This window comes from Eumetopias jubatus, unplaced genomic scaffold, assembly GCF_037043125.1.
Source record: "Eumetopias jubatus isolate StellerSeaLion01/CBP00866 unplaced genomic scaffold, mEumJub1_p1.0 scaffold_10, whole genome shotgun sequence".
Lineage (NCBI taxonomy): Eukaryota > Metazoa > Chordata > Mammalia > Carnivora > Otariidae > Eumetopias > Eumetopias jubatus.
This window is the reverse complement of record NW_028274816.1, coordinates 83,394,794-83,464,755: the sequence shown is the minus strand read 5'-3', so window position 1 is coordinate 83,464,755 and position 69,962 is coordinate 83,394,794. Positions and strand designations below refer to the sequence as shown.

The window sequence follows — 69,962 nt, the reverse complement described above, 5'->3', positions numbered from 1 at the left end:
TCCGCACCCATCGCCAGAATCCTAGGAGTTTATGGAGGGGCTGTAACTGAGTTCCGTCCCAGCCACTGTCTAGAAAGCCTCAGCAACACCCTTCTCCCTCAGGGCTACGTCCTTGCAGATGGCGAACGGTGGGACAGGAGATGGAACGTACATCCCAAGCTCAGGGGACGGGGAGGAGCCTCAGATTGTCCAGGGCCAGCTTATGGGTCAACCGGTGGTCACATCCTCTCATGACCTCCTCCAGCAGACGGACTGTGCTTTTTTTCAGAAATGCTCACCTGGAATGCAAAGTGCTGCCCCAGACCCGCTGAGCCTCTCAAGAAAATGTAAAGTAGACTCATGTAGTGTCTTTGTAAAATCCAAACAAAACCCAAAACCCACCTAGTTCTTAGGGAGTTCCAAGACTTTAGTTAAGGAAATGTAGATCTGTATTATGGGACATTCCAGAACAAAGAACCTCCTAGAACCCAGGAAGGAATGATAAGTCCGAGGTTAGTAATTATCCAAAGGAAGGAGAGATTAGTTCCTAGAAAGGTCCTTGAAGTGGGCACCCTGTCCCTGGGGTGGGGGCTCCCCACCCTCGACAGGCAGCGGGTGACGTTATCAGTGTGGAGACACACACTGACCATGCCCCAGGCACACTGCGGCCTCATTTCAACTTTGTAACAATCCCAGGACTATGACGAGCCCCCCAGGAAAAGTCAGGCTCAGAGAGGTGAAGTGTCTTGTCCACAGCTACACAAGGAAGCTGGGGCAACCCAATGTGTTCACTCGACTCTGTGCTCCCCACGGCCTTTGCAAGTGGCCTGCACAGCTCTGCCCGGCCTGCCCCGTCTATCCTACACTTCACCTGCCCCCACCATACCCACCCGGGCTCCCCCAGCCCCAGGCGAGCCCCTTGGCCCACGCAGGGCTTCACTGTCATCTGCCCAGCCGCCTTTTCCCAACCCCCTGTGGGAAGTAGCCTGCATGCGTACGTGCGCCCCAGCAGACTCGGGTCCCTGGCCCTGTCCACGGTTGCCCAGGGCTCTTACCACCGGCAAACACACTCTACTTCTGGTAGTTGTCTCACTAGGACCCGTGCAGAAAGAAGGGCACACTCCCCCAGGAAGTGGGTGGCCAACACGGAGGCAGGTGGGACCCGGGGCTGGAGAACGTGGAAGTGCACACTGTGGACATCCAGACTCAAGAGGTTTGTGAGGATCCTTTATGCCAGGGGTCCCCAAACTGGCCCGAGGACCAAATCTGGCTACCTGTTTTTGTAAATGAAGTCTTACTGGAACCCACCCCACTCGTTCACACACGTGTCATCTGCAGCTACTTCTGAGCCGCAACGGCAGAGCTGAGCAGTTGCAACAGAGGCCATCTGGCCCACAAAGCTGAAAATATTTATTTTCTGGCCTTTTACTAAAAATGTTTGCCAACCTCTGTTTTCAGCTGTCGCTGGTCCAGGAAATAATGCGTGATAGTCATCAGGAGGATGGGGCGAGCAAGGTGGCGTGTTACTTGGCCACACAAAGGAGGAGAGCACTGACCCCTGCCACAACATGGATGAGCCCCGAGGACATGGTGCTGAGTCAAGCCAGGCACAAGAGACCCCATGTTGTATGATGCCAGGTCTGTGAAATGCCCAAACAGGGACATCTATAGACAAAGTAGATTAGTGGTTGCCAAAGGCTGGGGGAATGGGATGATGGGACCTTTTGTCCTCCATTCTGGAGGTGATGGAAATGTTCTAGAACACTGTGGTCAGTGCTCGCACCACCCGGTGAATACTGAATTGTACGCTTTCCACGGGTGACTTGTGCGAATGGGAATCACATCTCAATAACAGTGGTTTTTAAAAAGAAGTGAAGGGATATGGGGAATTCATAAAGCGGATTCCTGCTGGGTTTCCTGCAGCCTGGGGTGACCATCGGGGTGTCCTGAGCTCTGTCCGGGGTGAGGAGGGAAAGTTGCAGGCCTTGCACTTGGCAAGAGTCATTCTGTGGGGAGAAACACCGACCCCCCTCCACCACACCAGGCTCAGCTTCTGGCTTGTGATTTCTGGGAGAGACCCTGACAAACGGGTACAATTTTCCCTTCAGACGTGCTCTGCCTGTGGAAATGCAGAAGAGCCAGCATTAAAATGGCAGCCGACTGCCCACAGTGCCGTGTCCTGGTGGGACGGTATAGTGCACCCTTGAAGGGCGTGAGCAGGGATGAGGGAGACTGCCGTCTTCCAGACTGGGGAGACAAATGCTTTGTGCACAGAGACAGATGCTCCGGGAACTGTGGGGTCTCCACACCCCATATCCCATTTGGGAGCAAGGTGAAGACACTTTCCAGTTTCGTCGGCAAACCCTGGAGGGAAAGATCTGTGGAGCATGATGCAGCTGCAGAGACCAGGAGTCAGTTTCGTGGAGAAATGAAAGGAAGGTTCCAGAATAGTCAGGTGGTCAGGGCCTGTCCGGACCTCAACAGGGGGCCTTCCCTCAGAGCAGGGTCTCCATCAGCACTCCTCGCATCCACTCTCTCCCCTGCCGGGCCCCGTCCAGTTCCGAGTCCTGCCGGCCCACGTCCTCCACCCACCGCCGTTATCGCCGTGCCAAGCCCCTTGTCTCAGCGCTGCTTCCAGGACATCCCAAACCAACCCAGCTTTTTTTTTTTTTTAAAGATTTTATTTATTTATCTGATAGAGATAGAGAGAGGGAGAGCACAAGCAGGGGGAGCGGCAGGCAGGGAGAGAGGGAGAAGCAGACTCCCCACTGAGGAAGGAGCCTGACGTGGGGCTCGATCCCAGGACCCTGGGATCATGACCTGAGCCGAAGGCAGCTGCTTAACCGACTGAGCCACCCAGGCGCCCCCAACCCGGCTTTTTAACAGAGCGGTCTGCAAGTGCTTCGTAAGAGGTCCACGTAAATATGTCTGGCCCTGCGGGCCACGTGGCCTTTGGTTCCACAATTCCACATCTAGAAAGTAGCCATTGGCAAAACGTAAACTAATGGGCGCAGCCTGCCCCGTTATTGGCAGCTGGGTGCCAATAAAGCTTTATGGAGAAAAACAGGCAGTGGGCCAGATTCAGCAGAGTGTCACCTTCACAAAGGGCAACTCTGATGGTGTCTCACCCAGACCTTGCCAGTCCCTTGGGACATGCTTCCTGCCTTTCACACACCTTCCTGGTGTGTCTCCAGTTGCTCCCACGCTCATGTCCAACACCCAGTCACCCTTCCAATGTCAGCTGAAAGTCGCCTCTGCAGAGACGGGGCCCCTGACACCCCAAGACTGCACAGCCCCCCTCACCTGCTTCCTAGCACCCGTACCTTTTCATGCTCACCACACAGTGCTGGGGCTGGGGGGGGTCCCATCCGCCTCGCCTCATGCAACAGGAGGACGGGGTCCGCCTCACCCCCACTATACCGCCAGTGCCCGGCACAGAACAGGAACTCTGTAAGCACGTGGTGAGTTAAAGAACAAAGGGATGGAAAGACAAGAAAATCCTAGGTGCGGGGCGCCCGGGCGGCTCAGTCGTTGAGCGTCTGCCTTCGGCTCAGGTCACCATGATCCCAGCGTCCTGGGATCGAGCCCCGCATCGGGCTCCCTGCTCCGCCGGAAGCCTGCTTCTCCCTCTCCCACTCCCCCTGCTTGTGTTCCTTCTCTTGCTGTGTCTCTCTGTCAGATAAATAAAATCTTTAAAAAAAAAAAAAAAAAGAAAGAAAATCCTAGGTGCTTATAGGGTGGGACTTGGAAAGTGGTACAGTAGCCTCTTTGTGACACCTAGCAACAAGGAGCTGAAAACGCCATAGGACTGAGAATGTGTGGCGGGAGTTTGTCCAGAAAAGTTCAGGAGAGGCTGAACCAAAGCATCGTGTCAATGGACAGCGTTTGTTGAATCAATGAATTTCGATGCAGAGTGACCCAGCCTGTAAACACTCTGAGTTCAGGGGAAGGGGAGGGGAGGTAGTGTGGACTGGGAGATCACTGGAGGTCGTCTCCTACACAGAACTCTCCAGCACAAAGCCCATGCGGGGTGGACACAGATGGGAGGTGTAAGCAGGCCATCCTGTTTAACTCCAGCTAGGAGTTGTGGGAATGGGGAGTGGGGTTAGGGTGGGAAATGAGGCAGGCCACGTCCATAAAGTCAACTCAGGGCCTAATCAGAGGGGGTCCAAGGCCATGCCAAGGAGTCTGGACTTCTTTATGTTAGGTAACAGGGAGCCACCGAATGTTCCTGAGCAGTGGCATGCCATAGAAGTAGCTCTGCTTCTGAAAGACTTCTGTGACAACAATGAGATATACAGGCTTGGAATTTCGGGGCTGGGGGGCAACGGAGGCCTCGGCAATGGTCCAAGTAGAAGACAAGGAGTACCTGGAAACTAGGGCTCAGGAAGTAAGGCAAGCAGGGTGAGGGGTGTGGAAGAGAAAAGGCAAGGAAGGGAGACGTGGGAGGGGGCCCCACAGAAGCAGCGCCAGGGCTGGTGCCGACGGACTGGATAGAGACACCAAGATGAGGAACCACGGTCGCCAGGGGCGCCCAAGCCCCGCTCCTTTTCCTCTTAAGGAGTTGGGTCCGACTGGAAATTCACAGGCTCACAGCTGCTGGCTGGCCTCCCGACGCCTCTGCTTCTTGGTGCACGGAGCTAGCAGTTTGAAAATACAGGTGACCACATGTTCAGATGGGAAGGAGCAAGTGATGTGGCACCTTGTCCGGCGTCTTCAGCACGGAGCTCCACTCCCACCCTGTCTAGGCCCCCAGGATGCTTTTCTCCTGCAGCTGCCCTTCATTAGTGGGAACACCAGCAGAAAACAAGAATCAAGGCACAGTTCCAATCTGATGACAACCCCTTCCGTCCAAGGGCCGGGGATGCTTGAAAAATGAGCCTCCAAGAAAAGCATGGTCTGCACGGAACAACACGGTGATGTGCTCAGGACACTGGACATGGCAGCAGGACAGCTCCCCGGGCTGAGGTTCAGCTTCCTGGCCTCTGTGAAGACACAGCTAATGGGTTTCTTGATTTTGAATGGCCTCACGTCCTTCTCCATCCTGGAGAGCTCCACTTTGTCCAGACAAACCTGTCCCCCCTCCCACAGATTCGTGCACGTGGTGGCACGGAGCAAGCGAGCAGATCTGGAAACATGCTCCTGAATGGTGCCTTGCTGGCGGCAGGTGCTGAGGGAGGTGGAGGGATGGTCTGTGTGGGGAGAAGAGGAAGACAGTGAGGGGGGCGCGAGAGCATGCACAGAGCACTGGAGACCTCTTCTGACCTGATTCTCAGTGGCCTGTTCTGTGCGCTCACGGGGAGACCATAGCAGGGTCTTTAAACCTCCAAGTACCTCCCACCCCCACCGCACATACTCTTGGTGCATCCTCAGTGTTCCAGCCACACATACCAACCCGGGCTAGATTCTAGAAGCCCGCCAAGTACAGGCCTGGACACCGAGCACCGACATTATTCTGTCGTGGAAAACACTGAGGTCACCATAAAAACCAGCCTTGCACCATAAGGAAGAACACAGGGGTCATGATGAGCATCCCAAGCCTGCTGAGCAGTTTGTATGGCTGCTTCCCTGGGTGTTTCAAAGAAGGTTCAAGGGCTCTTGGGTCAGCGCATCAGCAGGACAGCGAGGGGCTAATCTCAGTGGGGCGGCTGGTCGGTCTCAGGACACAGGTGACGTCTTCTGGATGGAGTTCCTCAAGACCACACGAGCTCACAAGTCAGAAGAGGGGACAAAGGGCAAGAACATTTTGTTCTTCTGTAAAAATAACAGAAAAGACCCCTAGGTTTAGTGGCCCCAACACAGGCAGCACAGGGGAGGGACTTACTTTGCTCATGGGTTTTTCTTAAGCTGAGAATTCACTACTACAAGAAGGAAGGACTCACAGTTCTCATAAAAGAAAGACAGAGGAAGTCTTAGAAGGGAGTTCAGAGTCTCTCTGTTCGCTAGTTCCTGGTTTACGCATGCGCAGCGGCACACGTGCTTTCTCCCTCCCTCCCTCCTTCCGCCATGCATCCATCTCTCCCTCCCTCCCTCCCTCTATCTCCCTCTCTCAGCCTGTGCCCCACCACACCTACACTGCTTGCACCCCTTGACCATTGCTGCTCCGGGTTGCAGGTGCCCCTCGAGGGCAGCCCAGGTACGGAGCTCAGACACCTAGACACACACACATACACACACCCTGGACCCCCATCCCCACCTATCTCTATGTCAGCCACTCAGCCACTCAGGTCCTTCCCGAATGGCTGCGCACATGGCAACCTTAGCCACTCAACAGCCCACAGATTCCTGCCAGGGGCATAAGGAGACGGGGAGCAGGGGGCCGAGCTGGAAACCCACGGCAGCACCTCGAGAGGCGCCGAGGGTCAGGAAAGTGGGGGTGGGCGCCCTGCATCAGTCTCAGCCCAGCTCGCGGCCTCGGGATGAAAACTGGAAGTAGACAGACCTGTCCCCAGCACCTGCAGGGCCCCAGATCCAGCTGGGAGCAGGGAGGTCACCTCGGGGCAGCCAACCAGGGGTCAGTGGGCTTTTAACAGTAGTCACTGGATTGTATTCAAGTCACATCTCCCAGCAGCCCGGGTGGGGGAAATGCCGGACTAAGGTGTTGTTTTGTTTGTTTTAATTTAGGTGAAATCCACTTAACATAAATGAACCATTTTAAAGTGTACAACTCGGTGGCTTCACAGTGCTGTGCAGACACCACCTCTATCTCACTCCAGAACATTCTCGGCACCCCAGAGGGAGCCCTGGCCCAGTGAGCAGTCAGTCCCTCCCCGCTTCCCCGGCCCCCGGCCACCTACCGGTGCGCTTCGGTCTGACCGCACGCACCTGTCCCGGACATCTCACACAGGTGCCGTCGCACCACACGGGTCCTGTTGTGTCTGATTTCTTTCTTGGGGCGCGTTTCCAGGTCCATCCATGAGCAGGATGTCATCAGGGCTTCGTTCATGGGGAAGAACACGGGCTCACTTTTTCTCACCCCATAGCGGTGGCTTTTGGAAAAAGCACTGAGGCAAAGCAAGAAAGGACAGTGCCGGGTGACCCACGACCGCCCTCACAGCTTCATTTCCCCAGAGGAGCAGGAGAAGCGAGAGAACCTGGAGGAGAGGGCTGGCGTGGGGGGGGTGGGGCGGCAAGTCTGGCAGTGGGGAGGCTGGGAGGCAGCAGGGGCACATCCCTGCCACGCTGACCTTCACTGGCCCAGGAAGGTACGGACGTGCTGAAGAACAGATAGGGCCACCCGAGTCACCCCGGCCGGGTCTTGCTGAGCCGGAGAAGCCAGCAAACCTGCAGGCCAGGCCCTGGTCCGGGTCCCAACCGTGCAGGGCAAAGCCATAACCACTCAGGGCTCCATTTGCCTCTCACAAGAACGGGTGCGTTGGCAAGACCAGGGGTCCCAAATCTGGGGAGAATCCAGAGGGCCTGGGAACCTGAATGGGAAAACAGGTTCCACACACCCCTCTCTCTGACAATTTCTCAATCACGGACCCCAGCCCCCACCCGGCTGTCTCTGCCACAGATACACGGGCATGTCCGTGGCACGTGCCAGATGGTGCATACATCGCAAAATATCACCTGCCCTGGTCATTATTTCTGGATTTAGGTGCTTCTTAGACCCGCCACTACATCGAGTTAAGTAATTTGTTCAAAAGGAGCACCTTCAAAAGCCAAAAAGTAGAAACAACCAAAATGCCTATCAGGCGATGAATAGATGAAGTATGGTAACCGTGCAATGGAATATATTCAGACATAAGAATGAAGGTCTGACACCTGTCACCACGTGGATGAACCTGGAAAACATTATGCTCTGTCACAAAGGACCACATTTTTATAAAATATTCGGAATAGAAAGACTGGAGGTTACCAGGACAGGAGGGGACTGGGGAGGACCTGATTGATGGGTTCGGGCAGAGGCGGTGGAAGTGGGCAGGGGTGGTGCCTGCGTGGTACGGCGAAGACACTAAATGCCACTGAGTTGGACACTTTAAAAGGTTCATTTTATGTTACAAGAACTCCTCTTCAACAAAAAAGCATATACAACAATGTCTCATTTCTTAAACATTTTGATAATTATATTTTGATACTATAACCCTAGGAAATCTCTTTTATGGATTTAAGACTACTTTGCTGAGAAGGGGTCCGTTGGCTCCCCCAGATGCCATAGGGCTCCTTGGTACAAAAGGGTTGGAGTCCCCTGGACTGGGGCTCTCCATGGCCCACTCTTCACCCTGTTTATACCTGGACAGGTAGAGCCCAGCCTCCCGCCCCTCCCAGGCCCGTCCGGCACTGTGTACAAAAGCCGTTGGCAAAACCCCAAGTACACCCCTCATCACCACTTGGTCTTTCATTCCGTGTGAAGACTCTCTGATCTCCAGCAGTCATCTCTCAACATGCAGAGGTCCCAGGAAAGGAAATTCAGCAGCGTAACCGGGGTGAATCTGCAGACAGGTGAGACTGGGCCAGGTGACAGGCAGAGAACAGGGGAGCTTCAGGGGCGCAAGCAGCAGAAGGTGAAAGAGGAGACAGGCAGAGGACCCAAGGGTGCAAGGGCTGCCCTGCTGGGATTTCCAGGTGCGTCCAAGGCCAGCTTGCCTCCCTGAATGGGGAACATCGTGTCACCCTCTGCACCTGGAGGTGCCTCCCACCACCCAGGACAGGTGCAGAGTGCCTTGAGCACCCCTCCCCGAGCCCACCCAGCGATGAGCCTACCTCTACCCCACTCCCATCTGAAAGCGCGGCCCCCTCCACCACCGAATGCAGGTGCTGGCCGACCATTCTTGACTCGAGCCTTCGATTGCCCTGTCTGCCCATCTGCATCTGCAACCCTAGGGAGTATTACAGGCCGCCTCTCCACCCTGCAACATGCTAGGTGTTCATAAGCGATAATTGCATGCAGTCCTTCCAACAAGTCTGTGTGCTATTACAGATGGAGAGACTACCGCTCAGAAAGGGAACCCAAGACCCACGCTCTCTCCTGCAGACTTCCCCGCTCCCGCCCTGAGAACATCATCGCTGTCTCCAGAGTCCTCTCGACACTGAATCATTTATCGCCTGCATGGAATGCTGCTGGGTTTCTGCACGCTGGGCCTGTGCCCGTGGGCTGGAAATACAGCTGTAAACAGGAGCTCACGTTCTAGACAAAGAGACAGAAATCCAACAAGGTAATCTCAGATTGCAGTAAGTGCTGCATGAGTCAGGATAGTCTACCCTCGCGCAGGCCCAAACAAAGCCTGAAAGCTCAGTGCGTTGTGGAAAGGTCATTTCTCACCTACGATCAGTGTGGCTCAGCAGCCCCACTTGGCAGCTCTCCTCCTATTGGTGACTCCGGGCTCCAGGCTCCTCACGTCCTGGGCTCTTCCGTCTTACACAGGTGGTCGCCTTGGTCACTGTGGAAGAGGAATAGGGGGTGTGGACGGTCCCACAAGAGGTTCTGTGGCAAGGTCTGGATGTGGCGTGTGTCACCTCTGTCCACAAACTACCAGCTCCAACCTAACTGCAATGGAGGTTGAAAAACACAGTCTTCTTTGAAATCCAGGAAGACGCAAATGAAATGGAATTTGATGACTTGTCTCTACCGCAAGAAGAGTAAAGGAAATAAACAGAATGATAGAACAGAAAGTGGCTGGGACAAGCGGCCCATTTTAGATGGACGAGTCAGGGAAGGTCACTGTAGGGCGTGACTTGAGGGAGCCAGGCAGGAGACAGCCTTCCAGTCCCAGGGAACGCACAGGCAAGTGCAAACAGTTGGTGCCCGAAAACAAGAGGCATGTTCAAGGGACAGAAAGGAGCTGGGCAGGAGCAGGCAAGGGAGAGGGGGAGACAAGAGGTTGGCCATGTAAGCCAGGTCAGGTGGGCAGCCCTGGTACATGTCAGAGTCACCTGAACCCTCCCCCAGGGACTCTGACCTAACTATTCTGGCCCGGAGCCAGGCCTCAATTTGTTTTTCTCTTTAAGAAAATAACACATATGCCCCAAAGTGCACAAATCATAAGTGTGTGCTCAATGATTAGTCACAAAGTGGACCATCCATGCACACATCACTGAGATCAAAAAGTAGAATATCAAAGACCGCCAGAAAGCCCCCTCCTTCCCCAGTGACTTCCCCTTCCTCCTCCCCAAAGATAATTACCGCCATGATCTTGCCTGTTCCTAAACTCTGTATGAACGGGATAATACAGTTGACATCCAATTTTGTGCCTGGGTCCTTTCACACTACATTATTTCTGTGAGGTTCATTGAGTGTAGAAGTGCTGTTGTGTATCCCCTGTGTGAATTCACCAGTTTTATTTGGCCCTACTCCTGTTGAAAGACTTTTGGGTTGCAACCCATTTGGAGCTATTAAAACGATGGTGCTGTGCTCACTCTCTAGAGCATGTGCCTTGGTGCACAGGTGCGTGTACGTTCCTCAGAGGATGTCTAGGAGTGGGGCAGCAGGGCCCCAGGGCCAGCATATGCACAGCTTCAGGAGATTCTGCTAAACAGTTTTCCAAAGTATGAATGTTCCGTGGTCCTCTATCTTTACCAGCCCTTGGGGTCACCAGTCTACTCATTTTAGTCATCCTACTGGGTTAGAGAGTATCTCCATTTGCATTTCTCTGACGGCTAATAGGACACTTTGTGAAGTACTTGTTCAAGTCTCCTACCCGTTTTCCTGTGAGCCCCTTCACAAGTCATATCTCCAGAAACATCTCGTGTTGTGCCTAACTTTCCACTCTCTCAATGGTGACTTTCAGTGAACAGGAGCCCTTCATTTTAATATAACCTCATTTGTCCATTTTTCCTTTATGGTTAGTGCTCTTCATTATCATGAAAATATTCCAGATAGTCTTCTATATTATCTTCTAGAAGGTAGAATTGACCTCCATGTATGGTGTGAGGTAGGGGTCAAGCTTCCTGGTTTTTTTTAGGTGGCTATCCAACTGACCCAGCACCACTGATAGCAAAGATCATCCATGCCACCTTCTTGAAAGCACCACCCTTGCTTCATATCATATGTTGTTTACCCATATATGCTGGGTCTGTTTCTGGGTTCTCTACTCTGTTCATTGGTCTGTTTGTCTAACCTTCTATTTCTATTTTTTTTTTTTAACCTCTCTTGGTGAGTCTAACATGCAGCCAGGGTTGAGAACCACTGATCTAGGACCTTGCAGTTTATGGCAATAGGTTTGAGTGTTAGTCTACATGCAAGTAGGTAGATGCCCAATAAGGGATTTTCAGAGAAAAATAGATTAAATTCGAGATGTGGGAAGAGCGATGCCAGAACCACGGGGAAAGGTCCGGTGGAGTGGGTGGGTAAGGGGCCGGAAGCCAAAATGCTCAGATCAACCCATGCTGCTCCCTACTCCTCTTCTCCCTTCTCCAGACTTCCAGGTCCACCCAAACCAAAGCACAAAGAAGCACCGACAAAGGCCAGAAGGAAAGTTTCCTGCCTGTGTGACTAGCCATGCTTACAGAAATCTGATCCCACTTGCAACCAGTTTATTCTCAAGTTGCCATGGCACTTCCTGTAATTAATGGCTAGGTTTTAATTAAACATTGATTAGCCACTAATTAGTCTAATGATTAGTCCTGGGGAAGAGACAGGGCTGTCAGACCCCATAAAGGAGGCAGGGGGAGATAATGAAAGATTATGGCTTAGGTGGAAATGCTCTTCCTCCCTCCCTCCAAGCCAAATGTTTTCTATGATTTTGGTCTATTATAAACGATGCTTTCAATATGAATTTTTCTAATCGGTTTGAGTCTTATGAAGTCCCAGGCGACTGGTGCAAGGAAGATTGAATCTATTTGCCTTTTCATCAGATTTCAGCCTCTTAATGTAGCTAAAGAGCCTTTTCCCACTTAGAGAGGAATTAGTTTCTGTCTCCACAATGAACTCATCCTGGGCTGAGGCCGTCCCCCTCCCAGGTCCTTTGTGGGGGCGCAGACCTTGCCAAGGACTCCTGAGATGTGAGTGTAGCAGGGCTTCTCCCCCAGAGCGGATTCTGCGAGCACCTGACGCCCCAGGTCACCCTTCCCTCGTTCCCCAACCCTCAGTCCTCCACCAAAAAGAGAGGTTGGGCTGCTGCACGTGGACACAGCTCAGCGCGAACTGCATTTGAAGTTACCCTGTAAGAAGTTAACTACGCGGTAAATCTTAGCAGGAGGAGACACAGTATGATGATATTGGTTAATCATCCCCAGTGTACCTTTTGTAAGTTTGGGTTTATGCACAACAATACAAAACTCCCATAAACCCCTGTGCTGAGCACAAAGCTCGAGAGAGAACAGAAGCATAAAACCTGAAATCCAGAAAGGGCTTCGGGTCGGGGGAAGACGCCCGCTCCCGAGAAGGCAGGTCCTGATGAGGAAGACTTACCAGCCTTGAAGGGTCTCAGCATTTGCCTGTGGGGGCTCCTGGTGCCACCGGAAACACCCCAGCCAAGGTCAGAGAAAGCCTAAGAAAGACTTGGAAACCGAAAGAAACACTCATGCTGCTTTTTTTTTAATTGTAGTAAAATACACATAACATAAAATTAGCATTTCACCCGTGTATGAGTGCACAGCTCAGCGGCACCAAGTACATTCATGTTGTTGAACGACCGCCACCGCCATCCACCCACATCCTCGCCATCCCAAAGCAAAACTCTGTGTCCATTAAACATAAACCCCCTCCCGCCTCCCCCAGCCCCTGGCACCCCCTCCATCCTACTTTCTGTCTCTATGAATCTGACGACTCTGGGGATCTTGTATCAGTGGAATCTTACAATATTTGTCCTTTAGTGATTGGATTACTTCACTCCACATAATAATCTCAAGGCCCATCCATGTTGTAGCAGGTGTCAGAATTCCCTTCCTTGTCAAGGCTGAGTAATATTCCGTTGTATGGCGGTTCCCACTATGTTTATGCATCCGTCGATGGACACGTGGCTTCTTCACCTTTTGGCTGCTGTGGGGAATATTCGCACTTCTCCATCTAGCATGCAAATGTAGTTATCTGTGTCTTCAGGTGGAAGATCAGGTGAGACAGGACGCTGCAAGCCCTCCAGTCTCTGCTTTACTCTCTTGAATCAACAAGGATACCCAAGACCTGTTGCGACCCCGAGACACCATTGGCATTCTCATGTCTCCTTTTATCTAGTTTTCTCGTTGTGTCCCCATAGCTTCTGCCACACGAGCGCATGAGACATGTTCTGCCCAGACTTTGTCATCCTGACGACACTGGCCGTGAGCCGGGGCAGGAGGCCTCTTCACTGGGAAGAGGGCCTGGAGCGGAGCCCAGAGGGAGGGCCTGGAAGCCGGAAACAGGGGTTGGAGCCCCGCTCTGCCCTGATCCAAGCAAGACCCCGGGCCTTTCTTTGCTCAACCGTAAATTGGGTGCCACCCCCTCTGGCTCTAGGGAAGCCACGTGTGGGACCCTGGGCTGCGTGCCACGTGCGAGGCGTGGCATCCATGGATTTTCTGGCTTTCGACCCGGGGTTCCAGGAGCAGGAGTCAAGGGGAGCTCTCTCTGGGAGGAGGGCTGGGGCTCCGGCAGCAGAGGGCAGTACCCTGAGCTGTCACTGACGCCTCTTCCAGGTGCTTCTGTTGCCGTGGAATGCCGAGTGGCCACTGAGGGCAAATACGTACTTGGCCAGCCCTCACGAAAGCCACTTTCCTGATGGTAGGACATTAATCCCCACAATAGCTTTCTTGTGCTGACTTAAAAAGTCAGGAAATTTGGGGCACAGAGCTGTCACGTACTGTGCCCACACTGAGCCCAGAGTCCCGTGGCAGAGACAGTGAGCTGGCCCCAGAGTTGGGCGTCCAGTGGGGCCTGCCCTTCCCACCGCACCCCCACAGCATGCCGGGGGGACCAGATGTCTGGTTTTGGCCAAAGGGAGAGGAATGGAAGAACGTGCTATCACTCCCAGACTGAGGTGGCCACATCCCGATGGACTGTCCCTACATTGCCTCCCCAGCCAGCTGAGTCCCTCTGGGGAAGAGGTCAGCAGACACTGTGAACCGAAATAAGCATGCCGTGTGTTGGCTCAGTGGCGTTTGAGGACTGCCTGTCCAGTGGTCAGCAGGACTGACTGATACATCTCTGCACACAGCCAAGGCCACGCTCCAGGGGCGGCCTCCGGCCTGGCTAGGTGAGGATGAGGTGTCGGTTTCAGAGGGAGGCATCGGCCCTGACAGAGAACCCCCCCATGGCGTGGGCCACGGTCATGCCTGCTCATCGTGGACAAGGCCAGCCCACGATCTAGCCCCAAGCTGGGCTACTGGAGGGTGGTCCCGCTCAGCCTCCCATGGTGGGCTCAGCAAAGGCTGGGCCAGGATCTGGCAGTCCAGAGAGAGACAAAACACAGCCTTTGGCCTTGGATGCTGATGAGTTCAAGAGGGACTAACCACCCAGGGGGTGAGGTGAGGTCCAGACATGCAGCCCACCGGAGGCTCGGGATTCCTGGGTGATTCCTCAGTTCGGTCTTAAAGGTGGGCCAGGTGCAGACACACAGAGCGGGCACGCCAGGCAGAGGGCACGGGTGAGCAAAGATGCAGAGGCGCGAGGAGGCACATGAGGGGCCAGTACTAGGCGGCGTGGCAGGCCAGCGAATGGCAGGCGACAGGGAGCCGTGGGCTGTGCTAGGCAGCCAGGACCACCAGGGGCTGGGTGTGAGCAGGAGAGGGCCCCCAGCAGGTTCCCACCCTAAATCTATCACCTTAGCAGCAGCAGGGAGCGTGGCTAGCGGCAGGGGGAAGAGGTGTACCCAACGGTCCTACTGGCCTTTGGAGTCCAGACAAGATGGAAGGCACCCCACGGTTAGGGGGTTCGCAGCAGGCAAAGGCCCGGCACCGGACGCCCAAAAGAAAAGAGGTCGTATCTAAGACTTGGCTTCAGAGTGTTGGTGCAGGAGCAGTATTTCCAGCCGAGGCACAGAAATGAGGGGACGTTCCAAATCCAGCTTCCTCTCAGAAGGAAACCCAGATGAGTCCAAGGACAGTCTACCACGACGGCAATATTTAGCAAGAACAAAAAAGGAGCAGCCATCATTGTTGGAAGGGACACCTCTGAGACCAGTAAGCACCCAGCCTGAGCTCAGGCAGGGAGGGACCACTTCTAGCTGGAGGCAACAGAAGGCTTCCTGGAGGAGGTGACATTTGAGTGGGGTTCTGAAGGCTGTGTAGGAGGGTTTCCAAGAGTGGAAATATCCGGGCACATGCCCCACACAGAAGTCCTGGGCCAAGGGACGAGGGACAGAGAAGCGCAAATAGTGACCAGACACAGCGAAAGGGGACAGGACAGCCCCACCAGAAATGCACTCAGTCGTTCAACAAAGCATGAATCTGCTGCCCAGGTCTGGATTCAAGGCACTGAGACTACAAGTTGAACGGAGCCAGTGGGTAACAAGGCTGAGCGTCTCCAGGGCAGGAGCGGACAGAAGGTGAAGCCAGATGCAGAAAGCCCTCCAGCGGGCAGCTGCTGGGGACACCAGATGCCAGGTGAGCTGGGGTCAGACGGTGCCGCATGAATTATTTTTCCCATCCACCCGAAGCCCACTGGGGTCCTGTGATCCATGTGTGGCCGACCATTGCTCATCACCATCCTGCCTTTGGGGTGCAGCTCCAGCCGGATGGGTGGGCTCTCCCACGGCTGGCAGGGCCGGCCCGTGCTCTGGTGTCCCCGGACCGTAGCTCCCCGCCTCCCGCTTCCCTCTGCATTCACTCGCAGAAATGCCCAGATATTGATCACTGCCCAGGTCTCATCAGATTGGGGAAATCGATGGGGTTAGGTCGCAGGGACAGGCAGCCTTCCTCCAACCCACACAGGCCCTGGCCAGTGTGCTCCTCGCTAACTTGCATTTTAAGGATAAAGAGGCAGCTGTCCCTTTCGCCAGAAGGCATTTAAGGATTTTAATCTCTTCGCTGGGGGAGAAAAGGCAGGTCTCAGCCACCTTCAAAATAAAGCGACCTCCTTCCGGGGCGAAGGTCACGGTTGGGACTCACTGCTGCCGGCCACTCGCTATATAACGTGTCCAGCCAGCTCCGCAAACTGAAATGCTTGGGAGGTTCCTGATACACAGTCGGTGGTGACGAGGCCTGAAGGCAGACCTGTGGACAGAAAGAGGGCCGGGGGGGGGGGGGCGGGGAGGCATCCAGCGCTGCCCAGTCCCAGCTGCTCAGCCCCCCGGCTCCATGCTCCAGTCCCCAGGTGCCACTTCAGTCCCTGAAGCCCTGGACACACGGGCACGCACACAGGCACACATGCACCCCATTATCTTGCTGCACCAACTGAAATCTGTTAGCAGCAGGGAGAGGTAAAGGGCTTTCGTGCTTTTCTGCGAAGGACTCTTCCACCGGTGCTCCTGTGTTCCTCCCCCTGTATCAGAGCAACGTCTTGGAGACCAGACCCTCAGGATGTTCATTTACCCCAGGAGCAGTCAGCGCCCAGAGGTCCTCCTGGCAGGAAGGGTGGGGACGAAAGCTATTCCTCTCCAGCTCTCTGCTGCAGGACCCAGCTGCTCCCAGCCTGTTTGCTGCCCTCGAAGCCCACCTGGAGGGGAAGCAGGCAGCCTGTGGTGGAGCAGGTGGGGCCTTCCCAGGGGGGTGGCGTGGGGCCCAAGGACCAGCCCACGCCCGCAGGCTGCCTTCTCCTGGCCAGCCCCGGAGCCGTGCCCTCCCAGCCACCGCCACCCCCCAGGAATAAAACGGACACCCATGGGAACATTTCCTGGTGAGACAGCTGGGCGCCTGGAAATTGCTTCTGTCTGGGTGGCATCCAGAGAGCTGTTTCCGAGGATGCTGATGGGCCGGAGCGCAGCCCCGGCCCTGGTCCCCAGCCCCAAAGAACACAGAAGGCTGACAGCCACACAGGTCGGAGAAGGAAGGGGTCCAGATTCCCACTGTGGTCAAGGAGGAAGCCCATGGGCAGCCTCGAACTTCAAGGGAGCCAGGCCTTGCTCAGTCACTGGGCTTACCACTGGGAATGACAGCAGCCCTTGGGGAGACAAGGAGCACATCAGCAATAAAAGTCATAATGTCACCGCAGGTGCCTCTGAGAGCTAAGAGGAGAAAACCGAATGCTGTGGTAGGAGGTGACAGGCCGAGGGTGGAGACACGTCAGCATCAGCTGAGACCTGAAGATGGGAGGGCGTATCCCCTCCAGGGATCAGCAGAGCCCCAGGAGACTGGCCTATGCATCTGCACACACGTGTGCACACACAGAGAGTCGTGCACACCCACATGGATGCACACACACATGCACACAGAGGTGCACGTCCATACACACATGTGTGCACACCCACGTGCACGTGCATATACACAGATATACACACCCACATGGGTGCACACACACCCACGTGCCCACACACACATGCACGTGCATATACACAGAGATGTACACACGCGCGCGCGCGTGCATATACACAGAGGTGTACACACCACGTGGGTGCGCACACACACGCGCATATACACAGAGGTGTACACACCCACGTGGGTGCGCACACACACGCGCATATACACAGAGGTGTACACACCCACATGGGTGCGCACACACACACCCGTGCACACACACAGACGTGCACGTGCATATACACAGGGGTGTACACACCCACATGGGTGCACACACACACACCCGTGCACACACACAGACGTGCACGTGCATATACACAGGGGTGTACACACCCACATGGGTGCACACACACGTGCGTGCCCACACACACATGCGCATGCATACACACAGAGGTGTACGCACCCACATGGGTGCACACACACACCCGTGCGCGCGCACACACGCGCGTGCATATACCCAGAGGTGTACACACCCACATGGGTGCACACACATACACGTGCACATGCATATACACAGAGGTGTACACACCCACATGGGTGCACACACATATACCCATGCGCTTGCACACACGTGCACTTGCACATACAAATACATATACACAGTTATATAACAAAGACATGCATATACACATGGATGGACAGTTGTATCTGTGCACATATACACACATATGCACACGGGTGTGCACATACACATAGATGTGCATATGCACATACGTGTGTGTACACAAACATACAGAAATACACGTGCATATGTGTGTGCGTGCACACATGTATAGATGTACACATGCATGTAATGTGTAATATGTATGCACGTGTGTGTGCATATATACACTACACTCGTGTGCGTTGATGTACATTTACATAGACACATGTACATGCATATGCGTGCACCAACACATACATACATACACTGCACACACACACATGGACACACACTCTTGCAAGGGGACCTTTTACAGGGATTTGACTCCCCACCACAACTGTGGGAGCTGGGTAAGTTGTCTCTCTGAGGAGCGTGAGGTCCACAGGGCAGGTGGCAGGAAAGGGAGGGTGGCTGGCAGGTGAGAGGTGAAAGGGGGTGGACAGTGCGAAGCCCCCAGCATGAGCTGGAACCTGCAGGGACAGCCACTGTGGCCAATACCCCTTGCCCTTAGAAATGACCCGCCCATTACCTGTGGGGGGCTGAGACCTGTGTGCAGCTTGGAAATTTTCATGATTATAGGATGTCTAATTGAGGTCCCTACAAGTGTCTTCAGCGGGTACCCTAGAAGAAGCGCCCAACCTGGGGGTTCCTGGTGGGCAATTCTCATGAGGCCTCCCAGAAAAGGCAGAGGGAGGGGCAGGTGAGTGGCAGGAGGGGACCTCAGCCTGGGGCCAGCCCTTTGCACTTCCTGTCGCCTGCTGGTCACCGGGGGCAAGGCCGGGGGGTCGTGCTCCACAGAGGGGGTGGCTGTAAACCAGCAGATCTGGCGGGGCATCAGTAGCACCCTCTCCAGCAGGGACCCCTCTGGCGGGGCCTCTCTCCCTCCTCCTCCCCATCCTCCCACCCGATGGGCTTGAAAACCAGAGCATGGCAAAATTCTCTCCTTGTCCCGAGACCCAACACAACCCAGCTCTGTCTGGTCACACCTCCTGGGGGACCCACCCAGTGATGGCAATTATCGGCACCTTCCAGGCTGCCCAAAACCTCTGGGAAGGCGCCTTGGATCCTCACAAGTTTAGCGGTGCAAATAATAACAATAATTAAAAGGCACCGGGTCCGGGCTGCATTGATTTCTTGTTTTATTTTGCTCTGAGTGGAGCTCATCTTATGGCTACTATTTAAATGGGCAGGGCAGACAGGAATTACATCCTCTTTCCCCCCTCCAAATAGATGCTGCCCTCATCGGGTGACAAGAGCTTGGCAAGGGGCTTGGGTTACCAGCCCCGCTGTGACCCGGGACCGGCAGCCATGAGCAGCTTGCAGCTCTTCCAATCCATTACCACCGCTCCAGCAGACCCTTCGTATGGATTTTTATGTTGTGTTGGCAGCTCCTCACGCCTTAGTCACGCACGCATCAGACCCCAGCGCCGACAGAAACCAAGCCACCAGAACAATAAGGCCCGACAGGAGGGGACGTGCAGGGCATCTGCGCAGGCCGTGGCAGAAGGCCAGACAGCCCGGGGGTCCTGGCAGATGGGCGCAGGCTTGAGTTGCCGGGGGCAGACAGAAGGTTCCAGGAGACATCCTCCACCCAAGGCGGCCTCCTCAGGCTGCGCAGAGCTTGTTCACGGCTAATGAGCCCTAATTAACATGTTGATGGGGATGTGCGCTGTTTATATTTGGAAACTTTTTGCTGTGTTGGTTGTTGCTTTTGGTGGATTCATGGTGTTCAGGTTGGATCCTCTCCTCCTCCCCAGCCCCCTGTCCCCTGCTTCTCTCCAGGCCCCCGCCCTCAGCCAGCCCTCTGAGCCCAATCACTTGCTGGGGCCCCGTGCCCGCTGCATCCGTGGCTCTTCTCCAGACCATCATGGGTTCCAGGCTACGCATCCGGACTTCCAAGCCCATCCTGCTTCCCTCTAGGCAACTCGTTGATCCTGGCACCTGCCTCTGTGTTCACCACTCTTTGGCTGGGGCATCTGGAAAGGAGGGTCCTAAGAGACCACTTGGATGGGTGTCCCTGTAGGGAGCTAAGGGCTGAGGCACCAGAATCAAGTTAAAGCCAGAAGCCTGGGATCGCCTGGGGGGGCGCCTGGGGGGCTCAGTCCCTGGGCGTCTGCCTTCCGCTCAGGTCATGATCCCGGGGTCCTGGGATCGAGCCCCGCATCAGGCTCTCTGCTCGGCGGGAAGCCTGCTTCTCCCTCTCCCACTCCCCCTGCTTGTGTTCCCTCTCTTGCTGTGTGTGTCTCTCTCTCTCTCTGTCAAATAAATAAATAAAATCTTTTTAAAAATTAAAAAAAAAAAAAAGGCCCAGAGCCTGGATCTGCTCGGAATATCCTCCTGGGGATTGAGCCCCTCACTGAAACACCCACGTGTTCTGGTGGGGAGCGGTGAGCACCTGTAGTCATCCAGAGAAAATACCTTTTTCCCAGGTCCTATGGCAATTCGGGAGCAAGCTTGGATACGGAGGTCGTGATAAGGGGGAGAAGGACTGTGCCCTGGGGTAGGGGGTCTTCTCTGAGACCACTACCAGTGCATACAGCCTCCTTCCAAAGTGCTTTTCCAACTCCCCCTCCCCGCTCCTCAAACCCTCTCCAGCCTCCCTGCTAACCTCACACACTCAGAGTTCTGTCTTCTTACTTCTGCACCCCTGCATAGCTCTCCCCTCCCCAACACCTTCGAACCCTCACCCCTCACCCCACATCAGCTCCCCAAAAACCCACCCTCTACTAGAGTCACTGCATCAGTCGGCTACTGCCCACAAAATACTGCATAACAAACTACCCACAAAGCCAGTGGCTTACCAAAGAATTTGCCCTCACTCTGACATGTTTGCAGACAGATCTCCTTTCTGTCAGTTAAAGATGGGCTGGGCAGGGCCGCCTTGTCTCAGGCTGTGTACCACTTGAGCTTGACTCCGGGCTGTGGGTTGGGCCCAGGTCTGCTCCCTGTGTGTTTATCCAAAGCCTGGGCTGGTGGGGCCCTGCTCGTGGCCTATCACCAGAGCACAGAACCCAAGCGTGCACTCTGCTCATGCCTTGTCCACTGTCATCCCATTGACCAACACAGGCCACTTGATCGACCTTGGCATCAATGGGGAAAGGAAAATCATTTTCTTTCTCTGCCCACAGTGGGAGAGAGGCTATGACTATTTGCTAAACAGCAACCCAGACTACCTCCCCCAGGGTAAGTCCCCCTTCCCACAAAGCCTCCCCGGCTCTCCTGACCGGCCAGCCCTCCTCTCTCACCTCTGAACTTCCTGCTTCACGGCAGTCTCCTCTGGTCCTGGCTCTGTCAGCATGCGGTGATGTGTGTCCTACAGCCCCATCTGGATTGCAAACACCCTGCATTTGGGCCACCCCCAAATATTTGCCCTGCACAACCCTTAGCATGGTTCCTCGCACACAAGAGATGCTCAATAAATGACTTACAAATACATGAATGAGTGACGTTGTGCCTTTGAATCAAAGGTGACTCCCCATCCATAAGGCTTTCTCCCAGTCATGCACAGAAGGGCCAGGTTCGTGGGCCCTAGGCTCCATGAGGGAATGAGCATCCCCTGCCTGCTGGAAAGGCTTTGACATGCTGGCCTCACCCTAGGCCCCCAAGGTCAGGGACAAGGAACCAGGTTCTTACTCCAGCAGCCTAACATGGCCATGACTAGATGCTCCCTCTCTGCAGACTCCTCCAGCCCTGGTATGATTGCCAACCATCCCTACACAGCTTTTCTAACGTGGCAGCAACCCACACTCTCTAAAAGGGATAAACCACCAAAACTAAAAATCCCAATTAACACCCAGGAATGGGATGGACACGCAGCTCTTCTGTTGGTGAAAATGTGGCTTCACATCTCCCTGTACGGGCGACCCTGTCACTGGCTCCACACTGTTGTGGGACACAGAAGTGTCAGACTTATCCTGGCTATGGGTGGTGGGGCTCTGGGAGCTGGGGCCAGGGAAGGGGAGCCAATCTACAAGTGCTAGAGCAAATCAATGCACTACTTGAAGGTCTTGTTAACACACAGTGGTCACCAAAGAAACATTTGTTGGATGGATGGATGGATGGATGGATGGATGGATGGATGGATGGATGGATGGCTAGATGGGAGGATGGATGGATAAGTGGATGGATGGATGGATGAATAAGTGGATGGATGGATGGATGGATGGATGGATGGATGGATGGATGGATGGATGGATGGTTAAGTGGATGGATGGTTAAGTGGATGGATGGATGGTTGGTTGGTTGGATGGATGGATGGATGAGTGGATAGATGGATGGATGGATGGATGGATGGATGGATGGATGGATGGATGGATGGATGGATGGTTGGTCGGATGGATGGATGGATGAGTGGATAGATGGATGGATGGATGGATGGATGGATGGATGGATGGATGGATGGATGGATGGATGGCTAGATGGGAGGATGGATGGATAAGTGGATGGATGGATGGATGAATAAGTGGATGGATGGATGGATGGATGGATGGATGGATGGATGGATGGATGGTTAAGTGGATGGATGGTTAAGTGGATGGATGGAGGGATGGATGGATGGATAAATGGATGGATAAGTGGATGAGACATTGCCTCTATTGAACTATGATGACATGAACATAACCAACCATCCTAGCTGGCCCAGCACCCCAGAGAGGTTTTCTGAGATGCAGAAAACTCAGGACAGTTCCAGGCAAGTCGGGGTAAGTTGGTTGCCTTCCATGAATAAGCAAATCCATCAAGTTCTTCAGTGTAACTTTCCTGTGCCTGGCCTTGGGGAGAGAGGCAGAAATCAGGGCCATAACAGTGGGAGGCAGACCAGAGACTCACCCCACCTGCACACAAACTTCCCTGGCAGGAAGAAAGGACCAGTTCCTGGAGGAACAGACCATTCCATCAGGGTGACTCTTGCTGATGTCACCAGCTAGCTGCTCCTGAGGGGAAACAGTGGGCACCCCTGGAGGCTGAGAAAGCAGGCTCTCATGGGCTCCTTGACTGCTAAGAGCAGCTGTGCTGGGAGGGAGCAGGCTTGTTTCTGGAACAGCAGAAAAGCAGAGAACTAGGGATTGCCTCCAAATCTGGGGCTTCTGCCCAGCACCCTCAGAGGTCAGTCAGCCAGAACCCAATGTTCATAGCAATGCAGCCTGAACATCCTTAAACACGTATCCAACAACTGGAGGATGGGGGTTTGTGGTGCACTCCCACACTGGAATTCTACCTGGCACTAAAAAGAAATGAACCACGTTTCGCATGCATGAAGCTCAGAAAAAACAACATAGAGTTTAAAAAAGGGGGAAAGGTGCAGAAGAAAATACAGTGTGAGTCTATTCGAACAAAGTTCAGAAATATACAAGTAAATCATACGCTGTTTGGAGGAAACACAGAGTAGTTACAACCATAAAGAAAAGCAAGCGAATGAACAATTCAAAACACAGGATAGGGGCGCCTGGGTGGCTCAGTCATTAAGCACCTGCCTTCGGCTCAGGTCATGATCCCAGGGTCCTGGGATCGAGCCCCATATTGGGCTCCCTGCTCGGCAGGAAGCCTGCTTCTCCCTCTCCCACTCCCCCTGCTTGTGTTCCCTCTCTCACGGTCTCTCTCTGTCAAATAAATAAATACAAATCTTAAAAAAAAAAAAAAAACAAAAAACCACAGGATAGAGTTCCCCTTTTGGGGACAGGGAATAAAACCGGAGGGGCAGCGGGGCTGGAGGCCAGGACATCCGCCTGTGCCTCGGGGCCAGTGGTGGGTCCACGGGCACATTGTGCTTATGTATTATTTACACTTCAATGTCTATGCATATTTCATAAAGCAAGCAAGGAACAGAAAGGCAAGGCAAGAAGCTAACATGATGGGACAGGGAGTGAAGGGAAGGAGAACAGGGGCAGTGAGGAGCTGCTCACGTGATCTCTGTGCCGGGGAGGCACCCCCCACCCACTGATGGGGGTGTCTCCCAGTGCTTTGTCCTCCTGTCCCACAGAGGGGGCCCATCTCTGAGCCCAGCACCCTACCAGAGCACGGCACGGGCAAAGTACGTCTGCTCTCCTGCCTGGGGCTCCCATGGTGTGACCACGGGGCTCTCCCCTGGGCTGAACTGGGCTGGACAGGGGTGCTGGCCCAGCTGCTAGTGGTAAGTGTCCTGGCGGACCTGGCCTGGCCCTACCTTCCCCCCCTTCCTCATTCCCATCTGCCAGCCTCGGGGTGGGGCTCCCTGCCACACCCCCTCTGCTTGGGGGCGGTGGGGAGGGAGCAGAAACCCAAGGTCCTCAGGGGCCATGCCTTTTCTCCCTGCAAAGCTTTCCTCTCAGGGGGTGAGGGGCATGTAGTGATGTCATCCCATCCCCTTTGGCCAAACCCTGTTCCATGCCCCTCTCCACCTGCCCCAGGAGGGACGCCCTAGGACCCCACTCGGCATCCAAATGCATGCAAGCACAAGGCAACCAACCTCCAGCCCAGGAGGAGACCGCCATGAGCCCGTCTCCTCTCTTCTTTCCTCCATTTGGACAGACCATCTTGACAGATGCTTTACGAGGCCCCTTGGAGGCTGGTCCTGGGAGCTGGGCTGTCCATCCCGTCTGGGGGGACTCTACCACCCTCCCCAAGAAATCAAGATCCTGCCTGTCAGGCTCTGCTTCCCTGTGATCCTGGGCTGAGCCCTCCAGGACACCCCCAGAGCCCGCAGTGCCCCGTTCCTCAGCACCCACCCTAGGATCTAGACCCTCCACTGCCTTTGATTTGGATTTGCACTGCAGCATATTTGTTCGGTTTTATGGAGTATTGCACGAAAATGCTGTGAAATTAGGTTCTGGCACTAATATCACGCTCTGCCCATCCGTCTGCTTTTATGTCCAGCACGCAGAGACTGAAAGGAGAGGAACGAGAGAGGAACGAGGGCAGGCGGTGGGGGCGGGAGGGCCTGGAGCAGTGGCTGGAGTTTTCCGTCCGGGAATGGGGGAGGGAAGCTGAGGAGCAGAGGGAGGCTGTGGGGCCCAGCAGCGGGCACGTTTGGGATGGTGGGGGTCCCAGACTCCTGCCCAGTCTGGTGCACCTTTGGGCCTGGGCCTGCTGGTCTCTGAGGCTGGTTATTAATGCCACCAACGGAGAGCAGCTTCTCCGGGGCCAGTAAGGAGCGAAAGGGGAGAAGGGTGAGGAGGAAGGGGCGGGAAGGAAGAGGGGGTGGGAGGGGAGGGAAGAGGGGGAGGGGCTGGGAGGAGAGGGGGAGGAAAGGGGGGGAGGGGTGGGAGGGGAGGAGGAGGGGAAGAGCCACCCATGGGCCAAGGCCATACCCTTTCCCTCTGAGAGCTGCTCTGAAGGGGGTCCATGGTTCCCAAAACCCCAGCCAGCTTCCCCTTCCTCACCAGCTTCGCCCCGAGGTCTCTGGGCTGTGAAAACCTCAAATGCAAATCCCCCCACACCACCCACAGCCCCCCACCCATGCGCACACATGCACCCGACAACATGCAAACCCAGCTACCCCATGCCCACCACTTGGCTGGCCCCTCGTCCCACCGATAGGGCTTCTTCCACTGCCGGCTTTCGTGGGCTGGCATTGGGCTTGGCGCACCGTGGGGGCCCCCCGCATGTTGGAGACAGGTCAGTCCGGCTCAGCCAGGTCCAAGCAGCCAGCTCACCTGGCCTGTCAGGGGACTGGGTCTAAGGGCCACTCTCCCACTCCCAGGGGCTCCTCCTGCCCCCCAGGAGGCCTGAGGAAGGGGTGGCATAGGGACAGGAGCCTAGGAACAGGAGTAAGAAACAGCTGGGTCAGGCTCCAGAGCTCAGCTGCATGCAGGGCACAGGGGTCACTGGGAGGAGAAAGAGCCCCGGGCGCCGGACACGTCCTGCCCACCCCGCAGAGAGGGTGTCACCCTGCAGAGGGTGTCAGGCAGCCGGGATGAGGCCATCTCCAGCTGGCCTCCCCGCAACTGATGTCGCTTATTTTAAGTAAGCACAACCCTGACCAGCACGGCCATCTGCATGTTTGTCTGACTCAGAGGAAGAGAAAAGAAGCCCCACGGAGGCGGGGGGGGGGTGGGGGATGGGGGCGCCACGAGTGGAAACCGCCGAGCCCCTCCCGAGGCTCTGCTGCAGCCTCCAGCTCAGGGCTCAGGACCGGGCCTGCTGCCTTGCCCTAAATCTAACCAGCTGGAAATCTTTTTTAAGTCACATCCTATTGAACCTTTTGAAATAAAGATTTGCCTTTTAATGGGAAATCTGCATTTCATTGTGAAGAAAGCGCTGAGCAGCCTCCTGGCTTTGGCTGCAAACCCAGGGAAGCTCCCAGTGTGGGCACCCTCCTCCCCTCCCCCCCCACGCTGTCCCTGGGCTGAGGGGCCGGTTCCCAGCCGGCGGGACGGCGGGCACACAGGCTTCCCCGGAGCCAGCAGGAAATCGAGAGAGCCAACCACGAAGGAAAGACGCCCTGCCAAGAAAATAAAGAGACATCATCCTTGCTCACGCGGGACGGGGCCCACGATCACGAAGAGCCCACGGCAGCACCCCCGGGCCGGGCTCCAGTCCCACCGCTGCATCACCGGGCTGGGAGCGGGGCCCTCCTCCTGGGTTGTGCGTGAGAGCCCAGGAGCCACAGACAGCGTGTTCTCCATGGGGACGGCCTGTCACCAAAGCACGCGGAGGTAGAGGTCACAAGCACAGAAGAAACACTCACCACATTCAACTCTGTGAGGCCGTGCGTGAGGCTGGCTGCAGAGAGCACAGTCCGGCCCTCACCGACCTCACGATCTCCGTGGAGATCCACAGCAGAGAGGGGGGGCCCGGTGTGGGCTCCCCCCTGCAGGTAACCCCGGTCCAGGCCCAGGGGACACAGGGCAGGGGTGCGGGGAAGGGAGAGGGAGTGTAGGGCTGCAGAGCCCCTCGGCCCTGCCCTGGCTGGCTCCTGCCCGGGAGGGGGCCTGCTGAGCTTCCCCCCCCCATGACGTCATGACGTGTCAGCATGTAAACCAAACCCCCAAAGCCTTCTTCTGCAAGGAGGTGAACAGGTCCCTTGTAACCGTTAACCATCTGTTTTCTGGGCTAGCTTGCCTGCCTGACTGCCCTCTTCCTTTTGCCAAAAGAGCACATTTTCATCCTTTTCACTGTTTTTATCTCAACGACAGTGCAAGCCAGCACTGGGGCAGTGGATCAGCTTGCATGGCCTCTGAGTTAGTGTCCTTTGTTCTGGGCCTGTACATACGACTTGGATGTGGCCGTGCCTGCCTGGCCCTGTGAGGGGGGTGACAAGGGCCAGTCCTGCTGCCCCAAGTCCAAGGGCCACATCTGCCCCTCAACCCCCTGGACCCAGCTTGGGACGTGCTGTCAGCATGAGCCAGGGCATGAGCCCACTGAAAAGGAGCCGGGGGTGAAGCTCGACTCTCCCTTGGAAGCGAGTTCACTGGTAAGGCCATCATGGCTCCACTAGGGGCCAGACAGTGAACAATGTTCGGGCTGGAATGTCGTCCACACCCACGTGCTGTCCCCAACAGTGGGACGACACTGTCACCCGTCTGCCGGTCCTGCCGGCCCCCTGGGTTCGAGAAGAAGGCGGGCAAAGAAGGAGGAGCCAGGCTCTGGCTGTCCACCTGGCTCCTAACGCCCCGCCCCCCCACCTCGTCTCCTCTCTCCGTGCTCTGGACTCCCAGGATGGCCCTAACGTGTAAGGGGAAAGCAGTGCTCCGTTAATGCTTGAGTACTTGGTCTCATCCTGGGGACACAGAGCCCCCCCGGGGCTGAGGGCAATTTCCCCAGGCCCAGCAGCCCCTGACAAAGTACTGATCATTCCGGGAGCTTCCTGCCTCCTCAGGGTGACAGGCCCAGGGGCAGAAGGACAATGGGGAGAAACTGATCCATCATGTCTCTTCGATGAAGACCTAAACTATTCTAGGAATCCATGCTGCTTCTTTGCCGGCAGAATCTGACTTTATTTTCTGTTCATTCCAAGACAAGGAAGGCACGGAGCCATGTTCCTGAGAAAGCAGAGCTGTCGCTTCATTTCCTCCAACAACACACGCTTACCACCTCCACGTCCGCGCAGGTAAAGGGGCGAGGTGCAGCTGGCTTCCCCGCATTGGGGTTCCATGGGCTGCCGTCCCCAGGGTGGCCAGTGTGCAGTTTCATCAGAGGCTCGCCTGGGGAAGGAGCCACTTCCAAGCTCCTGCTGGTTGTTGGCAGAACTCCCTTCCTCGTGGTCTTAGGCCCTCATGTCCTCCTGCTGGCTGATGGCTGGGGTGGCTCTCAGGTCCTGGCGGCCCCCCACGAACCCTACTTTTCCACCCCCTTGCCTCTGAGCTGACTGCCCTTCTGGGAGCAGGCTCCTCCCGAGCATCCTTGTGGCTTCGGAGTTCTGGGAGGCATGAGTCTGGGATGGTCAGGAGGCCAAGGCTCCAGGGCCCCCTGGACACCCACGCCCTCAGGCTCTCGGAGAAGACGCTTGCTTTCTTCACGCCTTCCAGACACCAGCAGGGTCCTAGGGACAGACCCCTGGGACAGCGACAAGTCCTTTGGCTTCAGGTCACACCTTGGGCTCCAGAGGCCCCACCTCACGTGCTTGGTGGCTCCCTCTCACCCACCAGCACCACGCAAAGGATGGGATGGAATGCAGCAATTCATGACTAACCCAGAGAAGCCGGTGGGTGGCCCCTGGGCCACTCTGAATCCATTTACTATTTTAGGGCTTTTCCACTAAGCCTCAGGGACCTGGAGCTGCAGCTCCAGGAGAGAGCGGGGAGCAAAATGGCAGTGAGAAGAAAACCTATAAAAAAGGAAACATTTCAATAAAAGGTATTAAAAGATAAAGCAGTGATACATTTTTAAACATTTCTCATTTGTTTTCCCGAAGGTCTCGACAACCGGCTTCTAGAAGAGTGGATGGTAGGCTTTAGAAATGTGATTTTAATTGTCTCCTGAGCAGCCACCCTGGCCCGCCCGCACTCCCACCCCCATTGATGGAGGCAGTTTTTCCAGCCCCTGTGGTGCAGTGACCGGGGGACAGGGCTTCACAGGCGGGCGATCCGGACACAGGTGGAGCTGCCCGGCCTTCACAGGCTTGTCTTGTATTATTCAACACCCAACCCTTTCAGCTCGCATTGGCTGCAGAGCTTATGTTCCCAGCAGAGGGAAAGGAACCAAAGGAATATTTGCAAAAAGCTGAGTTAAGTAAATATTTTATACCTGTTAATGTGATGGCTCGAAATGATGTATGGTGTTGGCCCAGGGGCGGGCAGCACGTGCCACGGAATGTGCAGAGGGCCCCCAGGGGGTCCCTGCCAGCAGTGAGACGATCTTGCCCCCCCGATTCTCAGCCTGCCGGAGAGGACTAACCCCAGACACCCCCTCTGCCCCCTCGATGGCCCTTAGACACTGGCTTGGTTTCCAGGAGAGGCTGAAAGAAGCAAAACATGAAGTCCTGGTGCCATTCCTAAGAAGGGAAACTTTCCCTGAGCTCGGTTAATGTGGTTCTCAAAGTGGGGCCCAAGAGCATTGGCCAGATGAAATGTGGATTCTCAGGCCTCGCCCGAGACGCCACAGAGTCAGACGCTCTGGGCACGGGACCCAGCAACTGGGTTTACCAAGTCCTCCAGGGGACTCAGACACAAGCTCAGTGCCGGGTGCTGGGGGAAAGGTGGCAGTGGGTCCCAGGTGAGGGTGGTGGGGGGTCTCAGCTGTAGCCACTGTGGTCTGGCTGTGTTGCTATGAGTCTATTTCATAGCTGGGGGACCCCCCACTCCCCAGCAGCCAGGATTTGGGAAGGAGCCAAGGGTGTGTGGCCACACAGGGCCAGGTGGCATCAGCAACGCCAAATCTGGGAGCGCCCCCTGCCCCTTCCCACTGCTGGGAGCCTGGAATCTTGGGTGGGGCCAGGCATTTGGGGACTGAGCAGAAAGACGGGAGCCCAGCTACAGTGGGAGGGAAGGAGGGAGCACAGGACCCCTCGGCCTGCCAACCGGGCACCTACACTGGACGGTGTCCCTTCTGTGACATTCTCCTTGGCCTGATCCTTCAGGGCTTTCCTAGGCAGGGGAGCAGGGAGGGGCAGGGACTCGGACTGCAGCCCCAGCAAGAAGCCTCCACAGGCCCGACCTGGCCCCAGGCCCCTCTGCCCACTGGCACCATCTCAGGGGTCTCCCCCATCAGCCCCCAGGGCTCCGTGATGATGCATCCTGAGGGAGGGGCCTTCCTTGCAGACAGAGGCTTTCTTCCCAGGTCCGGTAGGAGTTAAACCCAGAGGTGGGAGCCTGATGCCCAAGGTTAATAGGGAGCTTGGGGTGGGGGGGTGTGGAACCCCATCGTCCTTCCCTCCCCTGAGGCTTCTCACCAGAAAGTTCCTCCACCCAGCTAGATGAGTCAGTTGGTGCAAGTGGAGGAGAGATGTTCTCCTGGGCCTGGTGAGAAGGGGGTGGGTGGTGGATATTCTGTCTTCCTCCTGGAGGGCACTGAAGGGAGGGGACAAGGCATGGGAGAGGGGGGCAGGGACCCGGGGAGGGACGTGGGGTGGGGGAGGGGCGGGCAGGGCACAAGGGCAGCACGGGGAGGGGCTGGTACGATAAAGTCTCAGACCCGGCCACAGGGTGCAGTAAGGAGGTGCCTGATCAAGAGGCTCCTTTGCTGCAGATCAATGGCAGCCAAAGCCATTAGCCACGAAAATGAGATAGAAGGGAAGGGCCTGGTCCACGATCGATAGCAGGTTAAGCAGGACTGGCGGGAAAGGGCCCAGCAGAGGACACCAGTGTCCAGCCACGGACGTCTCAACCCCAGGCGGCAGCCAGAGAAGCTCTTCTGCCCCCACCAGGGCCCTGCTCTCTCCACCTTAGTCTGGGCTCCGTGTGGCCCAAGAGAACCGTGGGGCCTCACAGGGGCAGCCGTGCGGGTAGACAGCACCAAAGGAAGGAGGTCCCCAGGGGGCCGGGTGTCCTCAGGGGCCCGGGCCGCTGCTGCAGCACTGGGGGGGGTGGAAGTCAAGGGGGCATGGCTCAGAGGATGTAGGAGGCCCAGGGCAGGCGGAGGAGCTGAGGAATCTGGCTCACAAAGGCAGGGCCGGGTCACTGCAAGGACAAGTCAGCCCGCCTTCCTGTCCAAGTGGCCCTCTGCCTAAGACTCAGAACCTGCGAGAGGTGTGCAGGGGGCCTGCTTATGGTCCAGTCCCACCCTTGCTGGAGAGACGCAGCCCCCGCCCCTGCCATCCAGGAATCTGGAGCCATGTCCACCAGGGCAGGGGTGGAAGCCCCCCGAGCTTCCATTCCTGGACACAAGTCCTTCCATTCTCAGACACGAGTACCAGCTATGTGGCCTCAGGCAGGCCACTTGACACTGTCCCTAAGTGGACAGCTCTGCAAAGTTCTCTGGGCACAAGGGAGCTCCTCCCTCCTGGCTCCCAGACTCACTGGGGCCCCTCCAGGCCAGGGAAGCAAGGCTCAGGCTCTGTGTCTGCTCAGGAGGCCAAAGGTCTCAAGCAGAAGTGAGCCACATCTGCAGCCCGAGGAGACACATGCAGAACCAGGGATGCCCATGGGGGTCCCGGGTGATCCCAGGCAGGAGGAGGGAGGGGAAGCCCGGCAGAGCAGACGAGGAGCAGACAGGACGGGGAGGGGGAGGAGGAAGGCATGAGAGCCAGGGTCCCCCACACCCACAGCCACTATACCCGACGAGGAGCCCCACGACATGTGGGCGGGGGCAAGCCCGGGGGAAATGGCCCAGAGACAGCCCACACACGGGACGAACAGACGACCACAGGAAGGGGCTGAGTCTCTGCGTGCCTCAGGATCCCCCACGTGCAGCGCGGAGTCAGCCTCACGACGAGAAGGAGCCTGGCACTACTAGGATTTCAACCAAGAGTTTCATCATCATCCATGGACCATAAAGAGGGATCCAGATAATAAAGGTTAAGACATGCACCAGAACGCTTGCGCCCATGCTAAAATTGAAACCATACGGAGATGCTTAGCGTGGCCCCTGTGCCAGGACAACACCCACATCTGTGAAGGGTTCCACATAAAGAAAAATGCAACAGGTGTTCAAATAAAAATCTGTACACACACGTTCACAGCACCATTCCTGACAAGAGCCGAAAGGTAGAAGCAGTCCAGATAGACATCGATGCACGAAAGGAGATGCGGGATGTGGTCTAGCCACACCATGGAATATCCCTCGGCCGCGCAAAGGAACGGACTCTGACCCCTCCTGCAACACAGATGGACCCTGAGCACACGGTGCCCCGAGGATGGCACCAGGCAACTCCAGAGGCAGACAGTAGGTTGGGGGCTGCCGGCGGTGGCTGCTGAAGAGGCTGGGGCTTCCCCTGGGCTGCTGACAATGTTCTAGAAGTAGACAGCGGTGATGGTGGCAGACACCGCGAGGCACTAAACGGCACTGACTTGAACATGGTTTCTCTAACGTAAGCGGGTTCCACCCCGACAAGAGAAAACGAAGACCACGACGTAGTGATCATAGGAGCGGGCACCAACTGTGTGCAGGACGGAGGGGGCGGGGGTAAGCCATCGTCAGCGCATCGTCACAGCGACGCCACCAAGTACAGATGTGACTGTCCGCCTTTTACATCTGAAGGAATCAAAGCCCAGAGAGGCTGAGTGACGCTGGGCAGGTATGGAGGGGGATTGGACCCTGCCGTCTGGCTCCGGGAGAGCTGAATTTGGGAAGGAACCAGGAAGGAGGGTGGCAGGAAGTGGGCAAGGTGCGCTCCCTACAGCCACGGGCAGGGTGGGCAGGGGGTACTGCCCAAGCCCTGAGCCCTCACTGGCGCAGACTCCAGGACCACACTCTGCCCGGCATCCAGGGAACCTTCTGGAAGGCAACCTAGACCCTGTCACGCCCCCTCCTCCACCCTGTCTCCCCCACGCCCCCGCCCGGTCCCTTCCCTCCCTCCTGGAGCAGGGGGACCGGCCTCCCTCGCCGGAGCTGCTCCCGGCAATAGGAAAACCCCAACACTCAGCCCGAAGCCAAGCTCTGTGAAAACAGCTGTGCGTCGCACTCGGCGCAGCAAAGGTTTTGCTTTGTAATTGGTCAAAAAAAGAAAAAGATATTTTTCGAGCATCATTATCAATGTAAGAACACAATATGATCAACTCTCCCAACCCCCTCGGGCCCAGGACACAGCCGTGGCACTCCGCACAGGGGTCTGAGGACTGACGTCGTCATGGGAGGTGACCCCACAGCCTCCCCTGGATGCCCAGAGTCTTCGCACCCACCGCAGTGGAGCTGACCGCCCCCCGGCCTCCTGCCCTGGCCTCCCTCTGCCTACCCACCACCCTCGTCCTGCCCTGAAGCCTGCATGGGCTCAGCCATCCCGTCCTATGGGAAGCAGCCCTGGCCCCCCACCGGGGTGACCCTTCCTCGGCTACTGACCCTCGTCCATGACCCCCTCATCTGCTGTAGCAGGCTGACTGCTGATGACATGGGAGCACTTGTCATCTGCCTGTCCCGGGAGCCCCTTGGCATCACCTAGTACCACACGCTTTACCCGGGCACCCCCGGACTCTCGGGAATCCCTCCAGCTCTGTGACCACCGGCCCGGTGCCGGCTGCGGGAAGGGGGCTACAAGACCCCAGAGCAGTCCTAGGCAGGGACACCCAGCCCTGAGCCCTGGGTCAGAAGGGACCCAGCAGAAGACGAGCAGGCCTGGGCCTCCTCCCAATTCAGCCCCAGGTGGACGAGAAAAGCCCCACCAGGAGCTTGGAGCAGATGGGGCGGGCTCCGGACCCCTGCCCGGCCCACCATCTGTCCTGACAGTCGACCCATCTGCCCAGGCAGCCCCTCCTCCCGGCCCACCATCTGCCGGCCTGCTTGGCCCTCCTCCTGGCTCCCCCAGGGCCCTCGGGAGGGGATGGGCCGGGAGCCAGAGCCCGGACCTGGCTGCCTCAGACCGACCCCATCTGGCACCCCTGAGGGGAAGGGGACAGCAGGAACCCAGCCAGGCAGGGCCACCTCCACAATGGCGGCCCCATGACTAGGGGGTGGCAGATGCGGGCCTCGCCCCTGGAGGAGGTAGCAGCCACACCCCCCTCCTCCCCGCAAGGCCTGGCACCCTGCTGAGAAGGCCTTGACCGGCCCCTTGTCCAGGCCTCCCCTGACCACTTTGCTTGCCCCCCCCACCGGCTGGCAGGTCCTCCAGGGTCCCTGGGAGCTGGCCAGAGCCTCCCCCTCCCTGAGAAGGAAGAAGAGGAATCTCCCTCCAGGACCCCAAGGGCAGACTGGTGAGGGCAGAGGGGCATCGGAAGTCCCAGTTCTGCCTCTGAGGCCCAGCTGCCAGGCCCCCATGCTGGCAACCCCAAATTTCCCAGCCATTTGCTCCCGAGGAACCGAGTGCTAAGAGGGCCAGGTCTGCCTTTGGAAGCCCACCTCGGGCGCAGGGCTTCGCGGGCACCCAAGAGGTCATGAGATGGGGCCTCAGCCCCTGCCCCTGCCTTGGGCCCTTTGCTCATGAAAGCCCCCAGGGCCCCCACGTCCTCCCTGGATCCCCTCACAACGTGACACAATCACTCGGCCATAGAAGAAATGTGGGGTGCGTGAGCTCTACTTGGTGAGGGGCTGAGGCAGGGCGTGGGGGCCTACCAGGCTGTGGACGGCAGCCCAGCAGGCGGTCAGTCCCTCTGTCTGGTCCCACGGACCCCCCACTCCCCATCCTGCCCTGAGCAGCCCCCAGGACGGCCCCCAGGAGAGAAGGCAGTCAGGGGCTGGAACACAGGCGCCCCCAGCTGCTACTGCACCCCTCTCCCGCCCCAGGGGCAAGTGGCCGCTCAGGACCTTGCCCCACCTTCCATCCATCAAGACCCTCGCGCCGGACCCCAGGAAGAGCTTCCTTTTGCCTGATGGAGGATGCCTTCCTGGTGACCCGCCATTCACCAGGCACCCTCGAGGCAGGGAGCCCCTTCCTGCCCTCCCCTACACGGGACCACCCCCCATTCCCGCCAGGGGCAGGAAGCTGGAACCCACAACCACCAACGGGCCACCTCACTCCGGCGACACCCACCTGCCCCCCAGCCCCAGCTGGCTAACCAACAGACATGGGTTTTCCTCGTAGGAGCAGGTAGACACAAGCCCACCCCCGAGCCCCTATCAGCAGGGTGGAGCCCAGCGTGCTGGGGTTGGGGGACAGCACCAGCAAACCCACATCCACGCACCCTGAGGGGCACAGGGAACTCTGTCCTCCCTTGGCCCCCAGGGCCTGGCTGGAAGCAGCCGGCAGTGGAACCAAGTGGGTTCAAAGTGGGGGAGCAGGAGGCCAGCAGATCGGTGGCTGGACAGCGCCATCTGGTGGCCCTCTCAGAGACTACAAAGCCAGGCGACCTTTTTGTTCTGGTTCTGGAGTTTTCAGGCGAGGGATTTCTTTCCCTCTTCCCAGCAGGGCTCCGTGACTATCAGAACCCCCTGCCCTCTAATCGGATTCTGCTTAGATATGGCTAGATCAGAGGGCCCAACCCAGGCACTTCAAACGAGACAGGAAAATAAATAAATAAAGAGATTTTCCCCGATGAGGCCTCTGCAAGGCTGGCGTGCCCGTCACCCGCTGCCCGAGGGAGTCACCCTGCCTCCTGTTCCTGATGTGACAGGCAACCCTGGCCTGCCACCTCTGAGTGGGGGGAAATCAGAAATCCCTGGCCAACGAGGGACAAATCAAGTCTAAAAAGAATACTGAAGGCAATTGATAAAAACACCCTGAATACATAAAATAGATAAATATGTAGAAAAAAAGAAAACAAAACAAAATTTCAGGGAAACCCACTGGACGTAATAGGCTCCCAACTCTACTTTGAAAAGTGTTTGTGAAAAGAAATGAATTAAGGATGTCTCTTTTTGAGCTGGATTCCAGGGTAATCTGTAAGTCCAGTTGATAGGGATGGTTTGGTTTGATTCACAGGAGGGTTTCAGCTCTTCACTGCAGAAGGATGATGCCATTCGGAAATCACCATTTTGCAAGCTCTCGTGACATAATTATTTCTTGAAACGGTCGTGGGTGGATGAGACCATCGATGAAAGATGTTATCAAGGAGCTGGGGCATGCCCAGCAAACCTGCTGAGTGGCCCCAGCATCACAGGTGAGCTCCGGGTGACACACACCCGCCCATGAAGGGTTCCAGCAGAAAGATGAGCCTGCACGGGATCAAGCTTCCACAGCTAAACTTCTGTTTCCAGGAGAGATGGGAACAAAGTGACGCCACAGGAGGTGATCAGATCAATCAGATGGAGAACGTGCAGACGCTGGGCAGGACAGCTGATCTGGCTCCTACAAGTCACGGCAGGAGGGAAATTGGGGTGGGGGTGATGCCTGATCTAGATCCAGAGAGATTTAAATGGCCCAGCAATCAAACTTGATTTGATGTGTGGACCTTGTTGGGAACCCAATTTAAACAAACCAGCTGCAAAAAGGTATTCCTGAGACCATCAGAGAATTCAGTTACGGACAGGGCATTAGCCCATACGTAGGAATTCCTGCTGATTTTGATACTGTGTTATCAGAGCTGTAATTGTGTCACAAAATTTCCCATACTTGGGAGAGTTGCACCTGGACGTTTACGGGAGCAAAACCGCAAAATGTCTGCTATGGGTTTGAGGATACTTCAGCCCAAGGGAACAGCAAAGAGCAAGGAAACAATAAATAAACGTGACGACTCTCAGTAACTGTCAGATCAGGGTGATGCACACAGGAGCTTGTATTCTGTATTCTATTTTTCAGGGATTATGAAAACTTTCATTATACAAATTTTTTTAAAGATTTATTTATTTATTTGAGAGAGCGAGAATGAGAGAGAGAGTACATGAGAGGGGGGAGGGTTAGAGGGAGAAGCAGGCTCCTCGCTGAGCAGGGAGCCCGATGCGGGACTCGATCCCGGGACTCCAGGATCATGACCTGAGCCGAAGGCAGTTGCTTAACCAGCTGAGCCACCCAGGCGCCCCTATACAAAATTTTTAAAAGGAAGACACGTCCTGTCTCCTGCAAACTTCATCTGACATGAACCATCGCAGATGCTGACCCATCCTGCATACCTGACCTGTCTCCTCTCTTCCTCAGGGACCTGTCTTGGGGAGGGAACATCTCTAGTGTTTACAGTCCCTGTGTCTCTGAGTGCGTAGGGCTCCTGCAGCACGGCTGGGCACCTGGGCAGAGTCCCTGCCTGGTCCCCACAAGCTCCAGCACCCTGGGTCCCTGAACAGCGAGCCAGCTGTTAGTCCCTGGTGATAAGGATTTGATGACTCAGCATCATCTTATCCTTCACAGAAACCAGCTTAGATGTGGTTGGTAAAAAAAAAAAAAAAAAAAAAAAAAAAAAAATTCTCAGCTGGCAAAGCACTTTCTCCAGCCACCAAAAACCCCCCTGCCTTTCTGCCCACCAAGGGGTGCCACCAACATCCCTGAGAGCAAAGATGCACCACGCTCTCCGCATGCTGGGGGCTTTATGGCTGTGCCCACAAGCAGGTGCCTTCAATGGTTACTCCTTCCCTCACCTACTCTCAGACCCCAAACAACCTGTCCGGGAGGGTTATGGGTTTCAGATCTTCTTAGAACTCCAGGTAGTCTGGGCCTCTGACCCCAGCCGTGGTGTCCAGAGCACACAGGCTTGGAACCTCCCCAAAGTGTGTTTCCAGGGTGTGCTGGCTTTCGAGGCTTCCCCTCTTGCCCCAGTGGCTGAGCTCTGCTGGGCGGGGAGGGGGCCGCAGGCGGGGGAGGGGGCGCAGCTGGGCCAGGGGCCGTGTCTGGGGCTCTCTGCAAAGTGTAAAGGGTGCCCGTCTACACCAGTCTTTAGAAAGACTGTGGTCTTTCTCCCAATGCCTTTCACACAGCAGGTGCCCCTGCAAGTGCTGGCCAAACAGAGCGGTCCCCCGGACAATGCAGGCTGAGATGGAGGATCACGGAGACGTTTGTAAATTAACGGGTTGTCGTGCTGTGGCCACATTACGTAGGACACAGGCCAGCCTCCAAACGAGATTTCCTGAACCTTCCCCTGGAGGATCTCAGCGGCCGGAGCACAGGAGGACATCCACGCTCTCTCCCCCGCCTTCCCTCGGACCTGGGCCCAGGTGGGTCACAGTGGTCGACAGGGCGGGGCGGTTCTTGACTTCATCCGTCTGCAACCCGGGCTCGGCCCCACACACCTCCCCTGGTCGCCAAGCGTCCCGCTGGTGAAGGATTCTGATGACAGCAGCACCCACGTAAAGGGCATTCTCTGCCCGAGGCCCTTTGCTGCACGAGAGGGACACCATCCTCCCTCAGGTGGGGGCAAGGAGTTGGGAGGGACAGCCCCAGCAGTGACATGTTAGCTGTCCCTTATCCGCCCAGCACGGCCAAAGGTAGTCCCTTATCTGCCTTGACATGTCCCTTCTTTATTATCTGCGCATACACAGCATCTAAGCAGCTATAAAATAGATGGTTCTGAAGATAGCAGGTACTCTGAGCTCCCCTGAGGGAAGGTCCCGGGACAGCGGCCCCGATGGACCCAGATGCCATCTGTTCTCTTCCCGCTGCCCAGCGTCCAGGAGGGCCCTCGACTGACCTGGCCTTTGGGCAAAGTCAGCACCGCCACACCCGCCCCCTGCCCCCACCCACCAGGGTGGTCGGCCGAGAGCCGGGAGCCAGTGGAGGGACAGACACGGCCCCTGGCCCAGCTCCGCGCACCCCTCGCCCGGCTGCGGCCCCCTCCCCGCCCAGCAGAGCTCAGCCACTGGGGCAAGAGGGGAAGCCTCGAAAGCCGGCACACCCCGGAAACACACTTGGGGGAGGTTCCAAGCCTGGGTGCTCTGGAGACCACGGCTGGGGTCAGAGGCCCAGACTTGCCAGAGTTCTCAGAAGAAAGCAAAGGGGAAGATTTATGCCTAAAACACCCAGGGGACAAAGACAAAGCAAGTTCCAGGAAAAAACCCTCACAGATTAGCTGCAGGGGAGACCGGGCTTGCAAGGGGGTGGCAGCCAGCAGTGGGCTCCCCTCTAGGGGGGTTGGGGAGGGCTCAACCACAGACAGGACCAAGGGGTTGACCAGCCCGGCCAGCCAGGGCCAGGAAAGGGAGGGTCGTGGACGCACCCCCCGCCAACACACACACACAGTTAGGAGCTGAGCCACCTCAGGGTCACTGAGGGCTCTGGGTGGGAAGGCAGGAGTGTACCCTCAGGTCCCCTTGCTCTGTCCCCCTCTGCCTTCCTGCCCCAATCAGCTGACAGTGCTGCTGACCGCCCCCCCCCCCCCGCCCACACATCCCTGCCTTGTCCTCCAGGGGGCCAAGGGCTCTGAGAAGATGGGGAGATGCCCATCCAGGCCTTTGCTGCCCAGGACAGACCCTGCTGAAGCCCTCATTTCTCATTGTCCTCCTTGGGATGGACCTGCTCGGGTCTGCTGGCACTGAGGGAAGGCAGGACAGGCCAAGGAGGCCTCCCCAGGGCAGATTCTCAGGGCTGGGGGACACAACGGGCCACAGGTCCCCGGTCCCCCAGCTCTTCACAGCACAACTAGCCGCCTAGCATGACCCAAGCGTGGGCTGGGCACTGGGGTGTCTCCTCTCTCCTCCCACACACAGCCCTTACAAATAAATCCACAGATCCAGAAGAACCGACGGTGGCAGAGACATTACCAGACAGTGTGCCTGGAGGGGTGACCTGCATCCCAACTAGCACCTAAAGCCACCAGAGGCCACAGCCTGCAGTAACGGGAGAGTCTGGCCAGGCCTGGCTGCTGGGCCTGGTGCCACCTGCCCGAGACCCGCCCCCCCCCCCCACATCTTTCCCAGGCCACCGAGCCCTACCCGCTCGTCTGTCTTCAGTGGGAATGCAGGGCCAGCGCCTCGCTGGCTAAGGACCCGGGACCCACCCCTCACCTCACAGGTGCCAGAGGAAGCAGGAAGAGCGGGGCTAATCCAGGCTGGTTCTGGCCAGCCCAAGGAAAGCTCAGATTCAGCCACTGCCCACCCTCCCCAGCCAGGCTAGCTCCCCATTCGTGGTCAGCATCCACCCAGCCCCTCTGGGGTCCTCCAAGCCAGTCTAGCAGTGAAGGGAGTAGTCTCCTTCATGCCGATCCAGAAAGCGAGCTTGTTAAATAAGCAGGTGCCGCGGGGCACCAGCCAGAAGCACAGGGAGGGCATGGACAGAGCCACACACCCCGCCCAGGGGCCCCACTGCTCCCCACAAACCTCCAGGGACACCTCCTCGGGCCCCTGAATGGAGATCCAGAGGTGCGGTCCTGCTGAGTCTGGGCGTCCAGCCAGCCCAGCCCTCGACCAGCTCTCCAAGGTGAGCAGACCTCACACTCTCCAGACCTGGGAGTCCATTCTCGCATGATGGGCAGCCAGTGTCCCTGAATAAACGGTGGAGAGCCGCGCTCACTGAGGAGCACAGTGGGGAACAGCTAACGGAGGGCAAGAGGAAGCCGGGAGAAGGTGAATGCCAGGATGGGAGCCAAGCTGTCCCAGCAGGAAAGCTGGGGGAGGGTAGGGGCGGAGGAGGGAGGGCTGGACAGAAGGCTCCGAGCAGGGCGACGGCCCCAGAGAATGGCCGGCTCCGCTCAGAAACAGCCACAGAGTCTCATCCTGCAGCCCCCAGGGGACATCGCCGGCCCTTACGGAGCCTGCCTGGGGCCTGGGGTCCCGGGCGCAGCCCCAAGCCCAGCTGGGTGGGGGGAGGTGATGATGGGTGAGGAGGGCTGGAGGCCCCCGACTCCCAAAGGGGCCTAAACCCAGGGCCTCGTGGCCGCGGACCATCTCACAGGAAGACCACTGATGGGGAACCAGGGGTCCCAGGCCCGTGAGGCTCAGCAGGGCCTGGGGGCGTCCCGATCCTCAGTGCTCAGCTCAGGGGCCCTGCCGGCTGGAATTGCCTCGCCCCACGCCCCCACCGCACGCCCCCGCAGGCAGCGTCCCCACACTGGCCACCGAGGATGTTCTGTTGAGCTCATCCCTCACTAAGCACCGAGAGGGACAAAGACCGAATCAAAACTAACATTTATGTCACACCGACCCACACGTTAAGTGGACATTCATGACGTTCGAGGAGAAAGATCATTGGCGGCCACAATCCCCTGGGTTGTGAGCTTTAAAATTATACTCATTTTCCTCTCTACACTCTTCTGTATTTTCCAAATGTTCTGAAATGAGTATGAATTACTTCCAAAATTATCTTCTTTGTTATCACTAAACGTCTAAAACTGTTTTACTTATTTGTAAAATGGGGGTCGGGGGTGGGCAGAGGTTTTACGACCATGATTTCAGTGTGCAGGTCTGCCCTCCACCGAGGGCGGTGACCCCCGTCCTTCTTAGCCTCATCTGGGCACCCCTGACGGGGCCTTGCTGGGGTTGTCCACCTACCAGACAGAATCTAGACTTCCCCAGTGATGGCTGACTCCCCCTTAACATCCTTGGCATCTCAGAAAGGCCCCAGGATTCCAGGGTCTTTTTATTTTTAAATTTTTACTGGTAGTAAAATACACAGAACATGAGATTCGCATTCATGTTGTTGTGCAACCGATGTGCAGAACTCTGTCATCGTCCCAAAGTGAAACTCTGTCCCCATTAGGACACTAACTCCCCGCCCTGGCCCCTGGCCCCTGGCGCCTCCATCCTCTGCTCTGTCTCTACGAGGACTCTAGGAACCTCACATAAATGGAATCCTATACTACCCGTCCTTTTGCGACTGGCTGACTCCAACTGGCTCCATGTCCTCCAAGTCTGTCCACGCAGCAGGTGTGCGGATGTCCTTCCCGTCTGAGGCTGCGTGATATTCCACTGTGTGGACGGACCCTCATCCAAGGATGGACTCCCAGCTTGCTTCCATGTTTCAGCTCTTGTGAATCACCACTATGAACACAAGCGTGCAAATATCAGCCCCAGTCCCTCCTTCAGGGAGCCAACCTCCCTCCCTCATTCATTCCTCAGTGGTGGGAAAAGCAGACCAACTCATAATTACAGACGTGACAAGCAGTTCAGCAGAAGAGTCACAAAGGTCCCCAGCTCTGCCTGGGGCCGTGGGGAAAAGCTCCCAAGTTGGGGGCAGGCCCTTCTTCCTGCTTATGAAGGAGATGGTGACTCTGGGAAAGGAGATCGATGCAGGGGTCCCCCAGACAAAAGGGATCCACGGGGCCGAGCGCACAGATCCGGGAAGCCCCACCTGAGAACCTGGGTTTTGTCCCTTACGTGACAGAATCAGGAGAGGGACGGGAACGGTCTCACTTTTATAAAATGTTGCTGGAATTGGACTATTTTTCCAGGAGAAAGTTCAATAAGGCCTGACAGAGCAAATTCAGAGGCTGGGTGTCCCTCAGGGGCTAAGGTGCCGGGGCAAGTGGGCACCCCTCCCTCCCTATCTTGCCCCCACCCCCAGCTCCAGGTCCATCATCCCCCCTTCTCCCCCACGGTGGTCAAGACCACTGACCCCAGCACACAGTCTGGTCTCTTCAGGGACCTCACCCTGCAGGGCCATCCCTATCCTGGGACAGACCCGCTCTTCAAGACAACCCATCCCCACGGCCCAGAGCCCTCTCCCCAGCCCCCAGCCCGGAGTCCAGAACCAGGTGGCCCCAGCTCCCCGACCTCAGGACCCCGCCTCCCCGCACACCAGGAGGGAGGCCTGGGGAGCAGAGGAGAGGCTGCAAGGGAGGGGAGCACCCGGCATCCCCAGAGAGTCCTGCTAACCCCCAGCACATAATCCTGTTAAAATATTAATCCTCATTTAGCTGGAGGCGAGGTGGCCGCTGAGATAAAGCTCCTGAGTGATAATAAAAAGCAGAGGTAACTGATAAAGTAGATCTTCGCACTCATAAAATCCTGCTGTCTCGAAGGTCGGGTCAGGCCCCTGTCATGGGGAGCGACCAGCAGCAGACAGGTCCCAGTGGCAGTGGGCAGGGGTGACCGCCTCCCACGACAGCGGAGGGAGGGTGCTCATCGTGGCGGAAGGCTGCTAATCCTTCCAGCAGAGGGAGCGGAGGGAGGCTGGGTCTCTCAGTTCCTTCTCCCCCCACAGTGCCGCTGGACCACCGCGGCCCTTTGGGAGGGAACCGCCAGCCTCGGGCCACTGTCTCTCCGCAGAAACACCACCAACCGTGGTGCCTCCTGCAGTTCACCTGCTGAGCCCAGGCCGGTCTGTGTGTGGCTCCTGGTGGCCTCCCACTGCCCCCCAGACACCTGTCCCAGGCTCAACAGCTCAGGCCTCCCAGGGACGCAAGGATGAAGTACCCAATCCAGCCCCCGCCAGGGGTTCACAGGGACCCCTTCCCAAGGTGGCTGGCACGGCAACGGCGGCATCCGGGACCCTGTTTGGGAAGGGTCATCTGCCACGTCCCCAGGTCAAATTCTTTGTTCATCTCCGTCCTGATGGCAACACTCCTCTCCAGCAAACAGTGTGTCGGCAACACCACCGCTTTCGCTCCAAAGGGGCATGGACTGGGCATGGGGAGAGACCCATTAGACCCAAGCTTGCCACTTGTCACTGTGGACATGGGGAGGGTGGGCTCAGGACTTCCATGCCTCCAACAGAGGCGACGACCCCCGGCCAGATCACCTGCTCCTGCATCCAGTCCCCCCGCCGGGGCGTCGGGGGCTCCCTGGCAGATCACACCAGCCCGGGACTACACGGTGGCCAGACAGGGAGATTCCTGGTTTGGAGACATCACTCCAACCGCTGCATAGAGATGAAGGAGAAGCTAGGAGATCCATCAGAGCCCAAACCCTGCTCCCGACATCCACACCTTCTTTCCTTCTGGTCCACTGTGTGCCAGGCACCGTACCAGGAGATGGGCAGAAAGCGTCGCTCACGGCCAGAAACAAGGGCACCGTCACTTGCCACACCCAGGTCTTGGTCTCTAATATCAGCGCCAAGAAAAGGAACCAGGGCCCCTGAGAAATGCCCGATCCCAGGGCTGGGGCAGCAAACACAGGAGGGGAGCCTGGAGCATCCTCTGGTGCCGGAGACCAGGGATGTGCTCAAGGAAAAAAAGCGACGGGCATGACAAGGGACCCAGGAGCCCACAGAAAGAGCTCCCAGTGGCCAAAGACAGAGCAATTTAGAGCAACGAAATCAACCAGGTAGCAGTGGGATATAATCCACAGTGTGGAAGAAATATCCGTGAGTCTGTACGGATATAAATTATTGAAGAGATGAATAAATGGGGAGAAGTGACAAATCTCCTGCTCAGAACTCCAAATAATGGATGTAGATACTCTGCCCCCACAGAGGTGGAGCATGACCCCTCACCCCTGAAGTGTGGGTGGCACATGATGACCTTCCTTCCAAAGACCAGAGAGCGCGAGAAAGAATGGCCATCCTGCAGAGACACCTGGAGACGCGCTCTTGGCCAAGTGAGCAAGGTCACACAGCAGTGATGAGTCACATTGATAAAATGTACCCTTGATACGACGTTACGGGAATGATACTTTATCTCCGTGCCCTTCCTCCCAAAACCCCATAACCCCCGTGTAATCAAGAGAAAAACAACAGATAATTTCAACAGAGGGACATTCTACAGAATGCTTGACCAGCACTCCTCCAAACCATCCATGTCATCAAAAACAAGGAAAGTCTGAGAAATGATCACACCCAAGAGGGATGTAGGGGAAATGGTGATGACCTAATAGCATCCTGGAACAGAGCCAGGGCAGCGGGGCAGGCACTGAGGACATCTGAGTAGAATGTGGGCCTCTCCATACTGAACGGAATAATAACTTAAACCAATATTGCTGGCGCACTGTGCAAACACACCACAGAAGGTTGACATGTTACTAACCGAGGAAACCAGGCGCGGGGCATGTGGGAACTCTACCATCTTTGCAATATTTCCTTAAGCCTGAGATTGTCATCCAGTAAAGAGTTTCTTTTAAAAAATATTTTCCCTAACCAAAAGTATGATAGATATTTGCACAAATTTTCCTTCTAAGCGTTTCTGTTCATCCAACAAATACAGGGTGATGCCTACTCTGGGCTGGTCCTCAGGCCAGGCTCTGGGGATACAACGATGAACAATATGGCAAGCCCTGTCTTTGCAGAGCTTCAGGTCTACCGTCTACCCGAAAAATGACCAGTGTGCCAGAGAGTGGGGAAAGTTACAAGTGACAGATAGAAATGACAAAGGCCTATGAAAAACAGATCGCAGAGTACAGATTCCCAAACATATATATTACAAAATACAGAACTGATGAAGCCCTAAGACTCGATGGCCGCTTGGACCACCTGACCCATGGTCAGAGACAATCAACAATCTGCCCATGGGGAGCAGAGCAAAGAAAGCGTGACATGGAAAATCTTCTAGCCTCTCTCAGGTAACGCTTTCTGACATCATTACACACCTGTTAAGCACACAAAAGGAATAAAAAATAAAACCCAATGGACACCGTGAGGCAGAGGAGTTAGGACAACTCATGGCTGGTGGGACCAGCGACTCACAGCCTCAGCCATTCCTGACAGCAAGAGGGCTCAAAGCACCAGGCAGCCTCTCTGGCCCTGTCCAAGGACCCCGTCCTAGGTAGTGCACCCCAAGGAAAGAATGAGAACGTAAAAGGGGAAAGTCCATGATACCCCACCATAGTCACAGCTGCACCATGATTAAAAGAAGTCAACAGGGCACCTGGGTGGCTCAGTCGGTTAAGCGTCTGCCTTTGGCTCAAGTCATGATCTCAGGTCCTGGGATGGAGCCCCGCATCTCCATGCTCAGCGGGGAGGCTGCTTCTCCCTCTCCCTCTGCTGCTCCCCTCGCTTGTGCTCTCTCTCTCTCCCAAATAAATAAAAATCTAAAAAAAAAAGAAGAAGAAGTCAACAGCCCCCCAAAGCCGGGCAAGAGGGTCCTAAGTGGCTGGTAGGTCGATGGCATTTAGAAGTGGGTCAAAGCAGGGCGCCTGGGTGGCTCAGTCGTTGGGCGTCTGCGTTCCGCTCAGGTCACGATCCTGGGGTCCTGGGATCAAGCCCCGCATCGGGCTCCCTGCTCCGCAGGAAGCCTGCTTCTCCCTCTCCCACTCCCCCTGCTTCTCCCTCTCCCACTCCCCCTGCTTGTGCTCCCTCTCTCGCTGTCTGTGTCAAATAAATAAATAAAATCTTTAAAAAAAAAAAAAAAAAGCACTGGGTCAAAGCAGGGTCGTGGACCCTGGCTCCTCCACCTGCTGAGTGACCTGAAGCCCCTCTCTGCCTCCGTTTCCCCACACGTGAAGTGAGCATATTGCTAACTCCTGCCTTCCAGAACCACCTTGAAGCGTGAATGAGATCCTGGGTAAAGCGAGTGCTTGGTCTATAGAAATGCCCTGTCACTGCCGGTTACAGTCGGCGAGGACACCCGCCTTTTCGCCTTCTGTTGAAGTGCGGTCGGAGGCCACGGAAGGGCAAGGAAACCGGAGGGTGAGCCGCGAGGGCGATTCAGAGGGGCAAATGCCGGGCTGAGACGTCGGGGAGGGCGAGGGCGAGGAGCAGACGTTTCCTGCCATCTCCAGGCCAGGCCCAGGCCGGCAGGCGAGGGTGAGCAGGACCTGAATCCACACACGGCCCACGGGGGCCAGCAGGAGAAAGTGCGCGGCGAGAACACGTCACCGAGGCCTCGCTCACCCGCACCCCTGCACGCACCTGCCGCCAGGACCAGGGCGGGCCCCAAACCGTTGTGCACCTCTGCCCGAGGCCGGGTCTGACCTCTCCCGCCTCCCCCCCCCCCCCCCCGCCCACGCAGCAGCCTGCATTTCAGGTCACCTCCCTGCCTAAACCCAGCAAGGCCGCCCTGAGCCTGCGACCGGGTCCCGCTGAGGCGAACAGAAAACCCAAACGAGGCAACAGGAGCAAGACGGTGCGTGCACGTCTCCCCGCGAGGTGCAGCCGGGCCGGCCACGCAGCCCAGGACGCCCTCGGGGACCGCCCCCTCGGCGCACACCCGCGCCGCCCGGGAGCCCCTCACCGTCCAGCCTGGGGCAGGCGCCAGCGGAGAAGACGCCACAAGGAAGAGCCTGGGGCTGCCTCGTGACATTTTTTTCTTTCGTCCCATTGGTCAGAACGGAGTCACAGGGCCAAACCTCGCTGAAGGGAATGCTGGGAAATGTAGTCTTTATGCTTGGCAGCCATTTTACTCGGGAAGACAACTAGCCTAAGATCTAGGCTCCTCCATGACCTGCCCCATAGCCTCCAGCCCGACCTCGCCCCTCCTCCACCTCACTCTGCTGCCTCGATCCATCCAGTAGGACTCCTGGGATGTCAGACCCTCAGAGCAGCCTTCCTGGTCCTTGCCCCCCAACACCGGTGTAAATGCGGCCCTGCCGCGCTCTCCTGCGCTCTCCCAAGGCACCTGAGCCCACTCGCACACGGCTGCCCGGTCCTTCCCTGGAGCTGGGGCCCTGCGCGGTGGGAGGGAGGGTGCCGCACCCCCGCAGTCCTGCACCTGCTGTGCCCTGGCCCACCCCTCCCGCGCTGGCTGTAGGAGACCACGCGGTCCGCCTGTCCCGGTTCTCAGGGCCCGCTGCTGTACGAGGATTCCTCCCCAGGATGTGTTTCAGCAGGTGTCGGGGGTAGGGCCCAAGAATCTGCACCCGTGGTCCCCGGGCCACACCTCAGAGGAGGCTCTGAATGCTCCTGTGGCGAGAGTGAGCTGGGAATCGCTTGGTGAGCACATCCGCTTGCTGCAGCCAAAGCCGTAAGGTAGGGCGGCTGTTGGCAGGTTCACAGATGAAAAAAATTTAAATCGGGACTCACACCACCTACTGGGGACACCTCCACCGGGAGGACCTCCAGCGGAATGTGGCCCAAGGGGAATGCTCGTTTCCGTCCTTCACCCTCCACCTGGGCTCTGATCTGCGGGTGTGCACACACACCCCATCACCCGGCTGCTGGGGGCAGACCCGGCCGCTCCCCCACCTGCAGTCTGGCAGCAAAGCCCTTCAGCACAGCCCCCTCACGCCCGTGGCATCTGTCACTGCCACAGCAGCCACCCTGGTCTGGGCCACCACCACCTCCTGCCCCCACACTGGCAGGCGCCCCCCTGTGCAGCCCCCAGCCCACCCCTTTCTCAGGCCACCGGGTCCTGCAAGTGCAGCAGCTTGTTTCTTTAAAACACCGTTAGGGGTGGGGCGCCTGAGGGGCTCAGTTGGTTAAGCAGCTGACTCTTGATTTTGGCTCAGGTCATGATCTCAGAGCTGTGGGATGGAGCCCTGTATCAGGCTCCTATGCTGGGTGTGGAACGTATTTGAGATTCTCTCTCCCTCTCCCTCGGCTCCTCTCCCTGCTCCCTCTCACTCTCTCTAAAAAAAATAAATTAAAAGAAGTCCCAAACATTGGATCACTTTTTGTCATTCCCTTGCCTCCCCCCTGCCCTGCATAAGGTACCACAGCCCACCAGGAGCCAGGACCCGCCCCTGACCCCACTCCCCTGGCTCCTACCCATGTCATCCTCTGACTTGACCCTGGCCGCCATCTGGGGTGCTGCCCCTCCGCAGCTTCACTATTTTACCGTTTTACTTGTTCACTCATCTGTCTCATTCACTGCTGTGTCCTCCGAATTGAGAACCGTGCCTGCCTGGCTCACAGAACATGCTTCGTATGACAGAGACAGAGACGGGGGGGGGGGGTGCACACACTAAACTCAGGGGTCCCTTTCCTGCACACACCCACCCCCATGAGCACAGTTAACAAGGGACCCCCTCTGACTGCCTTGTGTGATGAAGTCCACAAGTGAGACCACCTGCATCTGTGAGCCTCTCTGAGGTTCCACGGGACCCAAAGAGGCAGGTGCAGTGGGCGCTAATCCGGGCACCAGGCTGGAGCTGTGGCTGCCCCATCCCAGGACACGCCTTCATGGGCATGGCAGGAAAGGGGGCTCACCCAAGCTGGGGCTCCCACGGACAAAGCCAGCCTTGGGCTGAGCTGCTGGCCCTTGGCTCCCAGGTCCTGGGAAGCCCACCATAGCCCTGACCCAGGCAGGCCTGGGACCCATGTACCCCAGAGCTCTCCCTAACTTACAAGCTGGAGGGCCCCCTCCCAGTGCCCTGGGGTCAGGGTGAGCAGGGCACAGGGGCCAAGAGTGGTTAGGAGAGGTGGAGTGGGGACACAGGCCTGCAGGATGGAGTGGTCCCTTCTGCTCTCCAGACCTCCGAGACTGGTCCCCATCCTCCCTGCGAGGACACGTGTGCACGGGCGGGGGTGGGGGGTGGGGAGAAGCCCGCCCAGAAGGCTCTGCAGGCAATAAAGGCAGACCCTGTCCGAGGGCTGGGCCAGGGTGGCAGGCACGCGGCAACCCAGGCTGCCTCGTGAGAATCAGGTATGTGCACAGTCTCGTGTTGAAAGAGGCACAGGGCAAGACCGTCCAGGCTGACCCTGGGACTTTGCTCCTCAGCAGGAACCAACCCGGACGACTTCATGTCTGGAAAGCCCATCACGAGGCGGTCTGTCCTCCTGGCCCTGGCTCTGGCCACCCTCCTGGCTGCAGGGGCAGGGGCTCCGCTCGGCAAGAAGGGCTCCCAGAATAAGCTGCTGCTGGTGTCCTTTGACGGTTTCCGCTGGAACTATGACCAGGACACACAAACCCCCAACCTGGATGCCATGGCGCTCGACGGAGTGAAGGCCCGCTACATGACGCCAGCCTTTGTCACATTGACCAGCCCCTGCCACTTCACCCTGGTCACTGGTGAGCGTCAGCCTCGGGCTGGGGCCTGGGGGCAGGGAGGGGGCTGAGCATCTAGCGGGACCGACAGAGGGAGCTCGGTGTGTGCACAGAGCCCCGTCCCCCCAGGGACCACACAGGGACAAAGGAGACCAAGGAGGGGACGCTGTCCCTGGGAGACACAGCACGGCCAAGGGAGGGGGTCATCAGCAAGCCCCACTGTTGGCGGTAACTTAAACAAGGCATCAAAATGCCCAGCGGTCCTGTTTTAAATAGTGACCCCCAACCAAGGTGGCAACCCAGGAGGGCTCCTGGAGGAAGTGAGCGTGGCCGGGTTCCAGACAGGCAGGAGAGATGACCCTGAGGCTCCTGCTCTTCCCACTGCGGCCCCTGAGATGCCCTCAAACCCTCCATGGCTCTGTTTGGGCTGGAAGTCTAGAAGGCAGGTGTCAGGAGGGCCATACTCCCTCAGGAGACTCTAGAGGACCCTGCCTGCGGCTCCCAGCCTCCATGGCACTTCCGTGGCCCTTCCATGGCCTGTCTCTCCAGCCCCAGCTGTCTTCCCCCTGTGTGTCTCTCCTTGCCTTGTGAGGATGCCCATCCATAACGTAGGGCCCACCGTGACCCACACTGCCCTCATCTTAACCTAACTCATCACATCTGCAAAGATCCTATTTCCAAGCAAGGTCACATGCTGAGGCTCCGGGCCCACGGGAACTTGGGGGGAGACCCTACTCAGTACAGACGGCTCATCCGTATGCCAGCATTCTGTGACCGGGGCCCCCTGCTGCAAACATCTGGTTCTCCCCTCCTGCACGGCACCTGTTTCCTTACTAGATCACGCATGGGGATGGGGGGGGCAGGGAGCACGTTCTTCATCGTCCCTCCTCCTGTGGCTTCTGAGCACGAGTGCATGCGTGTCCCATGCAAAAAGTGAATTTTAGAAAATAGCTCACGGCTGGAGCTCCACGTGGTGCATTGAAATGTCTGCCTGGGATTCTGCTTTCTGCCTGGGCCATAGCTGTCTCATTAATTCCCTCCCGCTAACCATCCGGGTTGCTACCGGTCTTCGCTAAAACCCACGAGGCTACAGATGACATCCGCACACACATGCGTTTGCCCTGTGTGCACGTTTAGCTGCTGGAGACACCACGGGAACGGGTCGTAGAACCTCGGGGTTGGAGAGGATGTGCCTGTGACCCCGGACGGGGGCTCCCCCCAGCCGCGTGTGTGAAAGGCTTCCCGCTTCCCTCCATCCTCCCACCTCCTACCTCCCCTCTGCCATCTCCTCCCCGCCTCCCCCCCCCCCCACACACACACAGGCAAATACATCGAGAACCACGGAGTGGTTCACAACATGTACTACAATACCACCAGCAAGGTGAAGCTGCCCTACCACGCCACGCTGGGCATCCAGAGGTGGTGGGACAATGGCAGCATACCCATCTGGATCACAGCCCAACGGCAGGTAATGCTGGCCCTGAGCCCACAGACGGCAGTCGGGGGACAGGGGAAGGGAGGACCTGGCCCAGAAAAGCCGTGACCTTGTGAGACCCAGGCGGGCCTACTCCCCGCCCCGGAATCCTGGGCTCCCAACATGGAGGGGTATTAAGTGGAGCCCCGAGGGCGGTGGGTGCTGGATGCTGATGAGCATCCACCAGCAGGCTCCGTGGCCCTGCCCAATCCTCCCTGCAGCCCCGGCACGCAGAGGAGGGCTCCATCCTCCCAACGGGAAGGAAAACGGCACCCCTGGGCCCCTGGCTCTGGGAGTGGGGCCCACACAGGGAACATAAGGTCACTCAACCAAAAGGCACCTAACAATAAAACAGCTTTCTGCCTTCCCCCTTCTGAATTCCTCTCCGGGCTGGGCCGCTAACTTCCAGAGGGTGAAAGATAAGTAAGGGGTGGGCTGTAGTGTTGAGCCAGGAACCCCTCCATCGTGCAGTGCTCCGGGGGATTCCTGGCCCTGGAGGTGTGCCAATTCCTCAACAAGGTCACATGGTGACAACGAGGATACCAAATATCTGGGGACACTTAGATCCATTATGTCACTAGTGCTGGGTCCACTGGACACCTGCTCTCTCCTTCATAAAATCAGTATCAGCCGTGGCAACATAAGAGTTATAAAAGGCCTCCCCCAAAACAAAGACCCGTGCCCGCGCCGGGAGCAGGGCTGAGTGAGCCGGCGGGGGGGGGGGGGGGGAGGCGGGCAGGCGGGCGGGCGGGGGGCTAGCCCAAGGAGGCCTGTGGCTTTAACGCCACCTTCCCTGGCAGGGCTTAAAGACTGGCTCCTTCTTCTACCCTGGCGGGAACGTCACCTACCAAGGCACAGCGGTGACAATGAGCCGGAAGGAAGGCGTTCTGCACAACTACAAAAATGAGACGCAGTGGAGGGCCGACATCGACACGGTGATGAAGTGGTTCACTGAGGACGGCCTGGACCTGGTCACGCTCTACTTTGGGGAGCCAGACTCCACGGGCCACAAGTACGGCCCCGAGTCCCAGCAGAGGAAGGAGATGGTGATGCAGGTGGACAGGACGGTGGGCTACCTTCGGGAGAGCATCAGCAGGAGCGGCCTGGAGGGCAGCCTCAACCTGATCATCACGTCCGACCACGGCATGACCACCGTCAAAAAGCAGGCCCCGGACCTGGTGGAGTTCCATAAGTTCCCCAACTTCACCTTCAAGGACATCGAGTTTGAGCTCCTGGACTATGGGCCCAACGGGATGCTGCTCCCCAAGGAAGGGATGTTGGACAAGGTGTATGAGGTCCTCAAGGATGCCCACCCCAAACTCCACGTCTACAAGAAGGAGTCGTTCCCGACATCCCTCCACTACGCCAACAACCCCAGGATCACCCCGCTGCTCATGTACAGTGACCCTGGCTACGTCATCCATGGGGTGAGCTGCCTGCCCAATGCCCGGCTTGGGACAGACTCCTTCACTGGGCGGCTGGGTCTCTTTCCATTTCTGTAAAAAGCCCCCTATTTCTCACTAGTCCCCAGTTGGAGGGGCACTGGCCACCAAAGGGACACACCCATCACTATGCAATCGGAGTGTGTGTGCGTGTAGTATACATGGGTGCAAATGTGTGAGATCTGTGTGCATATGGGCTTTGTACATGCTTTGTGTGCATGTGTGTGCATGCGTGTAGGGTAAAGTGTGGGAAGACTGGCCATAAGAAATGAAAGAGAAGTGAGGGCGAGGAGCCCACTCTGCCGTCCGTGGTCGGCGGAGAGCCGAGGGGTGCCGAAGGGGAAGGAGGATGCAGGCAGGGGAGAGGGGCTCGGGAAAGGAAGTGCTGGTGAGAACAGGTGCCACCCCGTGTGCCTGGGGTCTGCCCCTGGGTTACCAGGTCTTCCCCGAGGCCCTCCCTCGGGCCACGGATCTTTGGGGGCTCAGAATTCAGAGAAACCCTCCTGCCCCCACCTGTGAACCCCTCCCAGGGGTCCTCTGCCCCCACAGAGGTGCTGCTGTCGGAGAGAGCGGGGCTGGGCTGGGAGTCCCCGCAGAGGCTCAGGACCTCCCCTCCCCGGCAGAGACTGAGCGTGCAGTTCAACAAGGGTGAGCACGGTTTTCACAACGACGTCATGGACATGAAGACCATCTTCCGGGCCGTGGGCCCCAGCTTCAAGACGGGCCTGGAGGTGGAGCCCTTCGAGAGCATCCACGTGTACGAGCTCATGTGCCATCTGCTGGGCATCGTGCCCGAGGCCAACGACGGGCTCCTGAGCACCCTGCTGCCCATGCTCCAGGAAACCAACAGCAGGCCCCCAAGCACCCCCTCAGGTAAGGGGCTGCCCATTCCGCCAGCAGGCCGCTGCAGACCAAGGAGCGCCATCAGCCACGTGAGGCCGCCTTCTCTTTCCTTGTCCTGGACCCCGGAAACATCTCAAGCCCCTGACACTCAAGCCCCTGGCAGCAATGAGGGGAGAGCAGGTGGAAGTGAGCAGCCTTGGGGAGACTGAGGGCCAGAGAAGCAGGTGCTTTGCCCACAGGACAGGCCCCCTGGTGAAGTCCACCTCCAGGCTCCTGGTTCCCCGTGACCTGCTCTCCCGCATGGCCATGTGAGGCTCCTTCCGGGAGTCTTCCTCTATCGGCCGCCCCCCAACACGCCCTCACCCCCACCCTGGCCCATCCCAGGGCCAGAGGTCACCTGGGAGCTGACAAGATGGCACACCCCAGTGGGGGCCTGGCTGGAGGTGTGCTGGCCCTGCTCATCAGGGGAGGGGGCTTGTGGGGCGGCAGGGGGGAGGGCACCTGGCCCACCATGGAGGAGCAGGGCTGAGTGACCTGCTCCCGCTCCTCTCATTCACTGGATGCTCTGAATTCCCTCAGGCTCTGCCCTCCTGCCAAGTGGCCAGCACCCCCTGGTGACGGGACTGCTGGTGGCTGTGATTCTTCTGGTCAAGGTCGCATAATGCCCCACGGCTCCAGGTCAGAAGCCCAGGAGGCGGAGGGGAGGGTGGGCCCGGGCTCCCTGCCGCTCCAGCCTCACGCCCCCCACACCGCGGCAGAGGGGAGTCAGTCCTCGAGACCCCCACAGGCCCCTTCCAGCCGCTCTCCTCTAGGCTTGCAGCAGGTCTTTCCAAAGCAGACAGACAGCCCGTGAGACTTGAACCCTCCCCAGCCTCCTCGCTGCCTGCCTGCAAGGCCTCAGTACTCAGGGGGCAAGGGAGAACCCAGAAGCCATCGGGGTCAGGTGTGTGGGGGGAGCTGCAGGGGTCCTGGAATATCCGGGGAGCCAGCTCGAAGGACTCGGCGTGCTGTGTGACAGCCCCATCTTGTTCCTACCCTGGGCTGCCATGGCCCTCCAGCCAAAGCAGAAGCAAATCATCCATTCCTTCTCAAACCACACAGTGGGAGCCTGCTTGGTGTCAGGCTCTGGTCTGGGGTCTGGGGATCTGCAGGGAATGACGCAGCCTGGGCCCTGCACCCCAGAGTCTGTAATTTAGGGGCCACGGAGGGCAGACAACAGGAAGAGAACAAATCAGTGACGGACCGGGTCCGGTGTCACTGGCAGAGAGAGGACTGGGCCACAGCAGGGAGTGGGAGACCTGAATGAGGGGGATGAGCCAGCCCCGCTCAGCCGGGGATGAGGGCCCAGGCAGGGGAGGGCACGTGAGAGCCCCCGAGGGGGGCCTGGCCCTCGTGTCTGTGGGCGAGAAGGGAGGCCCATGCTTGGAGGCTGGTAAGCGAGGACAGTACATGATGAGCTCTCCGTGGACAGAGGGAGCAGGCTTCCCTGACAGGCAGTGGGGACCCCCAGCCAAGTGACACGGGGATGCACCTGATTCGACACCAATGACTAAAGGAACACAGGACCGCCAGGCTCGGGAGGAGGGACAGCAACTTAGGACAGTCCCTCGGGGTCTGGGCAGAACATCTTGGGGGCAGAGCGGAGATGGTGCAAAATGGACGGGTTCAAGATACCTTGCAAGGTTTGTGAGCAGGGGCAGATACAGATGTGATATGAAGACTGCATCTGCAGCGGGGGCCTGGGCTGCCCGGGGAGGGACAGAGCCACTCACTGAGACCCGAGGAGAGACAGGGACGTGGCAGCCGAGGTGGGGAGGGGCTGCAGGGGTGTGTGGTGGGGCAGGGGCTCTCGCCACCAAATGGTGGAGCTGGATGGGCCCAGGGAGACGATCTGGCAGACCCCCTCTTACGCAGACGGGACGCTGCAGCCTGAGAGGTTAGCTGGCTAGCCCGGGACCCTGGAAGTGACAGAGCTGTGTCTGAACCCTGGTTTACGTCCTCATCTGGAGTCCTTCCAGCTGCCTCCATCACTGGCTCTCTGTGCTCAGGGGGAGCCGTCCTTGCGTGAGGCAGTGATGTAATAAGATTCCCAGGCCTCCAGCCTCTAAAACACATCGGCAAACACCTGTTCTCCACAACACCCGAGAGGTGGGCTCAGGCTTCACAGGCGAGGAAACGGCAGCTTGACCGCGAAGACCCTGTGACTGCACTGGGTTGGGGCAGGGGCGTTGCCAGCAAACCCACTCTCTAGACCAAAAGCAGTAAAAGTCCCGAGGTGTGGCCTTTCCCATCTCTGTGGCGTAAGTGCGTCCACTGAGGCCAATTTCAAGCTCCCAAAACGAGGTCGCAAAGGCCAGGTCAAGAAGAGACCAAAGAGTTGGCCCTCGGGCTGGAGCCCACGCCCAGCGCGGAGCTCAGAGCCGTGGGGACAACCTCCCCAGTCGGGCTGGTCATCACGGCTGCTGAATCCAGTTCCGAACGAGGGCCGCTGTCTTGGCCAGGTTCTTGCCTCCAAACACAGTGCCCGAAGGACTTGTCGCTCCCCTGAGAAACGGGGCAGCCCTTCACCGTGACCTAAGATCCTCTCTACCCAGGCGGGAGCAGGCGGAGTGTCAGGGGAAACCAAGGCACCTCAGGCTCTCCTCCCTTCTGGGTCTGCAGTGTGCGACCCCCAGCCAGGCCCAGGAACGTGCCCCCAGTGTGGGGGAACGGTGTAACCCCCCAACAATTCCCACCCCCACCCCCACCCCCACATGCCCTCCTGGGTCCAGCGGAGGGTCTGGAGTCCCCACAGGGGCCCTTCTCCTTCACAACCTGATGTGCGTGTCCTGTTCCCCCCCCCCACTGTCTGCCCAGCCCACCGCCCACCACTCCCAACCTCCCTGCAGCCCTGCTTCCTCTCCCCTCCCCCCAGACCTGTCCTCACCCTGCCCAGCCCCTCCCCCCAGCCAACATACACTTGTTCTTCCAGGCCTGCCTCTTCCAGGAAGCCTCCAGAAGCTACCCTCTCACGGCGTGAGTCTGCTGGACACGGATGAGCCCGTCTCTCCACCTGGCCACAGACCTCAGTGTCCCCCCAGCCCCAGCCCATGCTCAGTCGTTAGGTGCTGGCAATAAAGCCGCTGCCCAGGTTTAGGCCTGGGAACACACAGGGTCGCCCTCCCCCTGCCTCCCGCCTCCCCTCTCCCCGTCTTCCCACAGGCCCCGCCCCAAGAGCCGTGCCATCCGCGGCCACGCGGGGGCGCGCGGGAGCCCCGCGCGGGAAGGTCGGGCCCTTCCCCGGCTCAGACCGACCCGGCCCTGGTCTCCAGCTCCAGCGGGGGCGCAGGGCGGGCGGCGGGGACGCTTTGCCTCGTCGAGCCGCACGCCTCCGCCCTGGTGCCCGCCCCGCCTGGCTGGCCGGCTGCAGCTCCGGTGGGGATGAGGGACAGCCTGGTCGCTGCAGTCACAGGGGCCAGCTGTAAGTTGCGGGCCTTTTGCTCCAAAGCCTGCTGGGTTTTCTAACAGCCTTACCAGTTGGCCCCAGGGTGTGATGACTTCCTGATGCCTTAGGCCGCCTAACAACCCCTGGGCGAGCCTCTGGTGGGCCTGCCAGGGAGAGGTGCCACAAAGGGTGGGATGAGAAGGTTCTTTGTGGACTCACAGGGAGCCAGAATCTCTAAGCCACGTTGTTCCGCCAAAAAAATAAATAAATAAATAAGGTGCAAGCACTGCAAATAGTAGACACCTTCGGTGGGAGTGGGGAGGGGAGGGGGGAGAGGGTGTGTGCACCCCTGCATCTCTAGACATCAAAATACCGCTGGAGAACTCTCAGCACCAGGAGAGCAGTGACCGGCTCCAGAGAGGGCAGTGGGTGGCCAGGCCAGGAGCAAGAAGGATGTTGTGCACCCCCTAGTCTGAACACTGTGCAGACCGGAGCATCTCAGGACCACTTTCTAAGAGCACGGGCTTTGGAGCAGAGCAGCTCGTACTCCAGTCTGTCCCTACCCACATGCTGTGACCCTGGAGGGGTGGTTACCCTTCCCCAGCCTCAGTCGGCTCATCTGAAAACACGGGGCAGTAAGGAGAGGCGCGCCTCCCTGAGATCGGCCCAGGATAATGCGTGGAGGCAAGTGCCCCATCGGTGTAGCCATGGGCACGGTTAGAACTGCTGTGAGAGGTGCTGACCTGTCCAGTGCAGCTCTGGAAAACAAATCCAGCTGTAACAGTGTGAGACGCATCCTTTGACAGATGGGTTTGCAGGACCCGCCTATTCCTTGCCTGCGAAGCCCCCTCTCCCCTCTCTGGGCTTCTTCTGTCTATGACTTGATCTCCACCTCCATCTCCAGGATCCATCCCAGCTCACCCTCGGCAGCTGCCCGACCAGCTACCCGGACCTGGAGTCCTGCCTTGGCCTTAAAGGCCCTGTGTCCCCGGCCCTGCATCCAGTAATTTTCCTAGAAGAAATGCCCCACCCCCATGGCAGCCTACCCTGGGATACCCAGACCAGCCTGCCTGCTCACACCGCCTTCTGACTCTGGACAGGCCCGGATCCGGTCTTGGCCCTCGGGAGTCGGCCCCATCTGGCTGGAGGGGGCCAGGGGGAGTATCCCCGTGCATTCCTAACTGCAGAGCAGTGAGCATACACAGGTGCCAGTGTAACCACCATGACCCGCACGTCTGCAAGACACCCAGCCTTCCTCTGAGAGCCCCCCCTTAGGTTGCTCAGCCTAGTTTACTTTCCAGGGGATGGGCCAACAGATAACTCTCAAGAATCGCTCAATGACTTTTTCAAAGAGAAAAATAATCAGGGCTCGGTGCTGTGAGGCTAAATTTCCCGTTTGTGCAGCTGTGGGGTGAGTGCAGGGCACCACCCTCAGCCCCCACACCCTCACACTCACTAATGCAATGCTGTGTGGCCCCAGGCGAGTTGCTAACCCCTGGGCCATTTCCTCACTGTAAAATCAGGAACGATGGCAGTATCTGTCTCATAGGCTGGTCCGAATGATTAAATGAGTTGTTACTTGCAAACCGCTTAGAACAGGACCCGGCCTCAGACCACATGTTCTGCTTTAGGACTTAATGAAGAGGCGGGGAATGGCTGGGGAGAAAGTCCCAGCTGCTCTCTTCTCAGCTCCCCTCCAGGCCCTCTTGCTTCTCTCCCAGAAAGTTTGGGGTCAGTGACACCAAGCCTTAAATGCCTCGCTGCTGTAGCACAGAGAGGGCCCAGGCTCGGAGCTGGGGTGGGCAATGTATCAAAAGGTACAATGTTACCCCACGGGTCTCTCTGCATTGTGTTGGCTGTTATGATCACCTTTAGTTTGCGGTGAGAACTACTGATTTTTGCATTTATATCTGTTAATTCCCATTTTTTTCCTTTGAAAATTAACTTAGGAAGGATGAGTTAATTTAAAGGAAAAATGTCGACTACATAATAGCGCGGTTGGCGGGTGGACAGGAAAGAATGTATAAATAGTAAGGGAGGGGAGCCAGAGACAAACCCACTGGAGGCCGCCCCTGCTCTCAACTGCCTCCTCTCCGCTCCCAACCAGGTGGCCAGCCCCGGAAGCTTCTGGAGGGCAGCACTCGGTCTCCCTGGGGCAGGTGTCCAGAGACTCCCCCCAGGGGAATTCAGGACACTACTGAAAACTAACATTGTAATTCACCGTACAAAGTTCATTTTACTATCAGCCTAACTAAAACAGTCAAGAGAAAACTCCAGCTGAAACAGAGCAGAGCACTGCATTCTGGAGCCACATGGAGGTGACTGACACTTGACACTGATGGCTCCATCCACATACTGCTGTCTGTCTGTCAGCTCAAAGCCTTTGTTCAATTGAGCCAGTCCAGGGGCTGGCAGTAATGAGTGGGACATCCAAGTACTGACTGGCCAGGTCAAGAGTGACAGGGTGTATGAATGGGACAGTGAAAGCCCCCTTTGTCAGGAGGCCTCGCCCCTGTAGAGCCAGCCCTGCATGCTGTCACCAGGAGGCGGCACTCTTGGGCTCTTCAACACCCCTTGAAGCCTTTCCCAAGCAGCTTCAGAAATAGGAATTCAGAACCTCCTGTTCCTCCAGTTTCTCCTTCCCCAGCTCCTGCAAAATAACCACATCAACCTTAGGGGCATGGTCAAGGAGTATTCATTTCCCCAAATTTTAGATGGAGCCCCAATGGAATGCCGGTTGTTCAGAGAAGAGAAGTAGAACTTTCCAAATCAGGTTTGCTTTCAGATCCATTGAGGGAATGGATCATGTAGCCCCATGCTACACACAAAGGCCACTCTGGATCTGTGTGCCTCCCAAGCTCTTTGTTCAATTCGATCAGATGCTGTGCAGGTGAGCCTGAGCATGCGCGCGTGCGCGCACGCGCACACACACACACACACACGTCTGGATAGGGAGGTCTGGAGTAGGCCTGAGAACCTGCATTTCTGAGTAGTTCCCAGAGGATTCTCATGCTCCTGGCCACAGTATCATACTTGAGAATCGTCACACTTAATAAAGGTTATGGGGGCACCTGGGTGGCTCAGTCAGTTAAGCGGCTGCCTTGGGCTCAGATCATGATCCCAGGATCCTGGGATCAAGTCCTGTGTGGGGCTCTCTGCTCAGTGGAGAGTCTACTTCTCCATTTGCCTCTGCTTCTCCTCCTTGCTTGTGCTCTCTCTCAAATAAATAAATAAAATTTATCTTTAAAAAAATAAAACGGGGCGCCTGGGTGGCTCAGTCGGTTAAGCGTCTGCCTTTGGCTCAGGTCATGATCCAGGGCCCTGGAATGGAGCCCTGAATTGGGCTCCCTGCTCAGCAGGGAGCCAGCTTCTCCCTCTGCCTCTCCCTCTGCCTGCCGCTCCCCTTGCTTGTGATTTCTCTCTCTCTCTCTCTGTCAAATAAATAAAATCTTTAAAATAAAAAAATAAAAATAAAGGTTATGAATGAATGAATGACTAGAAACTGGTCTGGCCCAACCTCCTCAGGTTAAACAGGATTGGAACTGAGGCAGCCTCAGCCACCAGCTAACCCTGAGCGGAAGTGGGAGGGGACCACAGGTATCTCCAGGTTCAATCCCAGTAGGGCCAGGCCAGCCCTTTCTCTCAGGTGCTCTCTGCTGATGCAAGTAAGTCTATTCTTACTTGAGATACTCCCAGAACCCAGGGAACTGCTTGGCCCAGATCCTCTCCTCCCCACTGAAGAGGATCCTGTGTCAAACGCGGGGGCTCCCTTTGGCCCATCCGCCTGGGACCCAACAGGAGCACCTGCCAATCATATAACCCCACAGCTGTGCTTGCGGTCCAGGCCATCTTTAGGATGGACCTTTAGGACCGCCTTGCTGCGCCTTCGCACCTGACAGCACTAAGTGCTTTGCGCATCTACTGGCTGCGAGGCGAGGCAGCTGGACTCGTTCGTTCGGCGCCCAGCCCCAGGCCCGCGGAGGACCCAAGCGAGGGGTCCGGGTCCGGCAGGCAAGCAGCAGGGACCGAGAATGGGCCTGGGCGCCCCATCAGGAGGGGTGTCAACGAAAGGTGATTCGCAAGGGTGTGTCGGAGGGCAGCCCCGCTCGTCTGCGCGTTTCTGGGGGCGAGCGGCCTCCCCTCCCCCACGCCCGCCGTCCGGGAAGCGCAGCGCCCCTCACCCGGACCGCGGAGCTGCGGGAGCTTCTGTTGCCATGGTTACCCGCCGCGCACCGCTCCGCGCCGCGGGAGGTGCCAGAGCCGCAGGCGGTGCGCAGTCGCTGAGCCCGGACCTGGGGGCACAGGCAGGACGGGACACGGAACGCCGCGCGCGCCGCACACACACGCTGCCCTGTCACATGCCACCCCTACACACCGTATACACACCCGCACACAACAGAACACACGCCACTCACACGCGCGCACGTAACACGCGCTCCCGCCTCACTCGCTCTGCACACACCGCATCCACCCCCCGCTGTATGCATCACTTCCCATGCCAGCCACACACACTGTGATCCTCGTACAACACACGCTTACACACCCTAAACCCACTCGGGACCCGGACACCGGAAGATGCGCTGTTGGAACAGGCCCCCCCGCGTCTACACTCGCAAGCACAGCCCGCCGAGGGTCGCAGCCCGGTCCGCGCACGCGCAGCAAGCTGGTGCACCCCTCCCCTTTGTGACCCTCTCTGCAGATCCACCTTGTGGGGTCACTTCAGAGGAGGGGTGGCCTCCCAGGCACGCACTCCCAGACAGGAAGGTCGCCGCGGCTGCCCCGGGTCCCCCACCACCAACCCCTACCGGGAGCGCCCAGACACCTGCCGCCATCCGCGGGGACTCCGGGGCAGGCGCGGCCAAAGCGCAGCAGGCGGTGTCCGAAGGTGACCAGGTCCGGGCCGCTCGTTCAGCAAGGACCGGCGAGGCGCTGAGCCTCGGGACCCGCGACCTCGGGGACACCTCCGTTTCCTCATCCCTCCATCCCGCGTAGCAGGAGCAGGAGAAGGGTGGGAGAGTCTGGGCACCAGGAAGGGACTCGGGCCACTCACATACCGAGAGTGCCCAGAAAGCCCGGTATCTCATTCATGCGGAGGAGAACCTAATCCAATTTTTTAAATTTTGTTTTTGGTGATAAATCACTGCGTGGCTTTTGACTTAAATCTCCAAAGAAGTTCAGAAAGCGGCGCTTGGGTGGCTCAGTAGGTTGAGCGTCTGCCTTTGGCCCAGGTCATGATCTCTGGGTCCTGGGATCCAGCCCGCATCTGGCTCTGGGCTCCCTGCTCAGCGGGAAGTCTGCTTCTCCCTCTGCCCCTCCCCCCTCCTGCTCACTCACTGCTCGCGGTCAAATAAATAAATAAAATCTTAAAAAAAAAAAAAGTTCAGAAAGAGGAGGGACATAGCCCTAGCAAAACTCTCCCATTATCATGTGTGAATTTATATAAACAAGTTTTCTCATAGTCTACACTAATAAATGAAAAACAGGAATGAAGCAAGTCTTAGGAAATAAATAATATTCACCCAAAGACACATGAATTATTTGAAAACATGCAGCCCCATACATCTCATTAAGAGATGCAGTTCAAAATTTTGACTTTTATATATATTGTATTTATATATTATATATTTTACATATATAATAAATATATACCACAATTTAATATACTTATGTTCGTTTGGTCAATTGATTAATTGCATTACTCAATCCAGAATAATTTTTTTTAATAGAGCCTTAGAGTTGCTGGAAATAACACATTAAATTTAAATTATGCTTTTCTTGCAGAAACCTATGCTTGAGTGATTAGTGAATTACTTTCAAACATAAAAATGTTTTTATTAAAATAAAATTCAGGGGAAGAAGTGAGACAGGACCTCCCCCCCCCCGCAAGGTGAAAGAGAAAAGAAGCAAGAAGAATTTGTCTATCTCTCTGGTCTCAGAGGTCACTTCACTACATTATTTACATTTCATTTGATATATTTAAAAGAATGGCCCAGGGAAGTGGGAGGCAGTTGCATTTAGGAAAAGAAAAGAACCTTTTCTTGCAAGGAGTGCAGGGGAGGCTGACTTCACCAAACAAAAAACACCATCAAGTATTTAAAAGGCAAAAAAAAGTCACAAGAAAACCAAGTTTCCAGCGGCCACTTTCTCACGTGATTATGCTAATCCTAAAGGTCAGGACACATGACAGGAAGAGCAAAGGTCAGGGCTAAAATTCTGATTATCAGAGGTTCACAGGAAATAAACAGGAGTTTCTTATTGGGGGATGCTGAGATTTGGGGTTATCCTGGGGTGCAAAGCGGTTTGCTGGTTTGGTTTGTCTGAGACTGAAGAACAGGACTTGCTCAATGACCTTGAAAGCAGGACAGAATGTCAGGTTTTGCTTCTATCGAGCGAGGAACTGTTCTGTTGTTTAAAAGTTGGTGTTTGGGGTGCCTGGGTGGCTCAGTCATTAAGCGTCTGCCTTCGGCTCAGGTCATGATCCCAGGGTCCTGGGATCGAGTCCTGCATCGGGCTCCCTGCTCGGCGGGAAGCCTGCTTCTCCCTCTCCCACTCCCCCTGCTTGTGTTCCTGCCCTTGCAATCTCTCTCTCTCTCTCAAATACATAAATAAAATCTTAAAATAAAAGTTGGTGTTTACAATACACCAGAAATCCCATCCTTTGCACCCTTGTGAACTTAATGACAAAACACAGTAGATACCAACCTCAAAAGGTACCAAAAGGGCATTTTTCCAAATTCTTGCAGGGGCTCCATGGACAAAGCAGCTTGGAGGCCGCTGACCTAGTTCTATTTCCTTTTGGACCCAAGAATCGGAGAAGGTGTCGGTGACAAACAAGCCACCAAGGAGCGCAGAGAGGACACTCACCTGGGAAATGCAAGTCCAAGCCACAGGATGCCTCCTTACACCCAAAGGAGGACCATCATAATAAAAGAAGAGAAAGAAAGAAAAGTGACAGGTGCCTCTGCAGATGTGGCACGCCAGCCACGTGGAAAGTAGGCTGGTGCTTCCTCACAGGCGCGGGTGACCCAGCGGTGCCACGGCTGGTGCGTGTCCCAAGAACGAATGTCCGTAGCAGCATTCTTGACAATTGCCAAAAGGTGGAAACAGCCCAGGCATAGACAGAAGCAGGGATCAGCAAAGTGTGGTGCGTCCCCACCACGGGACATGACACGCCCTGGAAAGGAGGGAAGTCCCCCCCCCGCTCCCCCTCCCCCCGCTGCGTGGATGGCCCTCGGAAACTCGCGGAAGGGAAGAAAGACACAAAAGGCCACACATCATAGGATTCCTTTTTTGCCGCATGTCCAGAATAGACAAATCCTAGGAGGCAGGAAGCGGTGGAGGGCGGCGGGGCTGGGGGAGGGGGGTGGGGGGGGTGGTCAGCAGCTGCTGAGTGAGTATAGGCTCCCTTGTGGGGAGATGAAAATGTCCAGGAACCAGAGAGTAGTCACGCTTGTACAACATCCTAAGGTACTAAATGCTACTGAATTATACACTTGAGAGAGTTAAAATGGTAAGTTTCATGTTCTGTGTATTTTAGCACAATTTTTGAAAAAACAGATTCTGGGACCCCACCAAAAATCAAAACAAAAAGCAGGGAGGCTACAAATAGGGGCTGTGTTTCAGGCCAGGGAGCCTCAATAGCAGGGCTCAGTCGGCTTAGCTGGCTTCCCCAGAGCTGCCCTGGTCCTCTGGTTGGCTAATAAATATGCCGCCAGGGAGGGACCCAAAGGCTGGGCTGGGGGAGGGGAGCCAGGAGGAGCAGCTTGGGTGTGTGTCCCCCACCCCCAGAGCCTGGCTAAGCCCCCATCCTCCATCAGAGAGGCTCAGGGAAGGTGGGCAGGGACGCTCCAGTGAGCACCAGCCTTCTTCTTAAGGCTTTGCTGGGGCTGTCTTGAGAGTTCGGCCCACTGGTTGGGCAGGAGGCTGTGAGAGTCCAGGTATGGGAGGGGGTGACCCAGAGCCTGTCCACACGGACCAGGTTCCACACAGCGGCCGGGTCTGCTGAGCTGGGCATGTGGGGCCAGGATTCTGAGGCTGAACTGGTCCCGGGGGGCGAACCGGCCTTTGAGAGAGGGGCCCGTCCTCTGGGCCAGCCCAAGCTATCCCACAAGAACTTAGGGGTGTGGATGATCTTCCTGGGCAAACCCGAGTTCATGCAGGAGGGGTATGAAGCTATAGCTTTTCTCCGGGCCATACAGTGCGCCAATCCTCTTAGAAGCGTTAAGTCCTCTTCTCCCTACCGCGAGCGGACGCAGGCATGCAGATCTTTGAGAAGACCCTGATGGGCAAGACCATCACCCTTGAGGTGGAGCCCACTGACACCATTGAGAATGTCAAAGCCAACATCCAGGACAAGGAGGGCATCCTGCCTGCCCAGCTGCATCTAATTTCTGTGGGCAAACAGCTGGAAGATGGTGGCACTGTCCGACTACAATATCCAGACAGAGTCCACCCTGCACTTGGTGCTTCATCTGTAGGCTGGCATCATCATCGAGCCTTCCCTCCGCCCACTGGCCCAGAAATACAACTGCGACCAGACGATTCGCACCAAGTGTTTTGCTCGCTGGCATCCCCCGGGCTGTCAACTGTGCCACACCAACAACCCGCGCCCCAAAGAGGTCAAATAAGGCCCCTCGACTGGCTCTTCCTTCGCCCGCAGGGTGGCCTCCTGCCCGAGCCCAAGGCCCTGGGGCCTCAGTAAAGTTTCCCTTTCATTGCCTGGAGCAGTAAAAAAAAAAAAAAAGGCTTTGGGGGGGGCCTGCCGCAGGGGGGCAAATCCTGGTGAAGTGCCTCCTGCTGGCTCACTTTGCAGAACAACCCTTTTCAATCATCAGATTGAAGCAATCCTCAGATCGCTTGTTTTTTAAACAGAGAAAACACCTTAACGGATACCTCCTACCCTCCTCATAAAATATGCAGGTTGAATGTATTCCCCATCTGGAATTAACTAGGGAAGGGGTTCTTTTAACCAGCAGCTCCTTGTGAGAAACTCATTCTGGAAAACAAATACAAGAACCAGCCTTTCTGAGTCAACCACGCCACAGAGAAAAGCCCTCGGGAAGGCCGGTGTGTTGTGTGAAAGCCTCAGGTAAACAGGCAGGTGACGGCACCTGCCACTGGCACGGAATCCGCCGCGTCTGGCCCTGGCAATGGGAAGGACGGCGTGTCTGTCCGGGACGAGTCCTTTCTCCTGCGCCACACCCGCGAGGGAGGACTGGCCTTGAGAAGTCTCTGGCTCCGGGTTTGCTTTTGGTCATGTGATTCTTGATATCACTACTTTTAAGACTTCATTAAACAAGTAGTGTTTCCTATTTATGTCATTTTCTTTTTTTTAATGTCATTTTCAAAAGAAGTTTGCTCTTCTCATATGAAACGTGTTACAGTCAGTTCTCAGAAATTCAAATGGCCCATAAGCAAGCACAGGGACGGATGTTCATCCTAAAGACCCACAATTCCCAACTGCAAAGAGGTGCTATGTGGACCTGAAAATTCTTTTGAAAGATAACCTGCAAAGCGAGGGCCTTCCTGCCTCCTCTCCCCCTGAGTGGGAAGCATTCATCATCACAACCTACACTTTGCTCTTTGTTTTTTTTTGGGGGGGGTGGGGAATCCCATGTTCAGTTTTGCCATGGATTATATACAAGACCCTGGGCAAATCGCATCCTCTCTGTGCCCACTTTCCTCTTGGTTAAAATGGGGATTCATGTAGTTTTGCCCTTTTGCTAGTACGTAGGCTGAGCAAGGCCTCCTGTCCTGTTATACTGACCACAGAGGCCACCATGCAACCAAAGCATTCGTATTCTGTGTCACCTCTATCCATAAGGATGCCATGCTTCCCTTTTATCCACAGAGAGAATCTAGCCACCGGCCATGTTGGCTTTCTGTGGGCACAATAAGAATGAGCACAAACCGGGGGGCTTAAAACAACCCAGACTCATTCTCTCACAGCTCTGGAGCTCAGAAGTCGGCCTGGGCCACACCTTCAAAGGCTGTAGGGGAGGATCCTTCCTGCCTCTTCCAGCTCCCAGTGGCTGCCTGAACCTGTAGGCTTGTGGCTGTTCACTCCAGTCTCTGCCTCTGTGGTCACATGGCCTCCCCTCCTGCTTGGGCCTTCTACTCTTCTGTCTCTTAGAAGGACCCTTGTCACTGGACTTAGGACCCACTCAGTTAATCCAGGATGATGTCATCTCCAGATCCTTAATTATATCCGCAAGCACCCTTCTTCCATCAAGGCTCACATTCAGAGGTAAGGAGGGTCAGGACTTGCGCATGTCTTCCCAGGGGGCCACCACTCAACCTTCCACACCTGCTTTCTATGCCTAACAAGTTCGCAGTGGGGGCGATTAGGGTTTCACTGATCAGAAATCAAACCCATGATTAGGATATCATGACCTAGATGACTTAGTGACCTACTAGCAGGAACTGAGCCTCATTCAGAACCCAGCCAGAGGTCCACTAAAATGCCTGCGGGAAACCAAAACGGGAGAGGGACCCTTTTGCTGGGGATGGAACAGATCTGCTGAACCCTTGGCCCGCAGACCTACCCTGCATGCATACTCCATACGCAGGAATACTCTTCTCTCCCCGAAACACGGAGACCTTTCTACCTGTTTCCTATTTTCCACGCTTGATAGAGACGCAGGTAATGGAAATATTTCGCTTTTTTCTTAACTCGACTAAAAGGAAAACAACAACGTAAGCACAGTAACATACGGCAGTCAGCCTCTGGTCTGTGTCCGGATGCCACTGACCCGGGATGAGATGCTGCTCACTGCCGGTCACTGACACACAGGTCCACAGCCCAGTGTGGCCACGACACCCTATTTTTCACAAGAAGCTGGACACAGGATGTTCTTGGAGGGTGAAATCTCCCAAGTATTAAATGTTGACAATTCAATATATTTAAAAGCCCTGGTTAGTATGTGTACATCCCGTGTCCACAGATGTCCACAGAAGCACTATCACTTACAGTCAAGGGACAGAAGCACCCCATTTTTGCCATTGATGGATGAGCGGACAAGCAATATGGGGTCTGTGCAGACAAGGGAATCTGATTCATCCGTAAAAAGGAAGGACATTCTGACACCGACTACACATTGAGGAACCTCAAGGACACGGTGCTCGGTGAAATCAGCCAGTTGCAAAAGGACAGATCCTCTCGGATTCCACTTATGTGGGGTACCCGGAGTCGTCGAATCCGGAAAGCTGAGAGGTTGTCAGGGGCTGGTGTTCCATGGGGACACTGTCAGTTTGGGATGATGAATTAGTGGTTTTATGTTGTGTACATCTCACCACAATTAAAAAAAAAAAAAAGACCCACCTTGGGCTGATCATTGGCCACACATCACATCTGGATGGCAAAGGATGCCTGCCAGTTTGGGAGTTGGGCAAAGTTCCTTGAATGCAGCGACCCTGTCTTATTTGCTGGCGTTCCCCTGGTGCCCAGGCCACCACCTGTCCCCCCAGCAGGCTCTCAGTGCTTGAGATGTAACACAGCTTTGATGTTTCGGCTTTTCAGGGCCGTGTCTGTGGTGTACGTATGGTACAAAGGGATTGTGTGCACAGAGAATCGTGTGAACCTACACACACACACACACACACACACACACACACACACACACGGAGGAGACGAGAGGGTGAAGAGTGTCCGGGGCACCTAATGCCACCCACTTAGCTACCCAGACATTCAGGTTGCAAGCTCTGGTCATCTGGACCTTAAAATCCTTCCTTCGAGGGGCGCCTGGGTGGCTCAGTCGTTAAGCGTCTGCCTTCGGCTCAGGTCCTGATCCCAGGGTCCTGGGATCGAGCCCCGCATCGGGCTCCTTGCTCAGCAGGAAGCCTGCTTCTCCCTCTCCCACTCCCCCTGCTTGGGTTCCCTCTCTCGCTGTGTCTCTCTCTGTCAAGTAAATAAATAAAATCTTAAAAAAAAAAAATCCTTCCCTCGGATTATGTAGAAACCTTTCATTATTCAGAGGGATGAGAGAGAGGATGTTGGGGGACACAGAGCCAGAGAGCTATTTGGAAGGATGCGCAAAGGACTGTGGGAAGAGGCATCAGCATGTCCAAGTTCAAATGCAAAGCCACCCGAAGCCAGAGGGGGAAGCTGCTCTTCAAAGGAAAGACAAGAGGAAAATGTCCAGTTGTTAAAGATCTTCAGCTTCAAATACCAGGTGTTTGAAGAGTCTGCTCTTTGCACCCAAGCCCCAGCCAGCCCAGCCTAGAGCAAGACATCAGAGACTTTGGGGAGGGGAACAGCAGCTGCTCCCCATTGTCACCCCGGCCCCACCCCCTGCCCCTCTCTCTTTTGTTCTGGGGAGGCCCCAACCTCGTCACCAAACTAGCCTACCTGAGGGGTCAACAAGCACAGAGAGGAACCAACAGACATGGTCAATGCAGGTCTTGCTCCAATAACTGGATCTCCATATTTATCATATGAAACTTCCTGGCCCACCCTCCCCCCTTCCCACTCCCCTCTTCAACCCAACCCACTCCCCCACTCTCCTCCCCACCTCTACCCTCTCCTCAACCCAATAGTAGATGGCATGCCATCATGGGGGCGGAGAGGCTTCAACTCACACCAACTCAAGTCACTACTGACTGCAGGGAGCTCTTGGGTAGGAAGGATTCTGAGGTCCAGTCTAGGCTCAGAAGGCAAGGGTGCTGTGGTAAGTTGGTGCAGTTGGCCTGAGAAACAAGATGGAGAATGATGGCGCCTTCTGGTTCTGGGGTTTTTATTCTAAAGTGCGTACCAAAACCAAACAAACGTTTCCTTTTGACATGGTGCCATGAAGGTATGTAAGCAAAGGAACGCCCTGATTGAGCCGCTGAGTCTCAAAACTCACATCAGTAGAAACATATCTGCCTGTTTTGCTGTAGGTATAAAATTATTTCCTTTCCATGCCTTTCAAATACAGGGTCCTAATGTCTCCCGCCACCTGTCGGTCAGGGATTCGGGAGGAGCGGCTGGTCTCTGACCCACAGATGTCACATCTGGAAAGTCTCTTATTTGCTGTCCCGCTCCCACTTCCCGTGCGGAGCTTACCGCAGCGCTACCTGGGGTGTCTCCCACGTGACACTAGCCAAGTCTCTTCAACAGAACAAGGAGTCAATTTGCGGTGTAGACACTCAACGGCATACTACCTGAAATGAGCCAGACAGAAAAGAGCACGTTCTGTACCATTCCATTTATACAGATTCCTAAAACAGCCAAACCAATCTGTGGGGCTGCAAGTGAGAACAGAGGTGAGCTCTGGGGGCTGGAGGAGGCCTTCCCCATGCCATTGTGCCTCTCAGAGTGGTAGCTACACGGACATCAACACACGTG

General features: G+C 56.7%; 1 protein-coding gene, 1 long non-coding RNA gene, 1 other non-coding gene and 1 pseudogene across 4 annotated transcripts; 3 read left to right on the top strand and 1 right to left on the bottom strand.

Annotated features, from left to right (window-relative positions):
• The first annotated feature begins 31,803 nt into the window (after positions 1-31,803).
• Positions 31,804-31,909, top strand: LOC114216340 (U6 spliceosomal RNA). Its single transcript, XR_003610762.1, has one exon. It is a non-coding gene; the product is annotated as a U6 spliceosomal RNA (small nuclear RNA).
• A 7,210-nt stretch (positions 31,910-39,119) lies between these two features.
• Positions 39,120-46,819, bottom strand: LOC114216285 (uncharacterized). Of its 2 annotated transcripts, XR_015769291.1 has the most exons (4): positions 46,765-46,819; positions 45,460-45,622; positions 41,524-41,701; positions 39,120-40,206 (listed from the first exon to the last, which is right to left on the bottom strand). It is a non-coding gene; the product is annotated as an uncharacterized LOC114216285 (long non-coding RNA). The 2 variants fall into 2 exon arrangements; XR_003610747.2 differs by lacking the exon at positions 39,120-40,206 and having other exon boundaries at positions 41,263-41,701.
• A 289-nt stretch (positions 46,820-47,108) lies between these two features.
• On the top strand, positions 47,109-53,876 carry ENPP7 (ectonucleotide pyrophosphatase/phosphodiesterase 7). The gene is made up of 7 exons (XM_088027050.1): positions 47,109-47,204; positions 47,345-47,462; positions 49,192-49,479; positions 50,778-50,923; positions 51,730-52,356; positions 52,995-53,210; positions 53,790-53,876. Exons 1-7 carry the CDS (start codon positions 47,109-47,111, stop codon positions 53,874-53,876), a joined length of 1,578 nt encoding a protein of 525 aa, XP_087883176.1.
• An 11,019-nt stretch (positions 53,877-64,895) lies between these two features.
• Positions 64,896-65,265, top strand: LOC114216278 (ubiquitin-ribosomal protein eL40 fusion protein pseudogene; annotated as a pseudogene).
• Positions 65,266-69,962: the final 4,697 nt, after the last annotated feature.

What these genes read in the sequence shown, in the direction of transcription:
- ENPP7 (XM_088027050.1), top strand. Translation starts at nt 47,109, where the DNA reads ATGCGGCCCTGCCGCGCTCTCCTGCGCTCTCCCAAGGCACCTGAGCCC. An exon ending in TGGAGCTGGGGCCCTGCGCG is followed by an intron (nt 47,205 to 47,344) that starts GTGGGAGGGAGG and finishes ATTCCTCCCCAG; the next exon opens with GATGTGTTTCAGCAGGTGTC. An exon ending in CTGGCTACGTCATCCATGGG is followed by an intron (nt 52,357 to 52,994) that starts GTGAGCTGCCTG and finishes CCTCCCCGGCAG; the next exon opens with AGACTGAGCGTGCAGTTCAA.